Source organism: Puma concolor, chromosome A2, assembly GCF_028749965.1.
Source record: "Puma concolor isolate L17-30 chromosome A2, mPumCon1.1.hap2, whole genome shotgun sequence".
NCBI lineage: Eukaryota > Metazoa > Chordata > Mammalia > Carnivora > Felidae > Puma > Puma concolor.
In genome coordinates this window covers 53,642,262-53,714,350 of record NC_141668.1, presented here as the reverse complement: position 1 = coordinate 53,714,350, position 72,089 = coordinate 53,642,262, and the positions used below count along the sequence as shown (strand labels likewise).

Sequence of the window (72,089 nt, the reverse complement as noted above, 5' to 3'; positions counted from 1 at the left end):
GTACAGAGCCCGACATGGGACTGGAACTCACAAACCGTGAGATCATGACCTGAGCCAAAGTTGGATGCTCAGCCAACTGAGCCACCCAGGCGCCCCTATATCCATTTAGAATTTTAAAAACTACTTCTTATATGTCAAATTCAAAGGCAATGGGTATAAAATGCCAGAAAACTGGGTGGAAAGGTGAAAGAGTCCTAATTTAACCACTCATTGGTGGTGACCTTGAACAAGTCACTTAACATTTATTAATCATCTGTAGAATGAGGGGTCATAACTCCAGGGTTCCTTTCAGCTTTAAAAATATTGTGAACCAACTCTTAGTGCTTTGCAGAATGAAGAATATAAGATACTTGACTTGGATATGCTTAGACTCTCTCTGCTGATCACATATTGGAAAATAATAGTACCAGGATAAAGAATTCCATTGGCACACAAACATTAATTTTGACCTCGAAATAGCAAGACAATGACTGATGAATATCCCTTGATACAGAGAAAGTATTCATTATAAGCCAGGTTTAAACCAAGGAGAATATGTTGTACTTGTGTGACAGGAGACTTGTATGATTGAGATAGAGAATCTTCATTGAAATTTTTTTTAATGTTTATTCATTTTTTGAGAGAGAGAGAGAATGCAAGCCATGGAGGGGCAGAGAGAGAGGGAGACACACAATCCAAGACAGGTTCCAGGTTCTGAGCTGTCAGCACAGAACCCAACGTGGTTCTGGAACTCATGAACTGCAAGATAGTGATCTGAGCCAAAGTTGGACGCTTAACTGACTGAGCCACCCAGGCACCCTGAGAATCTTCTTTTATTGCAATGAATGTACTCCTTGTTATGGGAGGAGTAACATTTTCAAAGCTGATCTTAAACCCAATATGGTCTGGGATGCATTAGACTTCACTGCAAGTTCTCAGAAATTATTTATGATAGTGACCAGTAAGTATTAAAAGAAGAAGGAAGGGAAGGAGCAAGAGCGGGGAAGGAAGAAAGGAAATAAAACAGTGGCTCACTGAGTATACTTTAAATGGAGTACATTGTGAGTATTTGTGCTTTAAAATGTGCTAAAATGGGGGCGCCTGGGTGGCGCAGTCGGTTAGGCGTCCGACTTCAGCCAGGTCACGATCTCGCGGTCCGGGAGTTCGACCCCGCGTCGGGCTCTGGGCTGATGGCTCAGAGCCTGGAGCCTGTTTCCGATTCTGTGTCTTCCTCTCTCTCTGCCCCTCCCCCGTTCATGCTCTGTCTCTCTCTGTCCCAAAAATAAATAAAACGTTGAAAAAAAATTTTTTTTAAATGTGCTAAAATGAACTGAGTCACAAATATATGACTTTGGAGGTTTTCAAGTCAATTCTAACATGACAACAAATATTATGAGCCTGCTGATCTCTGCCCTGTTTGTTGGTGGTTTAAAAGTCATCCCATGATACATTATATCATGACAAATAATTTGACCTTTGTGTACACTTTGAAGAGAGGAAAATATTTTGGCCAAGTTGCTGAGGGTGAGGATTCTCTAAGGAACCACCTCCCCTAATTCATCCATCAACCATCAATAATATGAGCCAGAGATGTGGAGAATTTTCCACCAGCCCTTTTGATTTGGGCCAGTTCTAACTGGCCACTTGTGGTGACACTGGTGTTCAGAGAGGTGCCACAAGAGGAGCTAAGGGCAGTGCCCTAGCTCCCCTAAATGGACAGTTCTCTCTTCCTCTTCTGGAAGCTTGAAACTCAGTGTTGCTGTGGAGTTCAGACTTTGTCTAACTCTGCTATCCTCAGTGGGGCAGACTTGCCATACTGTCTCTTGCTCTGCTCTGTCCCCCTCAGGGCAGGTGACTGTCAGAAACAACCCCCTGAAATCACTCCCTCTCCAGTTATCACCAGAGGTCTCACGGTCTAGACTTGCTGCATTTCAGTGGTTTTCCTATTTTCCTGTTCTAAGAATCACAGCATGGTGGTGTATAGATAAGTCAGAAGATTCAGGTGCAGCTAGCACATATGGTATAAAAACAGGGAGAGTGCAAAATAGCCTGAGACACAAAGCAGCAACAAAAGCTCAAATGTGAAAGAATGAGTGACTATGCCCAGTGCTTGTAGTCTATCATGGCCCTGGCTGTTTATATTGAAGGGAGAGTGAAAGGTTCTCTGAAAGAGCAAGGATTCATTACCTTGATTCCATTACATATAATAAATCTTTGTGAAAGTGACATGCCTCAAAAGAATGAGAGAGAGAGAGCAAAGGAAAGCCAATTTCTTAGGCATAGGAACTGTGTACAGAATAGCAAGGAACCCCTCCGCCCCAGCTCTGGACAAGTGAGGGTCCTTTTGCTAACATTCCTCAAGGACACAGACTTGGGGAAGACTAGACCTGTCTTAGAGAGTACCAACCCCCTCTCCCCCTGGTTTTCAGATGATGTAACTGAGACTCTGAGAAATTGATTGACATTCTCAGGGTTACCCAGAGAAAAGTGGGAACAAGATAAGGCTTCAGACCATCAGATAATACTGTGTCCTTGTGAAACAAATAAGAACAAGTTTTTGGAATAGAAAAAACTGGTAATGATGGCTAGGCTAGGCCTTGTTACCCCTATCTAAATCAGGCATTGGATACAGGCTTCCCCCTGGGAGGGGACATACCTGGAGTGAGGCACCTACCAAATAAGATGATTTCTGGAAAAGAAATACTTCTGGTAGCTGAGGAAATGATTGCCTTTGTCCTGAAGAAGGAATGTGGGTAGCATCACAGTGTTCACTACGTCAAGACAGTGGTTACCCTCAGTGGGCAGAATAAGTTAACTCAGTATCTCAATGGTATCATGAAGGACTTGGTTTCTTTCCTTCCTTCTGCTCTGCTACCTCAGTGTGTTAACTTTTCTTCATAGGCTAGCTGCTTTTCATAGGCTAGCTAGCTCTCTATGAAGCTGCTAGCTTCATAGGCTAATGCTCTCAAGCACTATTCATGCTTCTGAAGAAGATGATAGGCCACTGTCTTGTGAACTTTTTAAAAGTGAGAGAAATAGTCTCAGGAGCCCCCATGGTCTTCATCTTATATTTCACTGACCAGGATTGTGTCACATGCCATTCTTAAACCAACCCAAGTGAAAGGGAATGGAACTACCATCATTGGCTTAGATTAATCAAGATTCTTCCTCTGTGTGAGAGGAGTACATGGGTAGTAGTTTAATCTAGGTTCCACTGAATTTCTTTAGCAAGTTAGAATGGCTATTGGGTAGGCAACCATGGAGTCTATCAAGTAATAAAACTGACGATCTTAGACTCATGGCAGTTGGTTCCAAGATGGAAAAAGAGTAGAAAAGTAGGGGTAGTAGTGCATAGCCATATCTATACTGAGATCAGCCAGCAAGCCAGTCATGAATGGTATATACATCTATGTGTGCTGGACTTTCCAAACTCCTTGACTGGTTAATGTTAGGGTGATCATACTGTTTCTTGACATTGTGTCTCACCAAAATAGGAGATGCTTGACATTAAAAACATGTTTACAGCAACAGATTATTTCGTCTTCAGCATAACATCTTTTTCTGTACTGCTTATTCAACACAATTTTGTATCAGATTTTGCCAGATCAATCTACATTTTAATGCAGAATAAACATCCAGTCTAGAAATCAAGTCTGTTCAGAGACCAGTGAAACATGTCCACAGTGTACTATTAAGGTGCCATGCTGTCAGATTTGAAAGCATCCTGCTGGCAAAAATAATCTATAAACCACGTTTCCCTATTTCACTTTATTATATTGGTAAAACTCCATTGGCTATTATTTTCCTCTGTCTGCGTCCAAACACTGATTTACTGATGTGGAACTGGACTAATCAGTGACCTTTCAAGTACATCCTACATCCCACCCTGAAGTAGCAAAGCAATTCAAGGACACACTTATGGTTATTATGTACAGATCTCTTTTTTCTCCCTCAGCTTCTTTCAAAACACATGCTCTTTTATATCAAACATGCTGGTAAGTACACTCTAAATAGGTTTGAAAATAGGTTAAAACATATCACTCTAATGTCACGTAATGCATGTGCAATCGTACAGCCATGCCATTTTGATCATTCTGCACAAATGCCACAGAAATTGACTGTTAAGGATTAACTGAGCTCCCACTACATCTGAGGGACCTCTTCAGACCATAGAATTAAGAAGCTTTCCTTACCAACAGAGTGCAATTCTCAGGAAGAGTCAAAGTGCTTAAAAATAGTATAAACCTTTTGATCATACAGGGTTTTCTGAGAGATACAAATAGTGTTTCAAGGGAAAACAGATCAGAAATACAAAAGAAATAAGAAAACCAAATTAATAAGGAGGCCATTTTAAAGCTCCATAAATTCTGATCTATCCTGTACTAAGCAGTTTTTTAAGAATTGCTTAGCAGAAGTTTTTTTTTTTTTAATTTTATTCATTTATTTTGAGAGAGAGAGAGAATGACAGAGAGAGAGCATGAGCAGGGGGAGGGGCACAGAGAGAGCAGAAGAGAGAATCCCAAGCAGGCTCCATGCTGTCAGTGTGGAGTTTGATGTGAGGTTTGATTTTACGAACCATGAGCTCATGACCTGAGCCAAGAGTCAGACACTTAACTGCTTAACCAACTGAGCCACTCAGGTGCCCCTGTTTTGTTTTTGCATGTGTGTGTGTGTGTGTGTGTGGGCACGTGTGTGAGGCTGTCAAGATTCCATTTTCAGATTGACCAAAAAGCTTCCAATTTTGGAAGCTTTTATGTCATTAGATTAGCATAATGAGCCACTTTAAGATTATGAGATATTTTTGAAGTAGTAGCTGTCCCTGGAAACCATGAACAAATGTACAAATCATCAGTGTAAAGGTGATGTAAAGGAAATGAAACAAATCTCAACTCAGCTTTCTTTGATCTGGCAAGAAAAGAAGAATCTTGGGGACCTTTTTGGCAATTTTAGGGAATGTCCACACATGTTAACAGTGAGGATGTTTTCATGTGGGTTATTCCTAACCTCTCCTTACCCAGCTGTCTTCAGAACCAGGGTCTCTGTGGTCAGCTATTTACCTTGTCTTGTGGACAAGGTTATGGAGAGGAAAATAGATGCCTCATCCACAACCATTTCTCCTTCCAGATCTATGGAATGTTTTACTAAATATTAATTATGTCCTGTCACTCCCCTATCTCCTCAAGTTAAGAGGAGACCTCAGAATCCTTCTTTGGGATGGGCTCGAAGGGACTGGGGATTGACTCAAAGACTTTGCTTTATGATTGTTATTTTTGTCATCTTTATCATTAGTCATACTGTATAATAATAAGTAAGCTGTTTTGGGTCTCCCTTTTATGTTCTCTTTCCCACCCACTGTTTGTTATAGAGTGGTTGTTGGAAACCCTTTATAAAATTCTCACACTATATTTTTGAATTTGCTGTTGATTTTACTTTAAATCATTAACCTTGCTCAGTTAAAAAAATCTCTAATTTAGTTTCCCCCATTGACATTTTTGTCCTGCTCTCAAATATCCATGGCTTCTTATTGAAATGTTTTTACTTTTCTGCAAGGAAATACGTCCAACTCACTGAGCACTGTTCTTCTGGACAAAGCTCCATTTCTCTCCCTTTGGTGTCCTTTTGTGTCCCTTTTTGGCCCTGAGGTTCTCCTTGTCCGAAGACCGAAACCTCTGGTTCAGAGGAAGACACACAGCCTAGGAATAGCATAAAAGACTCCACAGAAGAGTTTAATTTGGGTAAGAAGGACTGGATAGAGTTTTGCTGAGAATTCAGGCAGGTTGACATAAGAGGCATCATGAAAAAGGAAAAGCAATCTGTGGCCCACCTGCTATTTGCCTATAAAATATTCATTATGACCCTTCTATCTTACTGACAAGCTTAATTTGCTTTTGGGATATTATGTGCCCAGCTAAAGTGACATCTTCTACAACTGCCTCTGGGGGTCCTGGAACCTTGATGACATCACTGAGCTGCAACACAAGCTCTTGCTTGGCAACCTCTATACTACTTACTGTGTGAGATAAATAAACCTCTTAATTATTTAAGTCCCCGCAGCACTATTTCTTTTGCTCAGGGTTGAATGCCATCCTAATAGAGCAGGATTTCTGCTGACCTCAGCACTATTGACATTTTGAATTGAATCTTTGTCCTGCGGGGTGGGGGGTGGAGGGTTGTATTGTACACTGTAGGACATTTAGTAGCATCTCTAACCCCTATCCATTCAATGACTAGTCGTGACAACCAAAAATGTTTCCCAACATTGACAGATGTCCCCAGGCAAGAGAGGGAGCAAAATCACTGTGATTCCTGGAGACAGAACCTCCAAAGGCCTGGATATATGAATCTATGTACCTCAGTGGTTTTGAGTGTATGGTGCTTTTATTCAAATGTATCAGTCTTTGCAGTGCAGCTTCTAGTTTCCTTTTTATAGCATTCCCCTCTTGAATGGTTTTAGCTCTTCTGTGGCATTTACAAGCTAAGCACTGTCTTTCCAATCACTGCATTTTCCCTTGTCAATTACTGTTGCCTCGCTCTTAAATTTCACATAACTGCTCAACTTAACTAAAACAAAAAGATTCTGCTTTTCCCTTCCCCTGAGATACTTTTCTGTTAATTATTTATATTTAATTTGTTAGTAGTCTGGAATTCAATTATTAAACCATGAGGAATTATTTCTATTTTATAAATAATATTTAATATTTATTTGTGAATGTCCAAAATATCAACTACATACATTAAAATTGCATAACATCATCTCCAAGAAGTTAGCTCCACACCTTGTTTAATTTCTTGACATAATTCCTATTCCTAATTCTTTCTATTGTTAATAACAACAGATACATTTATTTTATGGTGGAAGCAGGAAAGAGAGGATAAGATGAACCTGAGATTACCTGTGTTCTACCTTTGTGGTGGAGAATGCACGTACATGCCTTTGTGGCAGATGGCATCTTTGGGCACATGCTGCCCTGTACCAGGACACCAGCTTGGTGAACTACTCAGTCCCCTCAGCCTGTACCTGGCACATTAAATGTCCAGCACAGATATAATGGCTTAAGGGAACAGGACATGATTGGTAGCAGATGAGGTTCTTGAAGGCCATTCTTGCTTTTGTTAACACTGAGAAAGAGGTTTCAGAACAATGCTTCAACACGTTGCCCAACAAAACAAGTACCTCTGGTTAGGATTAGCTCCTATATGTTGGTTTCCAGAGTTCAGGAAGTTGGGCATCAACTGTATCCCAATTTGATATTTTTAAAATTATAGACACAGCCTCCAGATAAGGGAAGGAGTAGTCTATCACTTCTACATGTCATTACTAGGCTCCCAGTTTTACAAGACAAAACATCTGCAAGTTTAATTCTCCTCAAAATTATCCTTTTCCTCTCCATGGTCTCTGTAATTGAAAACAGAAATCCCTTCTCAGTGCTAAGAGTCCTCCTTGTTAAGTTATACCAAATGGATACACAGGTTTGTTTCTAGTGAAATTAAGGATTTTCTGTCTTTGGGCTCAATTCTGATACCTAAAACCCATGCTAATTATAGTAGTTGATAAAATAATATATACTTTTTTGGAGTGCCATCTGAAAGCATAAAGATAATGCCCTTGGGAAATTGTAGCAATCAAAGCGTAGTCTGTGAGCCTCTGGTTACATGTTTCTTATTAAATAGAAAAACAATAGAAATGTCAAAATAATAATAAATCCAAATAGTTCAAAGTCTCATATCTATAGACTAAGATGAAAAAGCATATTGACAGGATATACTGCTCTTGAAATATAGAAAGAAAAATCTGGCGGGGTTACAGAAGTGATGGTCTATGGTGTCCTTATTTCAGAAACAAGAGGTATGTAGAAAGAAGTCTGCAATAACTCTTTTACTGCAAGGTGGAGAGAGCACTGGGGAAGTGGATCTTTTATGCCAAGTAATGGTTCTTTTACAAGGCAAGGTGAGACCTTTTGGGGCCTGGATTCTCTGAAGGAGGGTTAGAAAGTGCTGTTTAAGTTTTTGTTGTTTGTTTCATAAACAAAATTAGAACCGTGCGCTTGATCAACCCAAGTCTGAAACAAATTTAGTTCAGTTTGTGAAGAAGTTTGGGGAGCCAGTTAGAAGTCAGCAGGCATGAGAGCTGGTGTCCCAAGGCAAGGGTGGCCTGTGGCACAGAGTTTCAAGGGTTACCCACCCACAGGCATTGGCCAGCGAGGTTACGTTAGTCAGGTTACTCAACTTCTCCAAACATCAATTTCCTAATTGTTTTAATTTCCTTATTGTTTTAATAAACAATAAGATTGTGAAGGTAATGCACCTGAATTTTGAGAGCCATCCATTCATTCCCACCTATAGCAGTTCAGAACCTTCTTTTGGAATCCACTCTAAAGAGAGATTGACCAACATTCCCATGAGGTTTCCTCATTCACTCAGATGGTTTCTGAGATTCTGAGATTCACTCAAAATCTGGAAACAGATCTGTACAGGAGATTTTCAAGCAGCTGTGGAAGAGGTGGTTTGGGACAGCAAGTTGCTTCTCACTTATCCTGTAGGGCCCTGGGATGAGGACAAGGAATGCAAATGTGGCAGGCTCATTGTGTGGTCCCAGCCCTGAAAGCCAGGTCAGGACAGGAAACAATAGTGTTTCTCTAAGACGCTCTAGAGCTAGAGCTATATTCCAGTGGGACACAGATGACATGGCTTCTCTGACAAGGGACATCCAGAGAGTAACCTGGGGCCACTCCAATGCCCAGCCCATTCACTCCTGAGCAATTAGTTTCTATGTGTGGGCAGAGGCTGGAATATAGGCTTGCTTGGTTTAGGATAAGCCCTGGAGAAGGACTTCTAACTCCTCTCTTTCAAGGGAGACAAGGATGCAACACATTCTCCTTCTTTACTCACCTTTCTCCTTCCAGCCCCAAGTCTTGTTTTTTTTTTTTTTTTAATTTTTTTTTCAACGTTTTTATTTATTTTTGGGACAGAGAGAGACAGAGCATGAACGGGGGAGGGGCAGAGAGAGAGGGAGACACAGAATCGGAAACAGGCTCCAGGCTCTGAGCCATCAGCCCAGAGCCTGACGTGGGGCTCGAACTCACGGACCGCGAGATCGTCACCTGGTTGAAGTCGGACGCTTAACCGACTGCGCCACCCAGGCGCCCCCCCCAAGTCTTGTTTTAACTGTAACAGCTATATGACTCTTAAAAATACTAATATGAATATTCCTTAAAAAAAAAAAACAACAGTTCTGTATGCTAGGCATTGTGCTAGCGACTTTACAAACCTTTAGCTCCTTTCCTCCTAACAGCTACCCTGTCAGGTCGATGTCATTATTCTCATTTAAGATGTGGAAGCTGAGGCTCAGGCATGTTAGGTGGGAGCTTGTTCCTAAATGACAGGCAGGATTCCATCCCAGGTTCCTACCGCAGGTCTGTTTGGTTCCAAAGCTTGTCCTTTTTCTTTCTTAACTTGACAGTGCATCTAATTATACTTATTTATTGACCTGCTTATTATTTGTCTCTACCATGCAACACAATGATGTCCTTGTGGATACGGGTACATGCACGTACACATAAAAAAATTTAATATGCTAGATTTGACTCTGTGTTATTTAATTTTAACACTAACCTTCACTCATGCTTATTCAAATTATCATCTTGTTTATATATTTTGAACTTAAAAATCAGGATATATTCATCAACAAAGGAGTTTCCTTCTTTCTTCTCATTTGTGAATGTATGTATCTGAGGAGGCAGCAACGGGGAAGAAAATCTGAAATTGAGGCTGTCTCAGAAAATCTGGGACAAATAAACAGTTGCTGTCAACTGCCAATATAAAAAGTACTAAAAGGACGGTTGTCAGTCATCATGGCTATTTGCTTAAGAACTGTGCAAAACACAATTCCTCTTTTCCTCTTTTTCATTTATCTATTTTTTTCCTAAAGAAAAGTGTGTATGTGTTTTCTTCCTTAGAAATAAAAGTCAGGAGAAAAGGGACAATTAACCATCAAGAAGAATGAGTCAGGGTTGATAAAGACACGGAGAAGCCAAGGACACGGGTGGTCGTTTCTCCCAGAACTCTCATGCAGAGGGCAAGACATCTGCAGACACATCAGGACCCTTGGGGGTGATGAATGGCAGGCACTGGGCTGGGAGAACTGTAGGCACAGAAATCAAATAGTTTCCTTATAAAGCAAAACAAAACAACAAGGAAATTAATGGCTTATTGAAAACAAAGGCACAATCTGGTGACTGCTTTTAGGAATGCCTCTCCCCTCAGCTCAGGGCAAACCAGAAAATCCAATAGGAAATTTTTATCATTTAATGGCAGGAAGGGGCCATTAGCATCCAATATGCCAAGAGGCACACCAAACAGAAATATTCCTCAGATTTATAATTAACTCTTCAAAGTGCTAAGTCTTCTAAAAAAAAAAAAAAAAAAAAAGCCCCTTACAGTTTAAGGGTGGGAGCAGTGCTTTTTTCTAATGCATAACTTATCAAGATCTACCAGGCACTGAGAAACTCTCCAGCCAATTAACATCCCTGGAAACTGCTTTAGTAAAGGAAGGCGAAATGGGCAGTTTAATTACATAGGCGTATGTGCCCTTATTTCTCTAATTTCTCAATTAACAGGTCTGCAAATAGCTTGAAGGAGAATAATTCAGTAGCCAAACATCCCAGCAGGAGACTCTAAACCTGTTAGTGACAACTTTTTTTTTCTTTAAAAATAAATGTAAGTTGTGCCTATTGCTTTCCAAGTAGAAAATTATTCCCCTGTACAAATGGGCCTTTGATAGAAAACTACTGGGAATAGAGCAGTATTTAAAGTGATCTCCATGGGAGACTGTTTTTGGACTTACCTGCAATTCAGGGGGAAATATGTGGTCATGGGGGAACACTGATGTGCAGGGACCTATAGAATGACTGGATATGCATGCTTTACTAATGAAGAAGCAGACAAGATCAATCACTGATTTCACAACGCGATATGAGGATTAGAAATACTGAGGCACTAATTCTTGTCTTCTCAAGACATAAAGGCTGCTTCAGTTCTTTGTTTTTGTTTTTTTGGTTTTTTTTTTAAGTTTATTTATTTTTTGAAAGAAAGAGAGAGACAGAGAGAGAGAGAAGGAACAGGGGGAGGGGCAGTGAGAAAGGGGGACAGAGGATCCCAAGCAGGCTCTGTGCTGACAGCAGAGAGCCCTATGTGGGGCTCAAACTCATGAACCATGAGATCATGACCTGAACTGAAGTTGGACACTTAACCCACTGAGCCACCCAGGTCCCCCTGCTTTGGTTCTTTGGAGTGCAGAGATAGCCTTCAAGTGGGGACTCTGCTAAAGGAGATTTTCACATTGTTCTATTTTTCTCTGTAACCCTATGTTCAAGATTCTGTGCAATCTTGAAAAAAATAAACCTTATGATTTCATGCTTTTATTTCACTGGCAAATCGGAGATCATTTTTTTGGTGGCAATATGCCATTATCAATCGATTTATCTTTCTGTAATTTTACAATAGCAGTGTCACAGTTGCAAAATAGGTAATCCCATCAGTGAGTATTTCAGTTGCCCTTAGGTTAGATCTAATAACCAGTAGGTTTAGTTCAGTAAGTACTTGGAAGATCCTATCACTGTGTGGAGAAGAGGGAACGCTAGTGCACCATTGATGGAATATAAATTGGTGGAGCTACTATGGAAAACAGTATGGCAATTCCTCAAAAAGTTAAAAATAGAACTACTGTATGATGTGGCAGTCCCACCTCTGGGTATGTATCTGAAGGAAATAAAGTCAGTATCTTGAAGAGACCTATGCATCCTCATGTTCACTGTAGCATTATTCATAATATCCAGACATGGAAGTAACCCAAGTGTCCATTGATGGGTGAGTGGATAAAGGCAATGTGAGATAGATATACATAGCCCCTCACAATGGAATATTATTCAGCCATAAAAAAGGAGGAAATCCTGACATATGGGACAACATGAATGGACCTTGAGGGAATTATATGAAGTAGACAGAGAAAGACAAATACTGTATGTCTCACTTATGTGTATACTCTGGAAAAAGAAAAAGCCAAATTCATTGAAACAGAGAGTAAAATGGATTTGCCAGGGGCTGGGGGACAGGTGGAAATGGGGGAGATGTTGGTCAAAGTGTACAAACTTCCAGTGATGAGATGAATAAATTCTGGAGATCTAATATGTAGCTTGGTGACTATAGTTAACTACTGTATTATACACTTGAACACTGTTAAGACAGTAAATCTTAAATGTTCTTACCTTGTAAGTATATGAGGTGATGGATAGATTAACATTATTGTGTAATTGTTTTATAATATATACATATATCAAATAATCACCCTATACTTATACAATGTTATATGTTATATATCCATTATATCTCAGTTAAGCTGGAAAAAAGAGATCCTATCATGGGATTTATCCCACACTTTAACCTTCCTCCAAATCAATCATTCCCCCTAGCCTGGGTGAACCGTGGTTGAGGTACAGAGCTTCATGTGGGGTTAGTAATAGAGGTCTATCCCTTTCAGCCCCTATTCAGAACACACTCATAGAAATCTGATGGGGTTTACTGTTTCTTCCAGAAAGGGCCCTGAAAAGTAAAATTTCATTAGTCCAGGGCAACTGGGATATCTGTCTTTTCAGCTTTCCCTGTAGACCTGGGTCATGAGGCTGGTGAGTAGAAGCCAAGGGATATAGGCTGAGAGCTAGAAGGCAGCTCAGAGACTTTGGCTACACAACACTTAGTGGAGTGTGTCTGGCTTCTTCCAACTCAGGATTTCCTCCTGTGGCCTAGATTCTAGCTATTCAGATGCCTAAAGCAAGTGGTAAATCACTGTCTAATGCTAGGGGCCTCAGAAGCAAATCATAGGCCAGCTTAAAAGGGCTGTGGGTTTTTAAGCTCACTTGTTAGTCACTAGTAGTAACTTGGAATACTTACTGCATCTCCAGGCCAAACCATGAAAGCTTATTGAAGCTGTAATATAACTGAAATACAATATGATAAAATAAAGTTTTTGATTTATCTTAAATCCTTGTGCTTGAGAAAAATCTAGTCTACCTAGAAAGGTAGAGAAGGACTTCATAGTTCCTAAAAATGGCCTCCAGAACTCTGTTCCTCCTTATATCCAAGGACACATCAAAACATCCAGTTTCCTTTTCCTTTAGATTTGTATCTTTACTCCCAGAAGATTTATATCATTCATTGTAAGAGCTGAGGGTTTCCCTCCCACTCATAAATGGAACAAAGAAAGGGAGAGGAGAAGGAGGAAGAAAGAAAGAGAATAAGAAAGGAGATGAAAGAGGGGGTATCTTGAGATGGAATTACCTACAGGTAGCAGTAGAAAAAAGAAAAGAAACTTGCACACTGTTGCTGTCTGTAGAGCAGAGCAGGGAGCCAAGTGGTCCCAGTATGGTGGGAGATGGAGATGGCTGTGAAAATACCTTCCATCCCACATGCTCTTCTCCAATGTGACCTTGCCTCTCTCCCATTGAGAGGAAGAAGTTGAGGCTTCTTCCCCAGGAATTCTGATGGGCTTATGATTCACTTGTCAATAATAGAACACAGGTAAAGTGATGCTACATGACTTTCAAGAGTCGATCATAAAAGGTGATGCAACTTCTGCCTTGCCTACTGGGATGCTCACTTTTGGAGCCCAACTGTGTTGAGGATGTCATGTTGTGAGGAAGCCCAGGCCACAAGGAGAAGCCACAGGTAGGCACCCCTGTCTATGGCCCCCATTCAAGCACTGGACATGTGAATGAAGAAGCCTCCAGATGAGCCCTGCTCTCCTCCATCACCGAGTCACCCCCAGATATTCAGGTCTTCAGCTGAGGCCCCAGACATCATGGAGCAGAATCAAACTGTCTCTGCCATCCCTTTCCTGAACTCTTGACCAAACAGAATTGTGACTGTCATTTTACACCATCAAGTTTGGGGTCATTTGCAGCAAAAATAATTGGAACAAATAGCATTTGCCATTCTTATTTCAAATAATTGCCTCTCCTGCTATTTCTAACACTGTTTTCAAACCTAGGCTTATAATACCCTTGCATAAGAGGAGCAACTGAAAGTGTGCTCAAGCAAAACCTTCTGGCCCTTGGGAGAGTTGACTCATTATCATCTAATGGCAAAGCCCTCTGGATATCTAAACTTCTCAACTCCTTGATGAAATAATGTCTTATCTATGCAAAGCAAGTATTTATGGGTACGATGAAAGACCTGCACAATTCACAAATGAGAAGGAACACAAGTCAGAGCTGGAGTTGGCAAAGATTTTGAACCACTCCAGCCCACCAGCCTTTCAGCCCATTCTCAGTTCCAAGTGCATTGACAGTCTGCTTGAATCCACCAATAAGCCCTCACTCCTCCACCAAGAGAGCCTATTTTACCTTTGGACATTTCCGACTGATAAAATAGTAGTGTTCCCTTCCCTGAACCCAGGCTGTTTCCTTATGGTTTTCACACTTTGGACTTTTTAATTTAGTTTATAAGCCCAAGTCTCATCTCTTTTTTTCTCAAAAATTTAGCAGAGAATGAATAGAGACTGTTAGAATCAAATTGTTTTGTGTAGTCAGCATTTAAATGTTGTATACACAGACCCCTTCACTCTCCCCAACAATTTTAACCATTATAAAATGTGCAATTCACTGGGATTTAGTACATTCACAGTGTACAACCATCACCTCTATCAGGTTTCAACATGTGGACTTTTAAACTTACTCTTTCTCTACTGCCTTCTTCATTAAGCTTCTTATCTTTTAGAGTTCCTCTGGATAAGAAGCATAATGAAGAGCACATGTTGAGCTCCCACTTTAGGATCCTCATCCTTCCAGTTGAGAAGGAAACAGAATCGTTGGAAGGATCTGTATCAGGTGACTGGCTTTAGGTCTTCCACTCAGTCCTTTCTTTTCTCCATATGAAGGGTCAAAGTGGGCATGATTACTTTCCTTATGAAGACTGTGTATGGGTGTTTTGCATTTGTACTAATTTTAGTATCTGAGTATTTGAAGCAGCAAAAAAGAGTAGTGAAGAAGGCAGGCATAGATTGGCCCATGGAATATCTACAGGTGTCTGAGGTTTGATACAAATTTCCAGTCACCAGCCGCCTATTACTCCATACGCCTCCTAGGAAATCTATCTGGAGGCCAAAAGAGAGCTCTGGTGGTCCCAAGAAATGATTTGGAACCAGTGAAAATTAAATCTGCCTTTAACACACTCTGAAATATTAGAGGAAGAAAAGAACTTGAAGATAGTTTAGTCCAACCTACTCATTTTACAAATGAAGAAACTGAGACCCAGAGAGGCAAATTTAATTATTCATAATCCTACAACTAGTTAGTGACAGAGCAAGAACAGGAGGTCTTGTCAGTCCACAGGTCATGGGGCTTTGGAAGCAGACAGATCTAGAGTTAATCCTGGTTTTATCACTTATCAGTATAATAGTCCTACAAGCCAGTAACTAAATTCTGGCTGTTTAACCAAAATAAATGAAAAAGACCTGTACAAAAATGTTTATGGCAACATTATTCAAAGTATCCCCCGAAGATAACTATCTAAATAGCTATTAACAGAACAGTGGATAGACAAAAATTGTGGTGTGTTCAAACAACAGAATACTACACAGAAGTAACTGGTGATACACACAGAAATATGAATGAATCTCAAAGACATGATGTTGAACAAAAGAAGCAAGCTACAAAAGAGTACATACTTACTGTGTCATTCTACTTATATGTTCAAGAATAGTCAATTTCTGGGGCGCCTGGGTGGCTCAGTCGGTTAAGCATCTGACTCTTGATTTCAGCTCAGCTCATGATCTCACTATGAGTTTGAGCCCCGGTCATGCTCTTACAGGTCATGAGTTCAAGTCCCACTTCGGGCTCTGTGCTGACAGAGCAGAGCCTACTTGGGATTCTCTCTCTCTCTCTCTCTCTCTCTCTCTCCTTTTCTTTCTTTCCCTCCCCCACTCATCTGCATGCACTCTCTTTCTCTCAAAATAAATAAATAAACTTAAAAAAAAAAGAATAGTCAACATGTGTTCTTGATTACTGTAGGAATACACAAACAGTGATTGCCTATAAGGGGGCGGGGATTGACTGGAAGTGGGGCACAGGGAATCTTCTGGGCTGAGGCAGTGGTTATATGTGTGTACACATTTATCAAAAATGAACTGACTTTGCACATAAGCTAATGCCTACCATTCTATGTCAATTTTACTTCAATTTGAAAAGTATATTTACTTTTTAAAAACATACAAATGCAATAGAGGTTTTCTTTTAATTATGAGAAAATACTATGCTCAGTTCTATGCCAATAAATATGAAAACTTAGATAAAGTGGTGAATTTTCTAAAAAATTCAAAATAACCAAAATGTTCTTAAGAAAAAAATGGACACCTGAATTAACCAAATACCATGGACAAAACCTAATCAGTCCAAATCTCCCCTTGCTCCTCCCCAAATACTCGAAGTAAATATAGAAGTGAGTTTGACCAAACCACAAAAGTAACTGTACAAAGCAGTTGACCCTTGAACAACATGGGGGTTAGGGGAACCAGCCTCCCTTGCAATTGAAAATAACTTTCAGCCCCCCTCAAATTTAACAATGAATAGCCTACTCTTGCCAAAAAGCCTTACTGATAACAGTTGGTTGACACATATTTTGTTGTGTTATATGTATTCTATACTTTATTTTTACAATAAAGTAAGCTGGAGAAAATGTTATTAAGAAAATCATAAGGAAGAGAAAATATATTTGCAGTACTGTACTGTATTTATAAATGTAAAAAAAAAAAAGTCATGTATAAGTGCCCCTGCACCTTTCAAACCTGTGTTGTTCGAGGGTCACCTGTAAATCAGGGAATTTAAGAAGAAGAAATCATTACCTAACCAATTTCATAAGGCTAATAAAACTATGACAAGGACATGACAAGGAAAGAAAATTACAGATCTAACATAACTTAAAAGAATATATGAAAAATTTATAGGTAAAATAGTAGTTAAGTTCAGAAAGGTATTCTAAAAATTATCAACATGCAGCACAGAGGGCAAAATGATGGCCTTTTCAATAAATGAAGCTGGACTAATTTGATAGCATGTAAAAAAAAAACACCTTGATTTTTCACATTGTATTCAAAAGTCATTTTCAGATGAAGTCAGCATAGTGGTTACATTTCAGGAGTGTGATTTCTGGAAAAGGTCATGAGAAATACTCCTGGAATGCTAATATTGTTTTCTATCTTTATTCCTCTTCTGGTTATTTAGGGACATTTGCTTTGTAAATATGCATCAATGTATGGTGCATTGCTATTAAAATTATTAAAATCTGGGGATTGCACATATGCTTTGTTATACTTTGCACTTTCCTTTATGCTTGAAAATCGTTATAAAAATAGTTCTTGTGGGTCCATATGTGCTAGGCAATATAAGGAAAACTAGGGTGATGACTGACATAGATGGGTTGGGTAATGGGCACATCTGTCCTCTGCAGCCTCTGGAGAGAAAAATCACTTATTTGATTGATATTTTTAAACTCAACATCTGGTCATGTCATCCCTCATTTGTAGGCTTTCCATTGCTTACAGAAGAAAATTCAAAACTCCCCAGCAATATATATGAAGGCATTTGTTTTCTAGTAGTCTAAAGTCCCAGATGTGTCTGCCTCCTTCAGTGTCACACTCCCCCACCCTAATCCACGCCTCTCCACTGAATGGGCCAGTCATGTGGAAATGCTCCCAGGGGTTTTCTTTCCTCTGCATCTTTGTTGTCCTCTGTATCTAATAATCCCCTCACCTTCACCTCAGTGTGTTAGGCCACTACAAGGCTTTTAAAGACTCATTCAGATGTCTCTCTTTCTCTGAGGTCTGTTTTTTAAAAAAAATTTTTTTCAACGTTTATTTATTTTTGGGACAGAGAGAGACAGAGCATGAACGGGGGAGGGGCAGAGAGAGAGGGAGACACAGAATCGGAAACAGGCTCCAGGCTCCAAGCCATCAGCCCAGAGCCCGACGCGGGGCTCGAACTCACGGACCGCGAGATCATGACCTGGCTGAAGTCGGACGCTTAACCGACTGCGCCACCCAGGCGCCCCTCTCTGAGGTCTTTCTTGATACACTCCAACAGAGCAGAGCTTTCATTTCTTTATATTACCCCTTTGCTTTATAGTTGCAATGGTTTATGTGTTTTTTTTTTTAAATTAGTTTTATATGTAATCCATAAGCAACACATTTAATCCTTTTTCAAAAGGAAACCATTTCCAATAAGGTTAAAGTCTTCTTTGACCAACACTCCTAATCCACATTCCGTCCCCCTCCCATGTGCCCAGAGGGTTGAGTGTGTTCCTGGGGACTTGCCTCCAAGACTATATGTCTTAGAGATCTGTGTTGTTACATGTAGAAACAGAGCCTTCCTGTTAACTGCTGCAACAAATTCCATTGTATGTATACACCATATTTTCCTTAGGAATAATTCTATTGATGGACATTTGGGTTGTTTCCAACTTTTTCCAGCCCAACAACACTACAGTAAACATTTTGTGCCTATATTTTTCATTCATGTGAGTGGGAAAAAAAAAAAAAACTCTCTGAATGATGCTGTAAGAGAAGTAGGCATTAAGTGTATAATAATCAGATGATTTTGAGGAGGAGATATGGTGAGACTGCAGCTTTTAAGGGGTCACACCCATGCCACAGTATCTAACAAACTAATAATGACAGCACCTGACCTTGGCAAGGACAGCGTGTAAAGCAACCTGCTGTGGCCGGCGAGGCAGGTCTTAATGTTCCTGGTTGTGTGCTGGTACCTGGAACGTCACCCCTGTTCTTTGTAGCTCTAAGGCTGGTCATGAATTCCAAGAACAAATGGACATGAGCGGATGTTTTCTCAAATGTTCTGTGATTATTTTACCCTTCCCAGTTACTTTGTAAACATTTAAAAAATATATTGCCCTGATGGAAGCAGCCTATTTCTGATGTAGGAGCTGCGTCCAGGTCTGGGAGATGGCACACAGGGAGAGGGTACAACGTGCTCAATGAGCACAGCCAGGTACACATTTGGCTTTTGTCAAATAAGGGAGTCAGGGTAATAGAAAGGCTCACGTGCCCCTGGTCTGAGAGTTTTGGGGTCCAACTGTTAAACCCTCTTTTATGAAGTTGGCATTATTGACATTTTGGCCAGATAATTCTTTGTTGTGGGGTGCTGTCCTGTGTATTGTAGGATGTTTAGCAGCAACCCTGGCCTCCTCAGTGGATTCCAATAACATTCCCCCAGTTATGACAACCAAAAATGTGTCCAGACACTACTTGATGTCTCCTGGAGACAAAATTGCCCCCAGTTGAGAACTACTACCTTAACTCTACATTCCTGATTCCTTCAAAACATTCCTTTAAAATCCTTTGAAAGGGGCACCTAGGTGGCTCAGTTGGTTGAACATCTGACTTCAGCTCAGGTCATGATCTCAAAGTTCATGAGTTCAAGCCCCACATCGAGATCTGTGCTGACAGCTCAGAGCCTAGAGCCTGCTTCAGATTCTGTCTCCCTCTCTTTCTGTGCCTCCCCCACTTGCACTCTCTCTCTCTCTCTCTCTCAAAAATAAATAAACATTAAAAAAAATAATAATAAATAAAATCCTTTGAAAATCTAACATTCGTATTTTCATATTGACCAGCATCTGTTTAAAAGGTTTGTTTTACAACAAGCTTCTTAGCCATATGTTGGATGGTACAGGCTTTCCCATGTACCAACAACAGGCAATGTTTGGGGAGAAGTACATGCCTGGCTCTGTACTAAGTGCTTTGCACTTGTGTTATTTAATCCACAAAACAGCCCATTGAGTAGGTACTATTCTTATCCTCAGTTTTCATTTGAGATATTAAAGCATGGGGAAGTTAAGTGACTTGCCTCAGGCTACACAAAGCTTGTAAGTAGTGGAGTCTAGATGTAAATACCCAAGTTTTGACTCCAGGACCCATTCCAAACCATCACAGGGCACTGTCTTTTCTGCCGTTGGAGAGATTGGGAGATTTTGTAGCTATCTAGGATTGAGTGACATCTTAACTTCTATGTTAGAGGCAATTTAAACAGAGAGATAACCTTTCCATTCATTCAGAAAAATTCATTGAATGTCTACTTTGAACCAGGCACTTTGCTAGGTGCTGGGTTGTGAAGATTAGCAGAATGTGGCTTTTTGTTTCAGTGACCAATGGGAGAGACAGATAAAAACAAATAATACTAATGCCAGGTGATTACTGCCTCAATGAAGGTAGATCCAGAGTAGGAAAGCTGAGATACATACAGAGAGATGATTAACTTTATTGATGATTTTAAGCACTAACTTTTAAGAATTTGTCCAGGTTCATATGGTGAATTTCAGGGCTAAAATGTAGGTTCCTGGCTTCCCAATCAAAGGCTCCAACTGTTAAACCAGATCTTCCTGCTTCTCATGACCAGTCCCTACAATTAACTCCATCCCTGCTTCACACCAGATTATTTCTTATGTTGAGGAGGCTGCTCCGGTATTATCCAACCATAGTATAATCAAGTTAGGAGCTATCACCATTGCAAAGTCCCCTCCAGGGAGGAGAAAAACAAAGGCTGCAGGAAATCTGTGGCCTTGAGACTGGAGGCAGCTGGGTGCCCTGGAGGAAGGGCCAGCAGGTAAGAGTAACAGCTGTGAGGGACGAAGCAGGTTGTGGGTCTGTGGCAAGACAAGGGGTGAGATTAGGGGCCAAACGCCTTGGCCTCCCTCCTTTCCTACTCATTGTCCTCCTGGCTCCTCCTATTTGGTGAACCCAATCAACAATCAGAAAGCGAGGGAGCCCAGGTGGCCCCCTATGTAGGTCCTCTTTCGGCTCACAGAGCAAGGCTGCCCAGGGAGAATGGTTGGGAGGTGCTGAGAAAGAGGGCGGCCACAGGAGCAGCCACCTGTCTCAGGTAGGGAGGCGTGGGCATTGGCATTGGCAGAAAAGTTGCCAGAGATGTCTCTAGGTTCAGCTGAAAGTGAAGTATGGTTCAAGGTGGGAGTCCAGTGGTCACTGGTGCTGAAGGGCCTGAGCACTGAAGAGACCAAGAGACACAGTGAGCAAGAGGAAAGCAGAAAAATGGGGTTTTTCTAAAGGCAAGTCAGGAGGTAATGCTCAGGAATGCTTTCCCTGGAAATCCTGCAGCTCTGAGCTGTGCCTTTTCGGTGACTGATAAATTGGCTCCATTTGTGATTCAAAGTCAAGGACTCTATCAAGTGGCCTGGAACAAAGCTGCCTGGCTGTGACTAGGCCTCAATCCTTGACATGGTGCCTCTTTATTTTTTATTGGGATTGAAATGGTGTTTATTGGACTTGCTCTCTTTAGGTGTGTCTCTCTGTAGTATTTTTATTTCGTATATTAAGTGCTGTCCCTTGTTGGAAGTTGGTATTTGGAAACTTAGAAGCCAAGAATTGACAGCTGTTTTTTCTGCTTCTGTGATCACATCCTAACCTGAGGGAGTGTGGATATCTGATGATTGAATGGATGAAGGTCAAGAAGTAGAAGAAAATACTGTAGTTCCATGTGAATTTTAGTGTCTTAAAAAAAAAAATCTCCATCAAAATGACATTGGGAATGTTGATAGGGATTGCTTTGGATAGGTTTGACATCTTAACAATATCAACTCTTTAGATCCATGACCACTGGATGTCTTTCCTTTTCTTTGTGTCTGTTCTCTTTCACCAATGTTTCGTACTATTCAGTGTGTCTTTCTTGCCTTAAGTTTAAAATAAAAAAGGAAAAAGAATATACTGTGAACAAAAAACATGTATAAGTTAATATATCAAGCTACATTTTTATTCCAAGGCTGTATTATTAGAGAGGTCACAAGGAATTATGCTGGGAAAGCATCTTGTCCTAAGGCATTGTCTGATTTTTATCCAGCCCCCTCCCACAATGCAGCCAAAGTACACTTCTTCCTCCCCCTGTCTGCATGCTGAGCTTTTGTTTACAGTATCTACTGTGCTTAAGGGTTTCCCTGCCCCATCTCTCCTGTCTGTCAAGTTGTTACCCATCCCTCGAAGCCCAGCTCAAGGGCCCCTGTATAGGACACCTTCCTCAATCACTGCAGTCAGTATATTCTACCTCTATGGTCTCACTCTGTCCTTTAGCTTCATGTGATGGTTAGTTGTGTACATGTCTTTTCTCCCCCATAAGGTATAAACTCCCTGAGACTGGGTCCCATCCTGTGACTTGTCTTATCTCTGATGAGGCTTTGACTCATGTAAGTACCCATTTGAGTCCTGAGGTAGCAAGCAACAGAAACAGATTCTGGTTGGCTTAAGTAAAAAGTGGAATAATACTGGGTATCAAAGAATTAGCAGAACACATGAGCTACCAAGGCTCCAGAAGGGCAGTGCCAGGGCTCTGCATAGCAGCAGAGGTCACAGGCCTCCTTCTCCAGAGCCCCACTGGGAGCATGACTCCATTCCTGTGGCCCCAGGTTGTGTGACTTTCAGCTCACAGCTTAACATTCCTGGGAAGAAAAACTTTATTTTTCACTTCACTTTTGTAGGCCCGGTGCACTCCTGGATCATCTGTCATGCTGGCCACATGCACAGAGTCACTCAATATAGAGGACGTGGGGACCACCTTGGTGTATCCAGGGGTACAGCCAAGGAGAGATGGGTTGGAATTTCCAGACTTAAGCAGCTATTCCTGTAGGCACTGGCTGATTTATAATAGGTAATAGAAATGAATAATAAAACCAGGCACTTTCAGGGGTGCCTGGGTGGCTCAGTCAGTTAAATGTTTGGCTCTTGATTTCGGCTCAGGCCATGATCTTGCAGTTCGTGAGTTCAAGCCCCATGTGGGACTCTGAGCTGACAGTGAGAAAGACCCTTGCCTGTGATCTAACATAACTTCCTCATTGTAGAGAGATAGAGAGCCTCCCAGCTCTGTGCCCACCTGCTGCCCCAGACCTTAGGCTGTCCACTGATGTCAGTATTGCCTGTCTGGAATGGGACCTTATTTCTTTGTGCATCTCCTTCCACTCTGCCAGCTCTGGATATGGAGGTAGAAACAAGTGTGACTTCGTTGGAGTATATCAGCTGGAATCAACTTGCTTGGCTCTTGTGAAGGGCCTGAAACTTCACCGGATCAAATTCTGTTTGGGAAAGTGGGTGCTGGCCCGCAGTAATTCTACCCAAGGGCTATGTCATCTCCAGCTCCTCTATGCCTCCCATCCCTGAAGCCTCCTGTTCTTCTTCCCTGGCTCCCCAGCTGCCTCCCCCACCTACAGCCGTGACCACCCAGCCCCTGGCCTCTACCCCAGGACCTCCCCTTCTCACTCCAATATAAAAGCTGCCGTGAGAAGTTTGTGTTCCCTGACTCTAGCAGAACTCTCTTTAAGAAAACTTAACCTTTCTAACTCCAAAAACTTCATGTGCTATGTAACAGTAATTATTTATCATTTCTTGTAGACAGTTTTCTATACATTCATCCGGTCTGGGGCATGTGCTTTCTCCCCTTTTATGGCTTGATCAGAACTTTAAGACTTTCCTCCCGGCTCACTCTCCTCCTCTCATACAAATGGTGCCTGAAAGGAAATATATACGGTATTCTTTTTTTTTTTTTAATTTTTTTTTTCAACGTTTTTTATTTATTTTTGGGACAGAGAGAGACAGAGCATGAACGGGGGAGGGGCAGAGAGAGAGGGAGACACAGAATCGGAAACAGGCTCCAGGCTCCGAGCCATCAGCCCAGAGCCTGACGCGGGGCTCGAACTCACAGACCGCGAGATCGTGACCTGGCTGAAGTCGGACGTTTAACCTACTGCGCCACCCAGGCGCCCCTATACGGTATTCTTTTTTTTTAATTTTTTTTTTTTCAACGTTTATTTATCTTTGGGACAGAGAGAGACAGAGCATGAACGGGGGAGGGGCAGAGAGAGAGGGACACACAGAATCGGAAACAGGCTCCAGGCTCTGAGCCATCAGCCCAGAGCCCGACGCGGGGCTCGAACTCCCGGACCGCGAGATCGTGACCTGGCTGAAGTCGGACGCTTAACCGACTGCGCCACCCAGGCGCCCCCCCATACGGTATTCTTAAATGATGTTGTCACCTCTCACTCCAAGGAAGAAAAACTGTGCTGAAAAAGCATTCACTGTTTATTCTGGGGAACAACTGGGGGCATTTGATAGCTGGCATTTTATTGGCCCCATTGGGAAGCTAATCATTTAATTTGATTTATTGAGTAGTTTTGTTGGTTATGCTTTGTTGTGTTTGGCCCATAAGCTGAGAAGAGAGAAATGACAGCAGTTTCTTGGGTCGAACCACCTCTTAAGGCAGGTTTCTTAACCTCAGCACTGTTCACACTTTGGGGTGGATCATTCTTTGTTATGGGGCATCCTGTGTGTTGTGTGATATTCAGCAGCATCCCTGGCCTTGTCTCCCTGGATGCCAGTAGCACCCCTCCTCACTGTGACAACTCAAAATGTCCCCAGACATTACCAAATATCCCCTGGGGGCTAACATCACTCCTGATTGAAAACCACTGCCTTGGGGACATCTAATATGGATCATTCTGATGCCACATCATTGAACAACCTTCTATTTCATCTCAACATTTCCCAGTAGGGCCAGCCCTTAATTGAGGGATTGCCAATTATTTGTTATGACATGGCTACTTCAGCTGCATCTAAATCCTCCTAAAAATTAATACACGGGTGATCTAGCTTATAGATCTATCTATTGTTAGTGTCACTGAGGTGAGTTCCTCTTCCAGAGACTAATACACCATGAGGTAAAAAAGTTTTTAAAGTTTCAAAATCTGTAAAACTGATCATCAAAACCTGCACTAAGGAATTTCGGCTGACCAACCTGAAACAGCAGTACAGAATAACTTGCTCTTATACCCTGAGGAAGCAGAGGGGCTTAGGGAAAGAGACAGGAATGATTCCATATGTCTAAGTTAAAGAATACGGACATTCTGTCCTGACATAGCATGGATTTCTGTAAAATAATGAGCTCATATGAGATTGTTAAATAGGGGGAGGACGACACTGTGACATGGAAGCAGTGTTAATTATTATGTGATTTTTTTTCCTTGCACATGGAGTCAGAGGGGATCACACTATCAGTAAGAAGGAAAGAGCCCTCTGTTTGGCTGTAGGACTAGAAAAGCCCTTTCAGCTCTACAATCTCATGTTATAACAGAAACAGCCAGGGTCACAGGAAAAGAAATTATGCATGTATATATAAGAGGATTACACACATGTATGGGCCTTTACAAATTAACCAGTTTACAAATAATATCATCATTAAAACTGTTTCTATTTAATTAAAATCAGTGATATCCCTCGAAAAAACTCCTTGTTTTTGAGCCTATAAAGAGATGAATATCCTCCCTTTCTTATATTAAATTTTGTTTCTTCAAGTTGTTTTTTTTCCCTCTGAACATCAACAGATCCCACGAATCATTGTTCTAAATGCTGGATAAGTCTTAAATAGGTCAACTGTTGAGAGCAGGCCTCTTAATTTACAAGCTGATGGAGCATGTTCTGGTGTGTCCCATGTGACCACGTAGAGTGAGTATGACCTTGCTTCATGAGGTACAGTTTGAAAGACACGTGGAGTGACCTTATTGGGCAATTAGAACAGGTACTCAAGGGACAAGGGAACTGCCAATGATAGTTTCCAGTTCTGGAGTACCGACTACATGCCAGACACAGTGCTTCTGTAAATTAGGGTTCATTATCCCCATTTTATAGGAGACAGAAGCTCAAAAGGAGTAAGTAAGTTTCCCAAAGAATCCACACAGCATTTTCCAAGCTCTTAAAACTATATGCTGCCATTGGATGGTGGAAGATGTGCACACATGCATATGGGTATATACAAATGATCTGAATAGGTATAGAAGGCTGAAAAAAAACCATTGAAGCAGGAAATGCCATGGCAGATGAACAGGCACAATGATGTCCCCACATGAGGGTCCTGGTAAGCGTAAGTACTAGTGACTACAGGCTTTTCTACTTTTTCTATCATTTAGGATATACGTAAAATTCAAGATAGCTCTGGCTCTTAGCCATTCATGCTTGGATGACAAGGAAGAGATAGATGAACCATGCTGCTGTCTAAGCAATTGGTGCAGGAAGCAAGCATCAACGAGGAAATCAGACCTTCTCTGGGAAAGGTAATTTCATGTCTCTTCTCACTGCATGTATATTATGATGTGGACAGCTCCTGGTATCATAAGCATCTCAGTTTTACTAAGCATCATGTTTTTCTAAAATTATGATCCAGGTGGTGGCAATCTGTGGCCAAGATGTTGCCTGGAGTTGAGCGCAGGCACAACAGAGAAGTTTCAGACAGGTCAGTGGGTGCACATGTATTTCAGATGAAGGCATTGTCATCTGTGTCAGTATTTAAATAAATTCCTCCTGGTGCCTGAAACACTGCCTGGAGAGTGAACTCTTGATTAGCTGACATTCTGCTAACCAGAATTCTCTACAAACTGTCACTTCTGCACATCTGTTCCCCAAATGTGATTGATGGTTATGATGAAGATGCTGTAGGATTTCAGGGGGGATTTATAAATCACCTAAGGAAGTCTAAATGAGGTTTACAAACATGTTAGGGCTTAATTTACTTTTCTATGGGTTAAAATTCTTGAAAAATTGGTATTCTAGGGACAAAACATACATGGCAAGTCTCTCTAAGGTGCTCAGTGGCAGAATGGACCTCTCTAGTTGGTAGGTTTATTTTAATTTGCTCAAATGTTCAGAAACAAGTCCCAAAGCTCTACTATTATAATTACAACCATGAAGATTAAATCATAAAATTGTAATAGTGAAGGAAAAATCTGGTGATTCTGGTAGGAAAAACAGGGGATTCCCTGTTGTCCATCTTTACTAAGAAGGAGATAAAAACAAAATACAATTGAGGGCCTGGAAGTACAAAGCCTGAATCATTGTGATAAAATATGGAATTTAAGGGTCTGATATATGGGCCGGGCATCACACATCCATCTGAGTAATGTGCATTATTAAATTGATTTCTATATGAATTAGAAAAGAGAAACTTGACCTTGATTACAAAGATAGATTAGCAGCATGGATGATGCCTTCCTAGCAAATGGAAATACTGAATATTAAATCATACCAGGGTGGTTGAGAGAGACAGATAAAGTATCCTTGTATCATTGACAAAGAAGAGTAAAGAGCAACAGTCTTCAGATCCACAGAGAAGCCACATTTTTCTCTTGTGTCATTTGAATTGGGGACATAGACTGAGACTTCAGAGGCTCCAGCCAGGAGCCTCCAGTTCCATATGTACTGAGCTTAGAAGTTGCCACTTCATCCAAACAATAAGTGAAAAGCTGAACAGACTGAAATATCAAGAATGCTTCTTGGATCCATAAGAGGAGAAGGATACAGGGCAAACCCCTGCCCTGAGACTGAAGAGACAGCTGAATACAGGGCATCAGAACACAGAATCCCAGGGAGAAATCATCACAGAAGCTGGCCCGGGAAGGAAAACCTGATCTGTAACTGATTAATTGCTGGAGACTTAGTGTGGACAACTGGGAGAGTGAAAAACTCCTGACTCACTCATAGGGGTCCCTACAATATTCTGAGATTTACCTCCAGGAGCAAGCTGGTAAGCCAAATTCCCACAACAAATATAGGAGGAAAAAAGTCCCCTCAACAACTTCTGGCAGAGGAAGGGGAAAGCCACTCTTGGTGAAATGTACCAGAGCACTCTTTCTTAACAAGCCTGCCCACAGGGAAATTTAGTTAACCAGAGTGTAACCTGCTGGGGTATAGTAAGAGACTAGCTGACCCCGGGGAAGGGAAACACCCAACTCCAGCCCTTGCCAGCCCTCCTGTTGCACCTAGGGGAGAAACAAAAACCTGAGAAACACTTAATGAAGTTCACAGTTCAGAGGCATAGGCTCACTAAAAGACCCCAAGCTAATCATAGAACAATGGAACACTTCCCTCCCCACACCTCACCACCACATTACCAAAGTCTTATTACAGAAGCTCCTTTTGCCTGGTGCATCATGTCTGCCTCTCAAGAAAAAAATCACAAGACATACCAAAAGCTAAAACACAACTTGAAGAGACAGGACAAGCATCAGAACTGGACATGGTAGGAATGTTAGAATGATCAGACCAGGAATTTAAACATGATATGGTTAATATGCTAAGGGGTAAAGTAGACAACATGCAAGGGCAAATGGGCAATATAAGCAGAGAGACACAAATCCTAAGAAAGAACCATGAAAAAATGCTGGAGATCAAAAACTGTAACAGGAATAAAGAATGCCTTTATTGTGCTTATTAATAAACTGGTCACAACAGAGGAAAGAATCTCTGAGCTAGGGGATATATCAGTAAAGACTCCAGCCAAAATATTTCTCTTGTGAAGGCCTTGGTTTGCTCTTCTTAAGAATAGTTAACAATATATTATCCTCTAACAGAAGAGTTTGGAGGAATAATTAATAATAAACTACGCAAAAGCTAAGCACTAATCATGAAAAAGGTTTATCATGGTAACCATTTGCTTTAAGCATGTACTTCTGGCAAATCACCAGAAAAGTTCCACACTTTTATCTTGTTTAAATAATGAAGGTTATGTGTGCTCTGATATGAAATAGAGACAATTTTTTTTTGAAAGAAGATTCCTGGAAAAATTGTATTTAAAACGATTAGCTGGTTCTGAATAGGGATACTCCATCATGTTTCTCCCACTGAATGCAGCTGTAAAGCCTGGAAAGAACGCAATAAGGAGGACTCTGAAGAAGTAAGTACTTAGAGGAGAATTTACACCATTAAATTCCTATACAGTTGACTCTTGAACAACATAGGTTTGAACTGTGAAGTCCACTTATACCTGGATTTTTTCCCTATAAATACGATACAGTAATGTAAATGTATTTTCTCTTATGACATTCTTAATAATATTTTCTTTTCTCTAGCTGTATATAATACACATAATGTACAAAATATGGGTTAACCAACTGATGGTGTTATCAGTAAGGCTTCCAGTCAACGGTAGAGTATTAGTTGTTAAGCTTTTGGAGAGTCAAAAGTTATATGCAAATTTTCAACTGCACAGGGGTCAGCACCTCTTATCCCATGTTGTTCAAGGGTCAGCTGTATTAGAAAAGGAAAAAGATCTTAAATCAATAAACTTTCTTTTTAGGAAACTAGAAAACAAGAGCAAAATTAAACCTAAGCAAGTAGAAGAAAGGAAATAATCAAGTGCAGAAATTAAGGAAATTGAAAACAGAAAAACAAAATCAGTGGAACAAAAGCTTGTTTTTTGAAAGAGCAATGAAACTGATATGCCTCACCTGAAACTAATGTAACATTGTGTGTCAACTATACTTCAGTGAAAATTAAATTAAATTAAATTAAATTAAATTAAATTAAATTAAATTAAAATTTAAAAACCAGATAAGCCTGAAGCAAGACTGAACAACAACAAAAAAAAGGAACAGTTTCAACTTGATAAGGGTATTCTTCAAACACCTACAGCTAATAGCACACTCATTGGTGAAAGATTGAATACTTGCCCCTAAGATTAGAACAAGATAAGGATATCCATTTGCACCATCCAAATGTCCTTCAACTAATGAATGAATAAACAAACCATGGTAGCTTCAGACAATGAAATACCATGCAGCAATAAAAAGGAACAAACTATTGATACACACAACAACTTGGATGAATCTCAAAGACATTATACTTAGTAAAAGAAAGCTAGTCTTGGAAACTTACTACTGTAGTATCCCATTTATTTGATATTCTCAAAAAGACAAAAGTGCTGGAAGACAGATCAGAGGTTGCCAGTTAGGTTATAGGGGAATAGTTGGGTTATAGGTGGGGGAAGGTATAACTACCAAAGTGTAGCATTTGTTGATTTATTGAGGTGATGGAACTATTCTGTATGGTCATGATGGTGATGGTGATTGATGGCGGTTACCTGAATCTATACATGTGTTAAAATTGGTAGAAATGTACACCCAAAAAAAGTAAAAAAAATAATCCCTGAGAAATCACTTAGGCCACTTGAATTTTTTTATCAAGTAGGATTAATATGTAAACTATCTCAACTAAAATATATTGCTGAAGAAGATTCCACAGTCTCTCTTGGTGACAGTCCTAGAACCAGCCAGCATACCTTTTCCCATCACCTTTTAATTTCCTTCCTGCCGTATGTCTTTCAGTGTGTTCACCTTTAAACCTGCTCCCAGAAAATGTTGTCATGTCGAACATTGGATGTGAGTCAGTGAGTTACCTTGAGCTGAGCTGTTTGAATTTTGTCTTTATTCTAAATATTTATTTCTCCTGTAAGGGAATTTCAGGCACCTATGAGCAGGAAGGAGTTGTTTGGGGGTCATTCTTCCAACTGAAATCACTTATTTAGGAAGCTGTTTGCCCATGGATAATATTGGCCCTATTGATGGCTGTTTGAGAACCTTCTGTTGTTCTCAGCATTGGCTTCAAACTAAGACTCATGTCACAAAATGGCAGCCACTTGGAGATCAAGGCTCAATGCTTCCTTATTCATGTTAAGCAGGAGAGAGAGCATTAACCCATCCTTTCATCATGGAATATGCTTATTTTTTTCAGGAGCCCCTCAACAGATGGTCACCTCTAAACAAATAACAGTTGCCTAGAGAAATAGTGGGCTGAATGGCTTGGAATAATCAACAGATGGGAAATGTCCCCACAGTGTCTTCATCAGTAGATAGCTTTTGGAGCCTCCCAGAATCAACCTAATCCTGGCTCTCTCCTAGGTTTTTAAAAGATGATTATTTTCTGTTTAAAATATGTTTTTAGAAGTTATATACAAAGCATTTGGTAGCTAGGAGTCGCTCAGTTGATGATAATGTAATAACACTCCTGAGACCAGCTCAGTAAGCTGCCAAGAACAGAATGCATCACAGTGATGAAAACAAATGTGAAGGGGAAGCAATGCTGTGCCATGCACAGTGGAACTTAAATAGGAAAAGTAAGGTACTTGTAATTCATTATTCCCTAAGGTGAGACTTAAGGCAAATATTTTTAGCCCAATTAGTCTCTGAAATTTTTTAGCAATCCCTACCATACAAAACATCTTGGATAAATTGCTGTGTTTTTTTTGTCCTGTCATATGTATAGAAGAAATACATAAGTAGAGGGATCTTGAAAGTATAGTGAGTCACAGAAATCTGCATAAATAAGGAGACTAGAATTTTATTTCTTGAACCTTAAGGTAATAATAACCTTCCAAAACAGTGGTTCCTAACCTTGGCTCTCCATTAGAATAATCTTGGGGAGCTTTTAAAAGCCCTGAGTGCCAGGCCACATCCCAGACCAATAATATCAGAATCTCGGAATGGAGCCAGGTGGTTACAATATACAGCCAAGATGGAAGGCTAGCGCTCTCCAGGTACATGCGTGGTGCTTTGTGCCTATCATTAAAGAGCTTCCATTGAAGTGATGGAGGTGATCTATTCTCTCACCTACTGAAGACTTAAAACCATACCCTACTGGGAATCTCAGAGAAAATATAGCCACTTACAGTTTTTAGGTAATCTTGAGAGAACTGAATTAATATATTTCTGCTTTGGCTGAATAACTTAATATTTTCTGTCCAGTAGGAGTTCTATTACTTTCTCTATGACTCTTCACTGTTTGCCACCTGTGAATTTTACATCCCTACAGTTGAATAAAACAGAAAGCCCTATGATTCAAATAAATATTTGTAAAACAAAGAAACAGTCACTCTGGCAAATTCAAGGATAAAGTGTGTGGAAAGTAATTAGTCATCAATATTTCATTTCAAATGGAGAGCCTCCCTTCCTCCCTCACTATTTTCCTAGAGGGAATGTGTATCTTAAATATGCCAAGAAAATTCAGGTCTGCCTGTGTTATTGTGAATTTAAAAAAGAGCATTAGCCTGCCATTGCTAACTTTCTCACTTTCACCTCTTCCCTGGAAGCTCATTTTGAGATTTATCAAATTCATGTCTTTTTAAGTAATTTCTGTTGTGCGTTTTAATCAATGGATCCTTAAACAGTTTTGCTAAATTATGAGACTAGTTTAATTGTATTGGAATTATCTCTTCTAATTCTACACATAAAGCAGAGGAGGACTAGACAGGTTAACTTTTTTCTACCAAGTTCTTACAACAGTCTGATGAATAAAGTTATTACAGCAAAAATTGCATTTCTATAGAGTTGTTGAAACCATTCCAAAATGTTTTATCTAAGGAAAAGAAGGGTATTATCAGTTTACCTTGAGGAAATAATGTGTGATACAAGAAAAAACTTAAGAAGCAGAAAAGAATCATCAATGGACACTAAAGATGAAAATTTGATGAAAAACTGGGTATTTATATATTCTCAAAGTGCCTTCTCATAAATTATTTATTCATTTCAAGGAAAATGCAGCAATGTTACAAGGGAAAAACCTGGCAGACAACACCTAAACTAAGTAATCAAAGATAACAACACCAGTAAGAGAACAAATACAAATCATGTGCCTCCTGATTTGATGCTCTGGGAAGAACATGACATCGCTTGTGTGGCATTCCTACCCAAAATGCATAACTGGAATCCAGTCATGAGGAAACATCAGGCAAACTCAAATTAAGGGGCATTGTACAAAATAACTGACCAGTACTTATCAAAACTGTTAAGTTCACGAAAGATTAAAGGAGTCTAAAGATATATGGACTGGATTTTTTCTTTTTGCTATAAAGGGCATTAGTGGGAAGAATAGTAAATTTGTTTACATATTGAAGATTAGCAAATAGTATAGTATCAATGATAATTTCTTGGCTTTGGTAATTTGTACTGTGGTTATATAAAAGAATGTCCTTATTTTTAGAAAAATACAAATTGGAGTATTTAAAAGTAAAAGGAAAGCATGCCTAATAACTTAGTTTCAAATGTTCATTAAAACATATATCTATATATAATATGCATACATACATATACATGTATACACACACACACATATACAGAGAGACAAGGATAAATAAATTTTAGTAACTATCAAATTTGGAGAATCTGGGTAAAGGGTATTGAGGCATTCTTTGTAAATTGTTTTCCAATTTTTATGACTGCAATTATTTCAAAACAAAAAGTTAAAAAACAGCAGGGGCAGAAATCTCTGTGCTTAAGGGTAGAAAGATAGGAAGGCAATGAGGGCAAACCATATAATCCTTAGCCATCTGGGGAGCATAGGAAGGTCATGTTAAATTGGGAAGGATTGGTAACAGGAAAGCTCAGCCAGTGCACAATGGAAGCTCATGTGTGTAAATATCTTTTGATTTAGGAATCAAGGCTCTAAGATTTTGTGCAACTCCCTGGGTGTTTTGGAAATTTGAACTAGAGTAGCTACAGCCATTTTATTCCATACCTCCAAATTTTAGTTAAAAGAAAACATTTGGATTTTTTTTCCAATACATTCTGTTTAGATTGTATCCATTAAAATAGGATTTTGAAACTGTGAATTATATAAGTTTCTTGGACCTTTAGAAATAATGTCACTTGCTGTTGTTATTATTTGCAAACATCCATATAAATAAGATTCAATCACTAAAAATGTTTTACCAGCCAGTCATGATCCATAGAAATATACTCATAATAAAATGAATGAAATTACTGCTCTCTTACAAATATCCAGAATATATTTTTATCCACTTCTAGAGGTTAGTAGTTATTTCTGTGCCTGAATTATTTTCTAGATGCTTAGGTAAGTTCATGCCATAGAACTGACTCTAAAATCTGTTGGGAGACATTATCTTAAGTGTGCATTTCTTTCAATTGCTTTAGTCAGAGCCTGTAGAGACCAGTTTCTGGATAAAATAGGTCTCTACCCAGTAGGAAAGTGACTCAGCTGTTGATAAATTGCCCATTGATTGCAGCACCTGCATGTTCCCTTGACTCTTTATATATCTGTGTTACCCTATCACATCTTTCTCATCTATTCACAGCTGGCAACATCATGCCAAACTTTGTATGTAAGAGTCAGATTCATGACTGAGAATAGTTTAATAAATATTTATTGCTTTCTATGTGCTTGGCACTGTACAGGTTTATATGAAGTGTGTTTATATTAAAAATCATTTAAAATGGAAAATAAATATTTATACCTGTAATGTGAGTTTTATGTGCCAGCTTCAGTAGGCAGAAGGAGAAAATATTTGCCAAGTCTGACATAGTGGTTTCCATACATTGAATGGAAGGCAGGAGCAGGGTTTACATTAAGCAGAGAAGGGAAATAGAGTGCATGGTCCAATGCTATCATCAATCCCAACTGGTGTTGGGTGGGGGCAGGGGTGAATAAAGAGAAGGGAGAAAAGTGCTTCCCATAGATAGTAAAGAGAGAGATTTTTTTTTTTTTGACAGAAGACAAAACTTATTTGACTAAGGATATTCTCAAAATCTTAGAGTCAAATAAGACAAAACTTATTTGACTAAGGATATTCTCAAAGAGTTAAAGTAAAGGAAACAAGTAGCGTATCCAATCCCACCATCACCAACAGAAGAAAGCTGATAGGTTATAGAGAATACTTGGGCCCTTAGCTGAAACTTGAAACTTTAAATATTTGTGCTTGGAGAAAAGATTTGATGCTCACCATCCCCCACTCACACCCCTGGTATCTCAATTATTGCGGGTGTTTAAGCAGGAACTAGTGACAAATGGGTGCCCCAAACAGCAGACCTTAAAGCCAAGTCATGAGATTGAACATGAGGAGAGTCACCTCCTCTCAGTTCTGTTGAAATCCCAGCAAGATAAATGAGAAATGCATTCAGAGAAAGAGGGGAATTAATAGGCTTTCTGTTCCTATAACATTAGGCGGACAGGCAGTGTACTTTCTGGGTAATGCTTCATGTCTTAAAAACAACAAACAAAAAACTGCCCAGGGCTATTGTGCCATCAGAAAATTATACTTAAACTATGTAATATGTGATTACTGAAAGCTCTCATGGCCACGAGCAGAGCTATGGTTTGTTTATAGCATCTTTAGTAGTAATATATTTTTTTAATGTTTGTCACAATTTACTCTCATATGGCAATGCATTTTTGATAAAGGTAAACATACTGTTTTGTCCACCAGAAGGCTTTATCAGTGGAGTTAGAATTGCTTAGCAGAACTCTAAAATTACTCATACATAGAACTATTGCATTAGCCTAGCCAGAATGCAAACCCACTCACCCGGAAAACGGAAATTACTTTGGGCAGAAAGTCCTTCTGCTGTGGTAAGGATGAACCTTTTTCTCATTTCAGCTTTCTTTTCCATTTAGCTTTAGTACCCGTATCTTTGAAATGCTCTGTTAATTTATTTTTAAATCACCAAAATATAATGACTTTAAATACTTTATCCAGAGTTGTTTTGTCCCCAGTGCCATAAAATTTCCATATGTAGGTACATTTTGTGGTGAAAGGCTAAATGTGAACTTTAGTTATGGGGCAGTCTACGATGCTACAAGGTGAACTTTCTCTCCTCATTGTTTAAGGGGTCAAGTGCTTCTCTCTTTGTAACAGTGGGTGAAGAAGTACCACTGGCTTGATCCAAGCCACCGCAAGAGTTCTTACTGGAAGATCTGGGACTCAGTATGGCAGAGAGGATATTTTAGGATGGAGGTTCTGATGACATAACCTCCTGGGAGAAACCCAGGCCCTTGTTAAGAAACAGAAACTCTCTCCCTAAAATGGCTATCCTTTTAGCCATTTATTATTGCCTATATTATTTGCCTATATTATTTTGCCTATTGATTGCCTATAAATTTAAAAAAAAACTGTTTAAATCAAATTCCATTTTTTAGTTTGGTTATTGTTTATTTTTCCTCAAAGTTAGTGTTTTGATAAATGGAAAAGAAATATGTATTTGCTACCTACTAAAACAAATCAGAGATGGTTTGGATACATTCCCACTCTTCTGAGTTAGTGTAATAAAATTCTTCCTTCATGATCAAACAAAAACACAAGCATGGGGCGATTTTTTTTCCCTCCAGATTTAGACTATGCTATATATATATATATATATATATATATATATATATATATATATATATATATCACACAGCAGCATGTTTCTTTTGTATATCAGTATTTCATGTGCATTTTCTGACTATAGCTGGAGCTCAGTTTTTAAAACAAGAGCCGCCTAATGTTCTCTACTTTACATTATGTACCCATTTCTCCTTAGTCTCTTCTTGGGTGGATATTCAGGTTGCACTTTTCTGCCAGCAGGGTTGCAGTAAACATCCTTGTGCATAAATGCCTACATTCTCCTTCTTCTATTTCTCTCTGTTAGATTCCCCAAAATGGGATTGTTGAGTCAATAAGTATGAATACTTTAATTTTTTTTTTTTTTCAACGTTTATTTATTTTTGGGACAGAGAGAGACAGAGCATGAACGGGGGAGGGGCAGAGAGAGAGGGAGACACAGAATCGGAAACAGGCTCCAGGCTCTGAGCCATCAGCCCAGAGCGTGACGCGGGGCTCGAACTCACGGACCGCGAGATCGTGACCTGGCTGAAGTCGGACGCTTAACCGACTGCGCCACCCAGGCGCCCCTGAATACTTTAAATGTCAGTATAAATACCTTAGAATTTTCCCCCAAAATGTAAAAAATTCAACTTAAACCAGCAAGCTGTGAGAGTGTTTGACTTCCCACATCTTTGAAATCATTGCCTTATATAACTCTTTTAAATTTTATCCAGATCTGGGGCAGGAAAGATACCAGGTGAGCTTGGGACATCTTTGTATGCCAAAACACAGGATGCTTTCAGAGACTGATGGTTCTGTCAAAGAGTCACATAATCTGGTTTGAAGGCTCTCCAACCAACAGAATTGGGACAATTTAAGCATCAAAAAGAATAACTGATTGAAATAACTGTAACTGATTGAAAAACACCATATTGAAACACCCCATATATGAAATATGTTTTTTTCTTCAATTTCCTTCATCAAAAGACCACAAGGAACACCTGTACCTGAATAAGTTGAATTTATTTTTCTTCCTCTTGCAAGGGAGAATATATACCATGGGGAAGGAGTCTTGGGGGAGCACTGAAGGAGGCATTTCCATAAAAGGGTGTTAGAAGGAACTTATTCTCAGATTTGGCCTTTAGTTGGATAATTTGTGGGTGAGTCTAAGGAAGCAGAAATTTGTTCTAGATTGGGTGTTGTCAGAAAGTGGAGGTAATACTGTGACTGAGTACCTTAATAAGTGTTATGTATAGGAAAAGCAGAATGGAGCAAAGCAGCAGAAGTCACTTATATTAGCTAAGAGAAGAGAGTGGTATTCTGTGGATTGCAATGTGACTTTGTCTGAAGAGGATGTTATGCAAGATTCTTCATGTCCAACAGGTGAACACCATGGCTTAGCTGTAATCATTAGATCAATCGGTCAGCTACAGCTGAGGACCAGTTGTGAGAGTCAGATTATTCTTGGATATTAGGAGTTGCTTATTTTCTAGGTGGGTGGGTAGGTAGGTAGGTAGGAAGGAAGGAAGAAAGGCAGGAAGGCAGGCAGGAAGGAAGGAAGATACACAAAAGAGAATGCCAATTTGCTTTTTTTTTTAATTAGAAAAGAGGAAGTTATATATGGCAGTAGTTCCTAGCCCTGCTTCTTCCTCAGAAAATTGGTTATGAAGCAGAAGGAATTAAAGAATTACTTATCCTGCTTTTCTGTATTAGAATAACCCAGTAGTTCTTTGATGATGAGGGATAGCTCTTCTTAGAGAATAATGCTAACTTTAAATGTTGAATAAATGATAAAAGTAGAAAATTGCTATCTTTCAACCCATAATGAAAAATTCATTCGAGCTAAGATTGTCAGTGGATGCTAATGCAATTAGGAGAAAGATGAATGGAGGACTGGATATTTACATGTCACTGGAATATCATTTCACAAATTACCTACTGGTCATAACTAGGGAAATAGAACATTACAACATAGGAACAAGTTATTGCTGTCCTGATCCAGTGAACAGTGGATCGTAGAACAGAAACAGTGGACAACAGATTTTATCTGCACACTGATGTAGTGCAACAGGCCAGTGTATAGCATCATCTGTGAAAACCTCTTGTCTGAAATGCTTAGCCTAAATCTAATTGAGCCTTTATATCTGACTTCAGTTTATAGGAAATACAGGGAAAAACATAAGGAAAACCACAAGGAAGTAACTCAGGAGATTGAATGTTATATAATTCAACTGGCCCAGTCTCTAACAAATCACAACCATTGAAATAAAGTTGGGGGTGGGGATTCCATTCCAGATTCAAAGAGATTCCAGAGACAAAACAACCAAATGCCATTAGTGATCCTTGACTGAATTACACTTTGGACAAACCAACTGTAAAGAATATTTTTGGGTCAAATGGGTAAATTCGAATATAGGCTGGATGATAGATAGCATGAAAGAATTCCTGTTAATTCTGTTTGTTGAAATGGTATTGCGGTTATTTAATAAAATGTGCTTTTGCTAAAAGGGACATAACTAAAGCATTTAGGAAGGAACAGTGTGATATCCTCCTGTATTCTCTTGGGAGCGTCGAGAGACCCAAACATGTATGGAGGAGTGAGGAAGTAAAACATGTTGGGTAAAGTTGTAGTTAGTAGTATTTTTAACATATTGGTAGAGAAATAAAAGTTGAATCCTGACAGCTAAAAAGAAAAAGTATCCACTAGAAGAAAGGAAAAAAAAAAGTAGAACTTCCAAATGAATCTGGGAAAGAAGAATAAAGAAAAATAACCCTTGGATGAAAAAGCAAGTTAAAACTAAAATTATATATTATCTAGAAAGAAGTGAAATGTAAATAACTCATAGAAAAGGCTATCAGCACAAATAAGTTTCTCATCAAAAGAAAATTTAGAGCTGCAATTTTTTTAAATAAAAACTAAGAGGAAATTAAATTTTTCAACCATCAGAAGTTGTAAAAAGAACAACCAGATAAAATGCAAGAAGCTAAGATTGGTAAATAATAAGGATAAAAGCAGAAATAAGCAAAATGGAAAACAGGAAAAAACAGTAGAAAGGAAAAATAAAACCAAAAGTTGGTTCTTTGGGTAAAACAATAAAATCACCTTTGTCAAGTATGAGTAAGGATTTTAAAACTAAAATATACTATGTGAGAAATGGGAAAAAAGATTTAATCATGGATCCTGAAGAGATTGTAGATATTAAGAAAAATAGTATGTGTAAATGTAAGATAATTTTTAAAATCTGGGAGAAACTAATAATTTCTCAGTTTAAAACAATACACTAAAATTGATTGAAGAAGCAATATAAAATGTGGACAGACCAACAAAGATGGGAACAATAATTAAAGACCCTTTATTTAAAAGAAACAGACTAAGGGGCGCCTGGGTGGCGCAGTTGGTTAAGCGTCTGACTTCAGCCAGGTCACGATCTCGCGGTCCGGGAGTTCGAGCCCCGCATCAGGCTCTGGGTTGATGGCTCCGAGACTGGAGCCTGTTTCCGATTCTGTGTCTCCCTCTCTCTCTGCCCCTCCCCCGTTCATGCTCTGTCTCTCTCTGTCCCAAAAGTAAATAAACGTTGAAAAAAAAATTTTTTTAAGAAACAGACTAAGATGATTTTACAGCTGAGTTCTATCTAATCTTAAAAGGACAGATCATCTCAATATTTATTTAAACCATTCCAGACCACAGGGACTCTAGCATTATCTTAATATAAAAATCTTAAAAAGACAGAACATAAATAGGAAACCATAGAATTATTTTGCTTATGAACAGATATGTAGAATTTCAAAATAAAATATTAGCATATCAAAGAATAATAGTCATGATAAAATAGAATTTATTCTGGAATATAGCGATAGTACTAAATGAAATCAATCAATATAATTCATTACATTAGCAAATTAAAGAACCCAAACTTCATGATTAATAGATACTAAAAAGACCTTGATTAATTTCAGGACCAATCATAGTTTTTTAAAAACAATATAAAAAAGAATAAAATAAAACTACAGTCCTTAAAATTGATAAAGACCATTTACCAGAAACAGGCAGCACACATTAAATGAGGAAATCTCAAATTAAGAGTAGGAGGATACCTTTAGTAGCACTGCTATTATTAAATATTGTTTTTCAAGTTTTAACTAATTCAATAAAACGAGAAGGAAATTATCAATAAACATACAAGAAAATTAAAAATTATATTTTCATCATCAATATGATTCACTAAGAAAACTATCAGAATGCCAAAACCTATTAAAATTAATAAAGTAAGTTAGAAACAAGATAATAAATCAGACAATTTTTAAAAAATCCATAGCAGTCATCTGCCCTAGAAATGATAAATTAGAAATGAAAATGTGAAGATGAGGGAGAGATCCTGTGGCTTTCCTTTCCTCCGGCCGCCCTCCTTCCCTTTCTTCTTTCCTGTTTTACTAAGGTTTGTAAACTTGGAAATATCAGTGACTGTCCCCTCTCTCTTGTATATTTTACAGAAGAGCATAGGTATTTTATGGTATAGACAGAAAGTCAAATTCTCTGGGTTTAAACCCAGGCTCTGCTTTTTGCCAGCTCTGTGAATCTGGAGGATACTTTAAATACTCACCCAGATTTTCTTCTCTGCATGTAAGTGTGTGTGTGTGTGTGTGTGTGTGTGTGTGTGTTGTATTCATCTCACCCTTGCTGCCCTTCGGGGTTGGATATCCAGAGATGCTGAGATTTATTTGTTCAGCAGAGTTCATGGAGCATTTACCTGTGTGCAGCTGCTGATTTAGGTATCAGAAATACATCAATAAACAAGACAGATTAGGCCCCTGCTCTTTTCAAGCTGATATTCTAGTAGAGGAAAAATAGACAGTAAATGGATAGACAGATGATAGATAAAAAGAGGATAGATAGGGGCGCCTGGGTGGCGCAGTCGGTTAAACGTCCGACTTCAGCCAGGTCACAATCTCGCGGTCCGTGAGTTCGAGCCCCGCGTCAGGCTCTGGGCGGATGGCTCAGAGCCTGGAGCCTGTTTCCAATTCTGTGTCTCCCTCTCTCTCTGCCCCTCCCCCATTCATGCTCTGTCTCTCTCTGTCCCAAAAATAAATGAATGTTGAAAAAAAAGAGGATAGATAGACATATGGTAGATTAGGTAGAAAGATGGCATATAGAGTAACTAGATACACAAGAAAAATATCAGACAGTGGTGTTATACAAGAATTAAAATATCGTGATGGTGTTCTAGTTATCTATTGCTATATAACGTACTCTCCCCAAACTTAGTAGCTGAATAAAACAACTGTTTTATCTTGCAATTTTGAGGTGAGGAGTTTGGGGAGGGCTCAGCTGGGAGAATCTTCTGCTCCTCATGGCGTTATCTGGATGGTATTCAGCTGATGGCTGGTGTTGTGTGGATGTCTGGTGCCTAGGTGGGGTGGCTTGAAGGCTGGGATTATTGCCTAGAGTGACTACACACGGGCTGCCCAGCATGGCAGGGTTCGGGGGAGCCAGATTTCCTGCAAGGCAGCTCGGGGCTCCAAGCAGGAATGTTCCAAGAGGCCCAGGCAGACACTGCCAGGAGCCTGGCCTCAGGAGTGCCACAGTGTCACTTCTGCTGCAGTTGACTATTCAAGTATGTCATGAAGCCCAGCCCAGATTCAAGGGGGAGGAAATTAGACTCTTCCTTTCAAAGTAAACAGTGACTGAAAAAAAACAAAAAACAAAACAAAAACAAACTAACAAAAACCCCATAAAGTAAATAGTGACTTGGGTGAGCAGGAAGGCTGACTGAGGAGGTCACATAGAAGCTGAGAGCTGAATCATATGAAGGATGGGCCTTGAAGACACAAGGAGAAAAGGGAAGGGGTGTTGTGAGCTGCAGTTAGCAAAGCCATGGGGGCCAAATTAGGTAAGATTTTGTAAACTCGACTGAGAAATTTGGATTTTATTCGAAGTACTTCTTACTTCAGGAATTACTTACAAAGGTTTTAGCAGAGGCCAATGGAATCTAGATTCTCTACAGAATTGCTTGTTGGGGAAGAACAAGAGCAAGGGTAGGGAGGCTGAGAGACATTTTGCAATAGTCCAATGAGGAAGTGATGGTGTGTGGACCCAGGTGGTTGTGGGGAAGGAAGGTGGTGAGAACTAGACAGATCCAGGATATGGTTTGGAGGCAGAGTCTGCTATACTTCTTAATGGATTATATGTTTGGATTGTAGGAAAATCAAAAAATCAATGATAATCCCTACACCAAGATACGTTTCAAGAAATCTAAAAGCAGAAACCTCTCAGAGGTTCATCCTCGATTTTTTCCCTTGTTTACGTTCCATATACTCCATCCAGTCCACCACCAGGTCCTGTTCATTCTACCATCAAACATGTCCCAAATCCTACCGCTTCTCATCACCTTCACAGCCAGCCCAAGCTGCCAGCATCTCTCACCCAGATTATTGTAACAACTTCCTGGGTGGTCTCCTGCTTGTACCCTTAACTGCGTAGTCAGCTCTCATCAAGTGCTCAGAATGATATTTTTTAAAATGTAAATCAGGGGCACCTGGGTGGCTCAGTCAGTTAAGCTTTGAACCCTTGGTTTTAGCTCAGGTCATTATCTCATGGTTTTGTGAGTTTGAGCCCTGCATCAGGCTCTGCCCTGGTAACTCAGAACTTGCTTGAGATTCTCTTTCTCTCTCCCCATCTTTCTGATCTTTCCCCACTCTCACTGTCTCTGTCTCTCTCAAAATAAATAAACTAAAAAATAATAATAAAGTAAAAAAAATAAAAATGTAAATCATATCATGTCCTTCCCTTTCTCAAAATGTTTCAATCTCTACCTCATTTAGAAAATAGTATAAAGCCCTTGCTATGGTGTGCAAGCCCTCACCATGCAGCCCCTGTTGTCCCTCAGCCTCACTCCTAGTCTCCTCTCCTTACCCTGGTCCTGCTGTTCTGATCATGGGGAGAATGCAGCTGCCTCAGGGCCTTTGTGCTTCCTGCCTTCTCTGCCTGCAGGGCTCTTCTCATTCCCTGGCTTCATTCAAGTCTCTGTTCACCTGTCCTAAACTCAGGGATACCTATTCTGACCTAAGACCCCCACCCCTCACTGTCTAGCACCATAACCCTCTTTCATATGTCTTCATTGCACAAATTGCCCACCTGCAATTCCATTTCATTTGTTTGTTGTGTCTCTACTTATTTATTTGTTGTATGTTTATTTACTGTATATCAGCATATAAATTTCATGAGGGAAGCAGCCTTGTCTGTCATGTTCTTTACATATACCCAGAACTGTGCCTGGTACAAAGAAGACATTTAAGTAATATTTGTGGAAATGAACAAATGAATAAATGTTAGCTGTTATTATTATTATTTTTAATGTTTTTATTCATTTTTGAGAGGGTAAGACACAGAATCAGCAGCAGGCCCCATGCTCTGAGCTGTCAGCACAAAGCCTGACATGGGGGGCCCCTGGGTGGCACAGTCGGTTGAGTGTCCGACTTCAGCCAGGTCACGATCTCGCAGTCTGTGAGTTCGAGCCCCGTGTCAGGCTCTGGGCTGATGGCTCAGAGCCTGGAGCCTGTTTCCGATTCTGTGTCTCCCTCTCTCTCTGCCCCTCCCCCGTTCATGCTCTGTCTCTCTCTGTCCCAAAAAAAATAAATAAACGTTGAAAAAAAAATTTTTTTTAAAAAGCCTGACATGGGGCTCAAACCCATGAACCGTGAGATCATGACCTGAGCTAAAGTCAGCGCTTAACCAACTTAGCAACTCAGGCGCCCCAGCCGTTATTATTATTAATAATAGGTAGTTGTGACTAGTATGAATTGGTTGCCGTATCCTCTTGATTTTTTCCTTCAAAATGACTCTTTTCATACTCCTTTTCATACTCACTGCCACCGCCTGGATCCAGGCTCCTCTCCCTTCGCACCTGATGACCACTGCAGCCTTCTTCCTGGGCTCCATCACTCTAGGCATGCTCCTTTTCCTTCTCCAACCCTCTGTCATAGCACTACCTGGTCAGTCTTTCTAAAACATTGCTTGATCATTTCACATCTCCTTTCCAACAGCGTGAAGTCTAATCACTGTAGACTTAAAGTAATTTCCCTCATAGCTGATCTCTTGGTTTTCTTCTCCAGCTTAATTTCCCATTACTTCCTTGTGTGAACCCTTGCCCCCAGCCAAGTTGCTATACTTGCTCAAAACTGGTACTTTTCCATGCCTGTGAGTTGACCCACACCACTTGTCCCATCTCCAAACCTTCTTCACTATTCCAAGTTGAGCTCAAATCTCATATCCCTGTGGCTGCCTCAGAAGCAAGAACTCCCTCTACTCCTGAGTAGTCTGAAATTTATTTTCCTTACACCCCATTTGGACCTTGTATTGGCTCAGTCATAATTTATAGCAATGATACATTTTGTATACTCAGTCCTGTTTTCTCAAATATATAGTCAGGGGTTCCAATCACTCACTTTAGCTTAAGGCTCACAATTGGATTCCTGCCCTGTCCCTTATTATGTGCACTTGGACAGATTCTATAATCTTTCCGAGTTTGTTTCCTTTTCAGTAAAATGAGGATAATAACATTTATCTCGTAGTGCTGTCATTAGAATTGTATGTGTTCAAGTACGATGATTAATACACAGTGGACATTAATTAATTAATTGTCATTATTCCTTTTTGTTTTGCCCACAGTGCCACTTCATAATGTGATTGATGGATTTGCAAATAGGTGGAGAAATATTTCAACAGTCATTATACTACCAGCTAGCCATATCATGCATATTTCATAAAGACTACTGCTTTGAAATAAATGTTTATTCTCAGTGCCTCTGTCTGTTTTGCTTTAGGCATTACTGTTTTCGCTTGATCAATGACACCAGAGTCCATCTGGGCAGCACTAAAATTTCCCTACTTTTTCCTACCCCCATGGGAGCACCGATCACAATGTCTTTCCTGCAGTGAAGGTGTTCATCATGCACAAGGATGGGAATGATGACAGAAATGATCACTTTTGCAACAAGATTTCTGGAAGGTGAGTGATTCATGAAATGTAGTTCTAGAAATAAGCTTATCTGAGCAGCAGAACCATTTACTGGGATTGACTCAGGCACACAAACTCTGAAGTCTTCTCCAGTCTTAGGTTCTGGGAACATCATTCCCACAATATTGAGTACGCTCTTTCCTGGCCTACTGCCCCCTTTTTGGTGATGTTATAATCTGTGTTTTTTATTCTGTCCAATTTTCCCTCTTTGATCTCAGCAGTCAGAGCTGTTGTTAGAGGTCTAATTCAGTCCTTTCCATGCTGGGAAGTCTGTACTGAGAGGAAGATAAGGATACAGAAAACTCTGCATAGTTGTCACTGGGGCTCACAGCTAGGAGTCAGTCTCTGCACGGGGGCTATGTGGCTCATGCTTACAGGTCACTGGGCAGGAGATGTACTGCCAGTGCCTTGTCTTTTGACTGCGACATATATCATGAAGGACAGAGCACCATCACAGAACTGGCGGGGCAATATTGTTTTCTTTTGTTTTCCTCCTACACAACAGGGACAAGATGGAAAGTTTAAAATTTGCAGCCGAGGTGATGCAGTCAAGTGGATCAGTAGGGATCTCGGCAGCAGGCAGCATACTCACATGGGGAATTGAGGAGAGCTCAGTAGAGGAACTGCTTATATAGGTGCAGGCAGGGTTAAGTGAAGCAAGGGCTTGTACTCCGAGGTCAGCAACAGCAAGGGCTCTTACCCATTAGGCCAAAGGGTAAGAGAAAGGAGTTATTACCAGAATCCAGAGAAATTTACCTGTAGATCTAAGAGAAAGCTACCTAATAGATGCCATGTCTTCACTAAAGGTGTCTACAGCTGATGGTGACTGGGCAGGGAGCAAGTTGGAAGAAATAAAGACCCTTGCTTCTTCTTCTTCTCCCTATTATCTCCTGATTATTTCCCGATTATCTCCCAATGACTGAAATATCTTCTGTCAGAATCAAGGGTTGGAGGCACCTGTTGATGCTATTTATAATGTTCAGGCACCCTGGGTGCAAGCAGGGTTTCTAGAAAATGGTAAAGCTGGGTCTGGAGGGGCAGAGGAGAAATGTTTAGCATATGGGGTTTGCTGGTTTAGATATTAGTGGGTCTGATAGATCAGAAGGGCAGAGGCCTGTCAAGAACCCATGTGAATGAGTTAATTCATCGTTTGAGGCTCAAAGAAAAGAGGATTGTGAACTGGAATGAGAAGGAACCGGGGGGGGGGGGGGGGAGTGAACAGGATAGTGTCTGGCATGTGGTTTCCTGGAGCCTTGTTTGTGGACTCAGGTCTGAGAACTTTTTTAAGGTTCAGACCTTTCACAAGGGATATATCCCATTCTTCATCTAGTTCTTCCCCAATGTTACCTTCCCCCTTCATTAATCCCTAACCCCCTAATTGACTGTTTGAGTCAAGGAAGCCCCAACTTCTGGAGCTGGGTATAGAGTGAGGAGGAGAATATGCTCCCTCCTTCACTGAAGTAAGGTAGAGAATTTCAAGGTATGTGGCACTTCCCTATCCAAATGGGGATTTGGGATTTAGGAACTTTAGGAGATAATCTTTGGTCTCAAAGAAGGTACCCAGAGTGTTGAGGAGGTGGTGATGGACCGTCTTCCCCCCTCCCCACCCAGAGGTTTCTGGGGCATAAATTTGAACAAGAGTGAAAGAGGAAGAATATGAGAAGATTGTGGATGAACTCACAAAAGACACTTTCAGGAATTCCTTTAAAAACAGAGATATGGGGGAAAGTGAGAGACATGGCATTAGGTGGCAAGTACAAAGGAAATGTAGTTGTAAGTATTAACATGACCCCATTGATATCCACATGCTAATGAGGTCTGGAGTAGTACGGTTAGATTAAAATACTTTTTGCATACTGGTTTACATTTAGTTCTATTGTACTCTAGTTAGCGAGGTAATCTCTCTCAATTTTAAAGTGTGTTTTTCCTCCATCTATATTCAATATGTGTTCTACAAATTGTATCCCCAGGACAGGGGTCCTTAAACTTATTTTTGTGCAGTGAACTGCTTTGTGCCATGAAATCCTTTCTTATAAAAATGTTTTTACATGTGTAACAAAAAACACAGGATTACAAAGAAAAGTTTAATATCAAAATACAGTTGTCAAATATTTGTGATATAATCAAATATACACTTCTTTATTAATGCATGAATGACCTTTACTAAAATCTAGTGGTGGGTCTAATAATCAGCACACTTTCAAAGTTTCATGAGTGTAGTGCTATTTTGAGGTTTCTGCCTCAACCTCAATGTGATGTGAAACTTATTATAATTTCTATTGATGTCCAAGTCAGAGGAACTGCTAACATGGCTGTGGCCATTGCCACTTTCCTAAATGAAGGAAAAACTAAACTTTAGTTAGAGTAGTGACAACAAAGACATTTTTTCATTCAAGTTCATAGACATCCTGAATTCCATCTACAAGCACCTTATCAAGAACTCTTGCTAGGATCTCCTTTGTTCTCTGTCTCTTCAGACTGTCAGACAAAAAAAAAGGCAGCACGAGACTAAAATTTTCAGATGTATAGTTTCAGAGGAGTCTGATCTATCCCACTTTTGACTTCTCCCCCCATGCCATGGAAAATTCCAGATAAACATAATGGGCCAGAGAGGAAGGGGTGGAGCCACCTATTTTGAGGAAGTGAGAACGTTCTAGGAGATTCCAAGTGTCTCAGCACTCAGCTCTAGGCTGTCCCCAAAGCCATGGCTGCAGAGGACCCTCCTCTCCCACCCACAGGGTCAGCCTGTTACCCTCTGAACCCATTGTGTTTGGAGACGTAGTCTCTGATCAGTCCTGCACTAATGTGTCTTGCATGCCCACCTTCTCTTATGGACTACCCACTAGAAGAGAGGGCTTGAACTTCTTACAGGATAGTCATGGTCTAAAGGGACCCTCTGACTAAAGCCTACCCTCTGACTAAGTTGTGCTAAACAGAATTTATGTGACCAACCACTTTATATCTGTGATGTAGGTAAACTAGATACAAAGTAAAAAATGCCTGGTCTAATGAAGTTGAAAGAAGAAACCAGTGGCAATCATTGTGGAAAATATCTGAAAATTAACCATAAGCCCCATGACCCCAGATGAGTGCCAAGTTATTTAGAGGAGTTATAGTAGTTGTGTTCATTTGAATACAGGGATACTTCTATCTTCAGTGATATTTCACAGATTTAAGTAGGGGCTATACCTACAGGTGCAGGCCTGGGAAAGTCTTCTTATGTCAAGAGTGGAGGCTCTGCCTCTAAGGCAGCCTTTTGGAACATGCTGGGCCAAGAGGCAATGAAAAGCTTGTAGATAATACCATTTCAGTGGCTTGATGTCTGGGTTATTCTTGTGATCCCAGAGAAGCCACAACTATCTGAAGAGGGGCTTGAGTTCCAATAAGAAAGACTGGACTAGTTCATACCTTTAAAGCACAAGTCACACAGGGGCAATGAGAAACATAGTTCACGACACAAGTCCTACCCTCTTATTAAACACCCCTCAGTTTTCCTTGACCAAGTGCCGGGAGGTCCTATCAGATTACCAGGAGATAGAGGAGATTAGGATGATGGGCAGCATGGTGAGTTCTCCTGTCTTGGCCAGGCGTCTGCAATTCCTGATGGTAATATGGGAGAGAGCTGGTTTAAAGCAGACATTTGCAATCCTATGCAAGGGGGAAGAATGGAAGGTTGAAGCCCAATTCCTCCATTTTATAGATGGGAGACTAGGACTCAGAGAGCTGAAGTGATGAGACATTTTAGGATAAATAACACAAGATGAAAATGCAGGCTTTCTGACATCTGGTCATTGTGCTCATTCTGTTATTTAGGAAAGATTCTAAGCAAAACACAAAGTCTGTTTACACCTTGGTCTTCATTGTGCCATTGCAACAGCAGAAGGGGAAGTGGTAGCTCTTGTCTCTCAGTGATCAATGACAAAAAAACAAAAAACAAACAAACAAAAAAATCTGGAATGAGTAAGACCAGATTCCAGAAAGCACAAGCCTACTAGGTACACAGTGTAAACTGGCTCACTTGAGACCCTCCCTTCCCTGCCTCCCTACCAGAGAAGCTAGAAAGCTAAAAGTTACCTTGCTAGAGTCCCTTGCAGCTAGTTGAGGCCATGTGAGACCTGGTGAGTAAGACATAAATTCAGGTTAGTTGGTTATGCTTCTTCTCTTTCTTCTTTCTTCCTGACCAGAATTTGAGCTTGATGCTGAAGGTATATCAATCATCCTCAGGATGATGGAGCAGGAAGAGAAAGAGCCTCTTCCCTTGGTGGCATTTTAAGGTGCTGTATGAGCCCTGATTTGCTTAAACCAAGACTTCATTTCACATGGAGTAAATAAGTCCCTCCTTTGGGTAAGTCCTCATTCATCAGGTTTTATGGTACTTGTGCAAAACCTAATCCTAACATATCTCAATTTATGAATCAAGAATGTCCATAGCATATGGCAAATGTATGCTAAAATAAATTTCAGTAGGGTAGTTCACCTGCTAATTGAGTTCATTGAGAAAGTTGATATGGGTTACCAAGAGGCCCAGTTGAAGAGAGTAAGAAAACTATCTAGATCTGAAAAGCTGAGTTTGTATGGAGTGGTTTTGAAGGCTCAGAATGTGACCTGTGGTTGTGTCTGAGATAACTCTCCAACATTAACTGATCAAGGCACTATGATTCAGGGATGTCATTACTATATTTGGGGCCATCTATCCTAGTTTATCTCCTAAAAATAAAATAAAATGGCCATCAAAGGGTATGGGAAAGGAAGTACCAGGGTAAAAACATGCCTGCAAACCACACTGCTCTAGGAATGTTGTCACAGTGGGGCCTGAAGGTAGCCTGTGGCCTGTTGGAAGGAAAGAAGATAAAACACAGAAGATAAAACACCTTTAGCAAAGGTGCTAAAATATATTTATAAAGCGTAAGTCTTTATACTTCCCAATTATGCAAAACCTTCCATAATTCCATAAGGGGAATTCCCTAAGGGGAAAAGTTGTATTTCAACATTTGAACTTTAAAGTTATTTGAAGATAAAACCAATTTTCCTTGAACTAACACTGAAACAATTAGACCCATTGGTATTTTGAAAAACACTTCTGGTGAGCTCATCAGAGTTTGGAAGCTCTGTGAAAACAGCTGTTCCATAACTTATATCAGCTTAATAGAAACAACAGAATTCTCTAGACTTATTTGGAGTCCATTCATTAACCTGCTTTGCCTTGTGGCTCAGTTTTCACTTTCCTTGGGTTCCAGTCCTATGGAGCAAACCACAAAGAGCCCAGTACTTTGGCTGCAAACATGGGTTTTCAATTTGGAAAGACAGTCTCTTTCATTCTGTCCCGAGGCCAGATGGAGAGGCCACAAATTTAAGCAAGCATATTCCTCTGCTTAGCCCCAGGTACCTCTGATCCACTCTTTACAGTAGCAACCCCTGTACATCTTCTGTAAAAGCACACCCCTCTTTGAGGAAACATACCCTCTCACACATTATTAATTGATACAGTTCTTGGGAAGACAATTTGATAAGAGCTGCCAACATTCCAAATGCATGCTTGCTTTGACCAAGAAATTCCATTTCCAGGACTTCAACAGTTAAATCTATACATATGAACAAAGACAGATGTCCAAAGTTACTTATTGCTATAGTTTTTATAATAGGAGGAGATGGGGGAGTGGGGGTGGAGAGTTCATTAACGAATGATAAAGTAAAAAAATTACTGTCTTTGAAAGGATGTCAATGTGTTTGTATGCAACCTGAGTTAGGGTGGAAATCTAACAACCATGGGGGAGCTGGTCCATAAATCAAAGCCATCCTGGCTCTTATTGACATAACTGAGCTGCAGAATTAACTGTCTGTAGAGGTGCCTTATCTTTGGCCTTCTTATTTTGTAAGATTATAAATCTTCTTCGTGTTTTTAGAAAACTGAAACTGAATTCTCTATTACTTTCAGAATGTATTACTAATACATTCTCTATTACTTTTGAACCATCCCAAGAGAGTATCCTTTGAGAAAGAAGGTTTGGAGAAATGCTCTGAGATGACATTCCTGTTGGTAAGTTGAGGGAGTCCTATGGCTCTATGTACCTTCACACTATGAGACCCCAGCTTCCATTCCAATAGTTTATATCTCTGAGAATGTTGCCCTAAATTTCCCACAGGACCATTCTCCATTATTTTAAATGGACCCATGGAAGGAGCTGGATGAGGGGAAACACTTCATGGAGGCCTGCATTTTCCATCTCTGAGACTCAGGAGACCCAATATGTAGTCGCAAGATTTCTAACTTAGCACTGTTTCTCCCATGGTCCTGCAGGTGGTCAGAGTTCTTATTTCAGGTCTTGAAACTGTTCCAGTTGCTTCATGCAGAAAAGAATTCATTAACGGAAAAACTCTTTGGGATTAAGTGATAAAACAGTACACCCTATGTTGAGTTTCCAGAAACAACTCCCCCTCAAAACCTCACCACAGAAACAGCCCATCAAGAATGCTGCTACCTTTGCCTCAGTTAGGAAGCTCCAGAATCTAGAATATTCCATCAGAGCCATCTGCTCCAGACCACACTGCTTCCACCTCCGTTTGGGTTACAAGCAGGATATTCACAGCCTACTTCTCTCCCCACATAACTTAGTTCTTTCATAACTATTTAAAACTTTTTTTATGTTTAATAATATACTTGGAGAATATAGGATATCTCAGTGTTAACAACTCAATTTTGAGGCAAGCTCTCAAGTAACTGGATTGGAGCTAAATAACATCTGCATCTTAGGAGCAAGGGAGGCTAGGAAATGGCCACATTTAAGCCTCTGGAGTCCGGGGAGGCTGGAAGTGCAATGGATCTCTAGGCACATCCAATCCACAATATCCACATCCTCTAAAATGGAAACAATCCATACTCATACCACAAAGGGAATGTTCTTCAAACCCAACCCTATCCATACTGAAGATAAGACCTCTCAATAAGCCTAGAAGATAGTCACTGCTGTTGCCTGGGGAGCAGGTCTCTCTACATAGCACTTTAACTGTGTACATGATAGGAAGTCAATGTCTTCCTAGAAAATCTGCTTTCAATGTGGTGAAATGTGCTTGTCATTCCCATGATCACATTTAAGGTTCTTTTGTCAGTGAAGTAACCATTCTGCTTTGTATGGGTTCTTGTGACTAGAAGCATGGGACTGGAGCTAATAATCATAATAAATTACAAAAACAAAAGTGTGACTGGTCAGAAAAACACAAGGCCAGTCTCAACTCAGCACTATGGTACTGTTTTGGAATTGTCAGTATGTGCCTGCACATGCAAAATGGAGGTGAGGATTACAGCTATTATCAGAATACTTTAAAATTAAAACAAAATGATATTTTCCTGCAATTATCTGGGTGTTTCAGATAAATTCTGGGGTAATTTTGGTCAAAAAAAATCTTCATAATTGACACAGTTATCTCATACGTGTACTTCTAGACATTGCTAAAAATGTACTGCAATCAAAGTAGTGCTATAGGTGAACCCTGTTTTCAGCTTCACAGAGAAGCTGGGAAAGAACATACAAGATCAAGAAATTTCTCTGCTATCCAATGTAACAAAATGCACATAAAAATAAGTTAGAATAGCTAAAAAGAAAGAGAGAGAGAAAGAAAAGAAAGAAGAGAAAGGAAAGAAAGAAAGAAAGAAAGAAAGAAAGAAAGAAAGAAAGAAAGAAAGAAAGAAAGTCAGAAAACAACCAAACTAAGGTTCACAGTCTCCTAATGTAAGTTTAAAAATACCATCTATAGAGAGAACATTCCAGAAATTGGTTGTAGTTTATACTTGACTCCTTCACAAGCAGTACAATGAACAGAAATATGAAGACATAAAGTTCTGAAAAAGTGGATGGTCCCAATTTGGAGGGAAGTAGGGAGACGGTGTGAGGGATGGGATTTGGAAAGGAAGCCAAGAAAAGTGTCAGGAGGGTCTTTAAACAGTCGTTTCTCTCTACCACGAGAGAACAATAGCTGTTCATACAATAGAGCTGGGACAAACTGCTAAGAACTGGCATTTTCTGTTTCTTTGTTTTACTAGCTGGGAGAAACACAGAGTATAAACAGGGAAGGAACAAATGTGATGAACTCCTACTTTGCCTGTTTTCTCATGCCTTTCCACGTATATTCCAGAGGGAAGCAGGAGACAGACAGGTAGGGAGGGCAGGGAGGAAATTATTGCCTAAAGCAGCTTGTCTTTGAGAGAAGAGGAGGGTTTGGGTTCACTTGGAATCTGTTGAACAATCTGAACCAGGTATAATACTATTCAGGCTATTTCTTTCATCATAGCTAAGTTTTGGTCATTTATGGTTTTTGAGAAATTATTCCATTTAATCTAAGTTGTTGAATTTATATTTGAGAGTTGTTTATAACATTCCTTATTATCCTTTTATTTAAGTTGCATATTATCCTTTTAATGTCTGTGAGGCTTTTAATGATTTCCCCTCCTTCAATCTTGATAACAGTAAATTGTTTCTTTCCTCTTTTCTTCTCTCTCTCTCTCTCCTTCCTTCCTTCCCTCCTTCCTTCCTTCCTTCCTTCCTTCCTTCCTTCCTTCCTTCCTTCCTTCCTTCCTTCCTTCCTTCCTCTTTCTCTTACACTCTTTGCTCTACCTTTAAAATATATCTGGAATCCAACCATTTCTCACCTCTTTCCTGCCACCACCTTAGTCCTAGTGACCATGATGTCTCTACTGGATTAATCTACTAGCCTCCGGACAGGCCTCTGTACCTCCACTCATGCTGCTCATCAGGTTCTCAACAGAGTAGTGAGAGTGACTCTATTAAAAATATAGGTCAGATCATATCACTTCTCTGCTTCAAACCTGCAATGACTCTCTAGTTCACTTATATAAGCACAAAAATATGTACACAGTCCTGGATGATCTCTCTTCTTCCACTCCTCTCTGACCTCACCTACTATCCTCTTCCTCTCCCACTTTGCTCCAGCCACAATGGCTTCCTTGCTCATCTTGGAAAATGCCAGGCACATACCCACCCTAGGGGCTTTACATCAGGTTTTCTTCTGCCTCTGATGCTCTGCTCAGTTTTGTTTTGTTTTGTTTTGCTTGGCTTATTCCCTCATTTTCTTCAAGTCTTTGCTCAGTGTCACCTTTTCAATGAGACCTGATCTGACCACCTGTGGTATAGTAAACACATTTGGTCTTTGTTCCCAGTTCCTGGTCTAGAGTTCCTAAAACTCTTGTAATTTTTTGAGGTATAAGGGTGCTAGGAGTATCTTTTGTTCTAATATTTTTTTTTTTTTTAAATTTTTTTTTCAACGTTTTTATTTATTTTTGGGACAGAGAGAGACGGAGCATGAACGGGGGAGGGGCAGAGAGAGAGGGAGACACAGAATCGGAAACAGGCTCCAGGCTCTGAGCCATCCGCCCAGAGCCCGACGCGGGGCTCGAACTCACGGACCGCGAGATCGTGACCTGGCTAAAGTCGGACGCTTAACCGACTGCGCCACCCAGGCGCCCCTCTTTTGTTCTAATATTTGGTGGTTAACCTGGTTCCTGACAAGAGCTTCTAAGAGCCTTGGTCTGTCTAAAGTGAGAAGAGTGTCTGTTTGCTGACAGGATGGCTGGTGGCTGGAGGGGGGGGGGGGGGCGGTAGTTTCGGGATGAGGGCTGGTCACCGGAAAGTCAAAGCATGATTGGAACTTGAAACTTTCAGCCCCACTCCTCCATCCTGGAAGGAGAGGAGAGGGGCTTGAGATAAGTTAATAATCTTTTAAGGTCTAAATGGAAAAATTTCCAAGATATAGTATTAAGTAAGATTAAGGTGCTGAACAGTATGTATGTTTCTTCGGCTTACAAAAAAGGAAAAATAGAACATATATTCATTTTGCTTTTATTTTCATAAAAAAGTCAGAAAAGATGCATAAGAAATTAATAAAAATGGTTGCCTGGGTGAGAGGCAGGAAGTAGCATAAATGTTGACACGAAAGGGATATGAGGAAACTTTTGGTGGTTATGCATATGTTGCCTACCTTGAATGTGGTGATGACCTCACAGAGTATAAGAATATAACCAATGGAATATTTTAAACATTTGTAGATTAGCATATCTCACTTGTATCTCAGTAAAGCTGCTAAGGATGCATATACATATAACTAAATAAATAAACTTGATTTTGAAACACAGGAGAGAAATGGTTCAGCAACTAGAAGGAGATGCTGGGGTGAGCAACTGTTCTTTTGATTTTTAGAAGTTTTGGCTTTGCTTTGTGTCTTTCATATAACAAACGCAAGCAAATTTATAAGCTGTAAGTATATCTTTACATGTAGAAGCATAGAAAACTATAGAAGCTAATGTAGCTAACACCCGAGAGAAGAGATGTAATATTTATAGCCCAAGGCCAGTGGGATAAGGATGTAAGAATATATCTCCAAATGCTGAACCCTGAGAATAAGCTCTTAGTTTTGGATACCAGTGACATTGTAAGCTAAATTAATCAAATGAACACAGTCTTCTCCCCTCAAGAATGGTGCATCTCCTTAGAAGGGATTTCTTCCAAATTCATTGACTCCTTCAAAGTTTTGACTGATGTGTTATCTGTGATACACTCTAAAAATAAGATTATCTATTGAAAAGTGGACTGAGCTTTTTCCTCTGATCAAGAAAGAGCTGTAAGTGAGAAGGTGCTTTGTTCTAACTTTACCAGACATTAAGAACCCTGAAGCCACTCTGAGAGCCCTGATATTTGTGTCCGTGTCATACGTTTGTGCAATATGGAAAGAGAAGCATTCACCTAAGTGAAAGGGAGGTGGTGTTCAAAATTTGTAACACACACACCACACTCACACACACCACAGGGCAGGGAGAGCTCAGAGCTTGCCACACATTAATTGATATTTAACTCAGTGTGGTGGAAACAGAACAAAAACAAAGTGTCAATTTAACAGAATCACTTGTCATTTTAACATTAAAACAGCCTGTAACTTAACACTTTAATTTCCTAAACATTTTATTCAGAAAGAGTCTGACTTCTAGGAGCATTCATTTAGGGAACTTTTAGGACATAAAATCCTGATTCTGTAAGAATGGTTTCTGCGTCTTTCATATTCATATTCAACAGGTTTAATGTGATGTGCAAATTAATGGTGATCTCTCTCTCTCTCTTCTTTTCTTAACCTGTTTGATTTCAATCAGAACCCACATTCTTAATCAACGTTAACGTGCGTATTTGTAACTATCCAAGGGCTAACAAAGAAGAAATTCCTGTTCGTTTAATTAGCCAGTAGCTTTGGATCAGAATTTTTCGTTCCATGGCGCTTTAATGGGTCTCCAGACGGTCAAAACGTCTCTCGTTCCCAGCAAAGTGAGCAAGTGGGTTTACCGTGTCCCGTTTCTGAGGTCTTTTCGGACGCCACACTCTTTGGGTCCCGATGGAGCAGGGCTCCTAGCGGTTGGGCGAGTACTTGGAGCGGGCTGATCCCCTCGAAACACAAGCTGGGGAAAGGGGCCGAAGCCACGGAAGCCCATTCTCAGACCCTGGAAGCAGGAGGGGACCTTTTGGGAGCCACTAAACTCAGGATTTGGAGCAGGCGCCCCGGACCTGCTTTCCGCGCAGGAAGATCTGCGCCCCAAGTTGTCTCCACTCGAAAGCGCACAGGCATTGCGCCCCGCGCCACTTCCGCGCGGGTCCCGGAGATGCTCCATCAAATAGAGGATTCATGTACCCCCTACCCTGGCGGGTTGGGGTTCCAGTGGCAGGCGACAAAGACGATCTGAGCTGCTTCCATCTCTGGCAAGGTTAGACGGGGTCTGAGGGCAAGCCGGGTTTGGGCGCGGCCGGAGGGCAGGGGCTCAGACGTCGGCTTGGTCCCGCGCCCACGCTCGCACCTCTCCAGGCCCCCTCCCCGGGCAGGGTCTGGGGTCGGAGAGTTGGGGTGTGGGTGGCTACAGGAGCCGCCGCTGGCGCGACTGCGGCGCCAGCCCCCTCCCCCCGTCCCCCGCCACTCGGGGGCGGGAAGTGGCGGGGTGGGAGTCACCCGAACGTGATTGCCTGAGGCCCCTCCTGCCGCGGCGAGGGAGCTCCATAAAAGCCCTGTTTCGACCCGCTCTCCACACCAGGTCCGCTGGCTCTCACCCCTTGGAGAGGTGCACCCGACTGCCAGGCCCTCGCCGCCCAGCCACACCCGCCCGCCCGCCAGCCACCGTGAGTGCCACGACCCACTCGGCTTGGGGCGGGAGCTGGGGGACCGCGCCGGCTCACCCTCGGAGGAGCTCTGGGGCCACGGGAGGGTCGTGCCCGGCTCCCCAATCCCTGCGCGCCTCTCTCGGTCCTCTCCTGCCCCGACGCGCGGTGACCTCTCTTGGAGGCTAAATTCCACTTGCTCCTTCTGGTCCTTTCCGACTGCACACCGGCCCTGCTCCCGCCCCCCTCCCCTCCCCCTCCCCGGCGGCGCGGTCCTTTTGGGTTATCTTTTGGAGGGTGTGAAGGGGAACGCGACCCCCAACCCCATTTCCTCGGAGGTCGACGCCGGGAAGGAGGTTTCCCGGAGTTTGGAAGCTCCCTGCCACTTTCCCGGATCCTTGGGATCCGATCTGAGACTGCCCTGCCCGGGGAGTTCTCTCCCCTCTCTCCCAAATTGTCACCCCGAAGGAATCTTCAGCCATAACCTCCGATGTCCTGCAGCAAAGACAGACCAAAAGTATTAGAGAAGAAACTTTTCTCCTCCGGCCGGGGTTTGGGGGTAGGAAAGTGACAATTATTCACCCCACGGGAAGGAACTTCTACTTGTGTTTGTAAACTATCTAAACTGGCTCAGGCGAGCTCTGGTCTCACGCCTCGCACCTCTCCTTGCGTGACTCTTCCGCGCAGCGACTTGGACCGAACTTGCGCGGACTTTTCGCGTGGAGCAGAAGGGTGGGGCAGGGCAGAGGGTGCCTTTAGTAAGCGGCGCGGTGCTCACCACCCTCCACTTCCCTCTCGAGTGGTAGCGGGGTGTGGGTGGCGAGGGACATACAGGAGGGAGGTTCGAGGTATGTATCCTTTCAAACCCCACTATTCTCCGCTTTCCCTTCTGTGCCGGCAGATGCTGGGTAGCAAGCGACTGGGGCTCTCCGGAATGACCCTCGCCCTGTCCCTGCTTGTGTGCCTGGGCGCGCTGGCCGAGGCGTACCCCTCCAAGCCAGACAACCCAGGAGAGGACGCGCCAGCAGAGGACATGGCCAGATACTATTCAGCGCTGCGACACTACATCAACCTCATCACCAGGCAGAGGTGGGTAGGCTCCTCGGGACCCACTCAAGGAGCGCCCTGCCTGCAGGAGCTGAGATCCTGGGGACCTCAGAGGACAGGGACCAGTTTTTTTTCTTGCTTGTAACCCAGGGCAGCACAGTTTCAGGCACATACTCAGTTCCCTGCATAATTACATAGGGCACTGAACACTTTCCCTCTGCAACCGTAGTTACAACATCGTGACCCCCGCCTCCCCAGATTTAGGTTCCCTAAGCTGTGTGGCTGGCCATCTTCTCCCACTCACTCCCTGCTGTTTTTGGTTCTTAGAGCAGTTGGGGGACTGTTTGGAAACCTGGATGGGAAAGGACCCCCTAAAACAGGTCAGAAATGCTCTAGGGAAGTGCTGTAGGGAGAAGGGTGAGCTGAATGTGTAGGAACTACAACCACCACACCAACCAGGAAACAGCTGGGTTGCCAAAGATATTGCCAGATTTTCCAAGCTGCCCAGAGCAAATTGCATGACAGTATTTAGGAAAAGACAAATAGAGCTATTTTCTTGTCTTCTGTACAGTGGGGTTTTTTTTTTTTTTCAGTCTCAGCTCTTAACTTAAAAATCCTGGTGCCAATAAATAGAGATTTAGCATGAAAACAGTTCATCTAAAATGCAGAGACTTTCCCCATTTTATAGCAGGTGAGTTTTGAGAAGGAAGTGCCTACTTAGTGCTTTGTTAAGAAGAAAACTAGTCACTCTAGGATAAACCCTGGCATTACATGGAATTTGGAAAATTGTAAACTTTATTCTGAACCCTCGGAAAGCTAAAATTAAATGCCATGCTTTCACTCTCAGCATCAAATATTAGGGGAAAAAAATCACATCCAAACTATAATACAGGATTCAAAATTTGTTACCTGAATTGGTTCATCTTAATTCTAAATCATTCAATATCTTATTTCAATTCCAAGAGCAAATGAACTTGATAGGCTAAAAAGGGTGAACCCTTTAAAAACACTAATGTTAACATATTTAAATTATGGTTTGTAAAGTGTTATTTTGTTTTTGTTTTTACCATACTTTTTACTGTTTACAAGTCAGAGAGTCCTTGAGAAGGATTCAAAATGGGGCAAACTTGTATTTTTTTTAAATAATTTTTTTCCTGTTTCATCAAACAGGGATATGACATCCTAAAAAGCTTTTGAAAGTCCCAGTTTACATAGAATCAGAAATACATAAAATGTTGGAATTGAATAGTACTGGTTTGTGAACCTTGAGGTCTGTTCATTTTAATTAGCAAAAAGCACTAATGTTTTATATTCTAGTAGACTTCTCAGAAAGTTAATTGCTTCAAATTCTTATGCTTTCATATAGACTAGAGAAAAGAATTGTTCAAATAAAAAAGATAGTAATTGTCGTTTATCTAGGAAAACCTTTGTTGGTTATTTAGTCTGTCACTTATAACATAGTAGAACTTATTTCTTCAAAGATGATTGCTATAAAGAAAGCTTTTAACATCGTATAAAGCTTTAGCATTTCAAAATGTTTCCCTAGGCATTATTTCATCCAGTCTTTACCTCAAAGCCTTGAAGTGAGTATAATTATCTACATTTTATAGGTCATGAATCTAAGAACATTTATGAAAGCTTTTCTTTTTAGGGGTGGTGAAATTCAAGCATTCCTACTGATTTTCCTTCGATATTGTCACTACCATCAGCATCGAGTGTGATCTCCAACCTCTTTGGTGAAACAAAAATAAAGGGAAAGGGGCTTGAGTTTTTTGGGAAGAGATTCAGGTTAGGTGGGAATGAGTTGATCCTGAACCAGAGTTTCTTGTCTCATCTTCATATAAATTCCCTCTTAGAAACCATCAGAGGCTTATCATCTGCACCCATCATCTCCATTCCCACCCCACAAACCCGATCATCTGCACAATTTTGTATTTTTGAAAATTACAGCGTCATTTGTGAACAGGTGTTTTCATTTGGCACAAATGGTAGTCTGATATCATTCTCTTTCCTCCCGTTTTCTACTCGGTCCATGTTTTTAAGCTATACGCTCCTGGTTCATTGCCTGAAAGCTGCGTCATTTATTCTAGAGCATGGATCGTCCACATTTGGCTTTTCCAGTCCCCTACATCAGTGGTTCCCAGCTGGGGCTGACTTTATGTTCTAACCATCCTACCATGCCTAGGACAGCCCCCTACAACAAAGAATTTTCTAGCCCAAAATGTTAATAGTACCAAAGTTGAGAAACCCAGCCCTAGATTAGTCTTTCTCCATCCAGGTCAGACATTGGAATCACTTAGGGAGCTTTTTAAATATGCTAGTACTGGGCTGCAGCCTTGACTAGTTAAATCAGAACCTCAGGGTTGCGTGGGACCTGAACTTTACAGTGGTTTTACAAGCTTCCCAGGTGATATCAATGTAAAGCCAGATTTGAGAATTTTTTTTTTCCCCAGAGACTCTATCTTTGACAGGTGAAACATTGTAGAGCAGCAGGAGAATCCCGAATTAAGCAGAGAAGGAAGAATAGTGAACAATGCTGTCCTGGGTGCCACTTTATGACTGTGAATCCTGCTATTTTAGATTTAGCTTCTTTACTAGTAAATTGTAGAAAACATTCGTCAGTTCCTCTATTCACTGGAGCATGAGGAAGATAAATGAGTTAAGGTTGCTCAAGAGTTTTAAGGTTAATAAAATCAACGGATGAACAGAATAAGTAGGTATATAAGCAACAATCTACGTTTGACATCACAACTCTAGAAAATCTTGAGGAAATCTTATAAATGATGGGGGGGGGGGCAATTTGTTTGTTTTTGCTTCCTTTAAGCCCCAGCAAAAGGAACAATAATAGGCAATCTTTCCAAAAGATTTGGATTTAATTGCACTTGATAGGCAGGGTATACTTTGTTTTGCTGTTTTGCTTATTAGCTAATCAATCCATCCAGGCTAGTTTTTCATTCGTGAACAACGTGGTTTCTGGTATACAAGGTATTTTCTGAGAAAGGGAAAAAGATACAACTTGGTAGGCCCTTCAGCAGTGACAGAGAGAGAGATAGAGATAGAGAGACCAGTGTCCTCACTCACCTGGAACAAATAGCATATACTTGCATTCACATATAGTCCTATCCACATCCTGCTCTAGGAGAAAAAAGACCAGTAAGATTCCACAGTCTTTCAGCGGACCAGTGAAATTCCTTTATATTTACAGGGCAGTTTAAATTAGAGCATGAAAGAAGGTTTTTAGCTTTTGGTACCCCAAATAAGTATGGAAAATATAGGACCCATGTTTATTGCTTTCTGTAAGAATGGGTGAATTTCAACAGCAATACCTTGCATTTGTGTTTCACTAAGTTGCTTTCAAAACGTTGTGACTCACATTAGATTTCTACAAAGACTCCAATTTAAAAACGAGTTGTGATTTTTTTACGAATGAGAAAACTGAGATTCAAAGACACAGGTAGGTCAAGAACTTCTGTCTGATGATTTTTTTTCCTAAGGCTGTTTCTGAACAATCATCTGGTTTCTTTGTTAAGATTTAAACTGCTGTATATCATCAGAACTATAGCCAATTAACTAATTATGGAAACATTTAAAATCATACTGCAATGTATTTTTATTTCCTGTCACTTAGTTATAAAAGTTTCTATATATGTATTGTTTGTGGTAGTATAAAAAGGCAAGAATTTAACTAAAAATTTCTATTGGTTCAAATAACCTGCTAACTTGTTATTTAAGCAAAATTATACATATTTATAATTTTTTAAAATTTACTTACTTTTGAAAGACAGAGAGAGAGCACTAGTGGGGGAAGGGCAGAAAGAGAGAGAGGGAGACACCGAATCTGAAGCAGGCTCTAGGCTCTGAGTTGTCAGCACAGAGCGGCTTGAACCCACGAACTGTGAGATCATGACCTGAGCCAAAGCTGACCCTTAACTGACTGAGCCACCCAGGTGCCCCCAAATTATATGTATTTATAATTTGAAATAATATTTCTGATAGTGTCTATTTCATATAACTAGATTATATTGTTAGCAGATGATCAGCCAAGTGGGAGACTATCTTCCTTTTTTTCCTAAATATTTTTCCTTTTTATGAATATTTCAAACTTGTTTTAAAAGACTTTTCCCTTTTTTTTTTTTAAGGTATGGAAAACGATCTAGCCCTGAGACACTGATTTCAGACCTCTTGATGAGAGAAAGCACAGAAAACGTTCCCAGAACTAGGTATGAAAAGCCTGTGTGGGGACATTGTTGCAGAGCTCAAGATGCACGGGGGAGGGAAATCCCAGAGGGCTGCCTGGGAGGGGGAAGACATTGGAATGAGTCTTCCAGAGCAGGTAGCATTTTGGCAGAAATGGAGATGGGGAAAAGGGCAGTGAGGACCTTTCTTTTCATGGACTAATTTGCAAATCTCTAAACTTCTGTGGGGTATTATTTTCGACCACAGATTATTTGGTGCTCCTTTGAAAATTTTAAATATAAGTGACTTTCACCTCAGAAATGACTCTATATAGAATTTCTAACTGTGTTAGAATTGAGAGAACATAGAGTGAGTCCCTATCTCTACATTGAAATGACCAGCAGTACATCTTTGGCTGGGGTAATCTTTAGTTTTCATACAGTATGTGGAGTGTCTAGAAATCCTGCAGATATCACTCATGAGTCTTATTCTAATCTTCCTCATTTTACATGAAGCCGGAGATCAGTCTTGGCTGGGTGGGGGCTAGTGTTTACTTTTTGACATATTTCAAGCTCAATATCACAGAGAAATTTCAAGGAATGAATGTTAAGGGCATAATATTCTTAGGGACTTGTCTGTAACCTTGGGGTTTTCTGGGAATGTGGAGCCATCTGGGGAAGAGGAGCCCGCCAAGAGCTGGTGTCAAATATTGGACAATGAAGGCTGTTGGGAAGCAGCCTGGCCCTCCTCTGTTTTCATAACTTTCTGGCTCTTCTGTCTGATGCCTCCTGCCTCGATCACGTGGCACATGGTTTCATCCATTTCTGTGGGAGCTTGTCTGCCTTAAACCCAAAGCTAGACAATGTCAAGAACCAGGTTCCCCAGAAGAGGTCACTAGAACACTTGCTCAGTGAGCGTGACTGGTGTGTCCCTCTTTATTGCTGTTCTCCCCAGAGAACAAGTGGGGTGACCTGCTGAGCCACTTACTTTCCCTCCCATCATCCTTCTGTCCTCTCGTGAAATGGCCAGTCTGGGCAAAGGTGCAGGTCTAAAGTTGTCGGGTTTGTTTTCTCTGAAGGAAGTAACAATTTGGACTGGAATAAAACTCCAGTGTTCTTGTCTGGAGGTATCAACCCAGATTTAAACAGCAAATGCAAGGGAAGCAGGTGGAAAATTCATAAGGGTTGTTTTTAATACTAAACAATAGATGCCTTTAAGGTTTCATTGACCTGCGTGTGATATTTGCCATGGTAAAAAGTTTAGGGTAAACCTTATCTGCTTTGGGTAAGGAAAGGAACCATCCAAACTTAATAACCTTGCTGCTACTCTTTGTTTTGTGGCTTAAAGTCTAACGGTTGGTGCATGAAATACAGTTAATTGCACCCTGATGGAGACAGCCTCAATCCTGTGCCATTAGGAGGAGGCAAAAGTTGAGAGCTTCGAAGTTGCCTGTGAACGCTATTTTATTAAAAAGTATTCTTTATAAAAATAGTATCTTACTACATAAAAAGCCTTGCAGGAAAACAAAAGCATATTCAGAATTGAGTAACAATAACTTTCTTGTTACCATTTTGTGTAATTCCTGTAGTTTTGATCTTCAGAAATATTGCAGAGTTCTTTGGCTCCTTTGATAAATACAGGGCCTCTTAAATACTCTGAGATTTGCTTGAGACTCCCGTGAACATGAGTGAAAACTACTCAGCTGGGTCTCTGCATATGATGCCACTGTCTCCTGCTCTGATATTCTACCTGACCTCCTATTTAGAATGTCAACAGGAGCCTTTTCAGCAGTTTCTGATCATCTTTCAGTTCAGAACTGAATGTCTCACTTTCTGTAAGCCTCCCAGGAGGCTGGGAAGCTTCTCTTACGTGCTTTGCTTCTTATGTTTGACAGGCTGGAAGACCCTTCTATGTGGTGATGGGAAATGAAACTTGCTCTCCAGTCTTTTCCTATTTTTCAACCCATATTTCATCCTGTAAAACTAGAGTCTGCCGGTCCTCCCAATGCATGCAGCCACTGTGCTCAACTCTGCAGAGTTTCCCTTTGTTGTCCTTGTATATACGTGTGTTTAAATAAAGTACCAAGCATTCAAACGTGTATGTTCCTCAATGAAAAAAATCTGTTGTTGCAGTAGTCAGAATTATTTTAAGTTATTCGTTACATCGCAATCTCACTCAGTAGGAGGTTCAAGGTTTGCTTCACCAGTGTTAAAGCAGTGACTATGGAAGTTATAAAGATATGATGATTAATGATGATCAAGACTCAGCTGTGTGTGTGTGTGTGTGTGTGTGTGTGTGCGTGTGTGAGTGAGAGAGAGAGAGAGAGGGAACAAAATTATTTGGAAACATTGAGCAGAGGAATGCTAACTTAGAATAATTTGCTGAACTTTCCCCCACATACACATGAAATCATTATTAACCTGATAGCCTTAGCTATCAGCAGAAAGGATTGCTGTCTAATAGAACTTTCTGCAAAATGTCCTCTCCTCTAATATAGTAACCACCAGCCACATGTGGTTTTTGAGCACATGCATGTAGCAAGTACAAACGAGGGACTGAGTTCTAAATTTTATTGGGTTTTAATTTCAATAGCCACATGTTTTTAGCAGCTATCATATCAGACAGCTCAGATCTATGCGTGTATTTAGGCCAATACACTAAGAATTTGAGTCATAAAGAGAAATACACTGAGTAGGAATGACTACTTTTTCACAGAACATGGGGTATGTTAATTAATTTAGCTAAAGGTTATTAAACTTTCCCCATCCTTCATGTACCTATGCATGGGTTTAGTTTAAAATTTATGGTACCGAGTTCTTACATGTAATTTCCAAATCAAAGAAAATGAGAAAATGGGTCTCATCCTATATTTTACTTTGGACCACACGATAAAAATATTTTTATGTGTTTTTTTATTGCTTACAAAACCCCCATATACATTATGTCTTAGGGAATCTTAGAGTATAAAAAATATTCTCTGTATATAAAGAATTCTGTTTCTTCAGCCATTGAAGACAGTGATACTACAGAACATAATTACCTTTAATGAAATTGTTCTGTGATTTTCCTACATTTGTCCTTATTTTTGTTTCCTTGTACTTCGAACTAAATATCCTTATCTATAGTTTCGCTGTCTGCAGTTTCCATTACGTGCGGACAACTGTGGCTGGAAGATGTTCTTCCTTCTGACAAATCATCAGAAGGTCACTAGTAGCCTAACTTTACGTCACAACGCCTACGTCATTCCCCTCACTTCATCTCATCACTTAGGCGTTTGATCATCTCAAATTTCAGAAGAAGAATAAGGTGAGTACAGCATAGTAAAATATTTTGAGAGAGAGAGGCCACATTCACATAACTTTTATTACTGTATATTGTTATAATTGTTCTATTTCATTATTAGTCATTGTTATTAATCTCTTCCTGTGCCTAGTTTATAAGTTAAACTTTATTATAGGTACCTCTGCATAGGAAAAAACATAGTTTATGTAGGGTTTGGTACTCTACACGGGTTCAAGCATCCACTGGGAGTCCTGGAATGTATCTCCTCTTCCCTATGCCAGAGAAGTGGGGGGATCTACCACACCAATATGTAAAGTGGTTTTTTTTTATCTTAAAATGTTGAATAAGTCATAATTTCTTATCACACGTCAAAAGTTCTTTACCAACCTAATATATTCTTATCACACGTCAAAAGTTCTTTACTGAAGTTATTATTATGCAAAATAAGTTGACTGAACGATTCATTGGCAGCACAGATAATCTGAATATTCGTCACCAATTATAGAACTCTTGGTTACATGGAGCAGAGCAAATAGGAATGACATCTATGGACCCTGGAAAGATAGCCTGGGAATTTGATTTTAAAACAAAAGTTTAAATCTCTTAACCTACCAAATCTAAATTTCCAAAAGGCTGAATATTAAATAGCCTACATTTTTACCTATCAATCAGGCCTTGATAACTCACCTCTTCACCTCATGTTACTAGAGAGAGGACTGAACCTTCATACCGTGTGAGCCCCGTTGTCCTGACTCAGTGGCTTCAGGTTCTCTGACCTTCAGATTTACTAAACTTCTGAGTTCTCACTAATGAAATGGGGATCATAGGTCTTGCTCAACTTTCGGCATAAGTTTATACTGGGATCAAAATTCAAGTTAAGATAATGTTACAAGTAAGTGGTAGTAGGGAAATGGATAAAGTTGAAGTTTTTGATAATTCTTGCGTTGGATTACAACTCCCTTGCTGTAGATTTGTTTGTATCCATTCAGATTTATATGTTGAAATCCTAATCCCCAAGGTGATGGTATTTGGAGGTGGGGTGTTTGGGGGGGTTGATTAGGTCATGAGAGTGGAACTTTCATGAATGGGATTAGTGTCCTTATAAAAGGGACCCCAAAGAGCTCCCTTATCCCTTCCATCACATGAGGACACAATGAGAAGATAGTTTTCTATGAACCAGGAAGCAGGCCCTCACCAGACCAAATCTGCTGGTGCCTTGATCTCAGACTTCCCAGCTTCCAGAACTGTGAGAAATAAAGTTCTGTTCTTTTTAAACCATCCACCTATGGTAATTTGCTATAGCAGCCCAAATAGACTACGGTATCCCTAATAAACAAGAATTCACTTTCAGAAATACAGTAATGGTAAACACTTATAAATTGCAAAAATACATTCCAAGAGATTCCCTAGTAATATTTTTCAAACATTGTCAGCCTGCCGACCCTCCTTGGAATAGGGATAAATGTACCAGATCACCCATCTGTCATTGCAAATAATAATAATCCTTACTAGAGTTACAGTAAGAACAAGTGACCCTTCATTAAAATGAGATGCCTGTAAGCAGCAATATCATTATCAACTAAATCTGCAAGCATTTATTAAGGTCTTTGCTGATCCAAACTCTAGTCTACATTCTTAAGAGGTATAAATTCTGCATAAAGTTTTTGCAGATGCCATTGCACTTTTTTGTTCCTCACAATGCCCATGACACATTCAGACAGAAGACGAAACTGAGGCCTAGGGAAAATAAGTGACTTTCCCCACCTCATCCAAGGTAGGAAGACAAACAGCAGTTCCTCTATTTGCAACATTGCCACACCTGATAATGTTTCATGGAAGAAGTTAGTCGACACCAGGTCTTACACAACGTAGTTAAGAACATAACTCTGGTACACTTAAATCGAGAATAACAAAAATACTAAATTGTGCAAAATAATTTAGAAAAGGAAATGAGTGTGGGCAGAATTAGCTAGGCAAGGCTTAATAGAGAATATGGATGTTGAGGTGGGTGAACACAGAGGTGGGTCAGCCAGAGCTTGTGTAGGGAATGGTCAGGGATCTACCTGATAGGAACAGAGGCAGAGTGGCCAGGAGTTGGGTCAGTGAAGTAGGTACAGGAATGGCCAAACTCACTCACCATTCATTTATCCACTCAACAGTTTTTGAGTATCTAATATGTATTGTACATTGTACTAAGCACTGGGGACATAAAGATCAATAATAGTTTCTCAGGGAGTTTACCATCTAATGAGGGAGACAGGTATTTACAGTGTATTGTCGGAAGTGCAAAGATGGGAGTTTTAGAGGTTTGGGATATAGTTAGGTGCTAGAATCTTCCCACTCATCATGTTTCCCTTTGCATTTTCCAGACAAAGGAGCCGTAGATAGAATAAACTGCCAAAATGGGACCAGAGTATCAGATGAGCAAGTATCCAATGACACCCAATGCAGGGCTGCCCTAAGCTGAATCAGGACACTTGACTAAGGCCTGAACTTTTAAAGTACCCCTGTCCCTCATACCAAATCTCATGCATCCTGGTGGAGCATGACAGTAACAGTGAGGTCTGTGGGGCAGACCTTCACATCCGCAGTGCCCTGTGGTCTAATGAATCAACCAGAATAACAGCAGCCCCCTCCCCAACCACCACTACTAAGCAAAAGGAGGTAGGAATGAGAACAGAGGAAGGGACTCTTCACAGCTATTATTCCCCATTTCAGGGGCAGAGATATCTCCTCTCTCTCTAACAAGAAGTGGGCACAAGGTGTTACAGGAGCCACGAAGGGGCTCCCACCCAAGGCTGTGGAGAGTGGAGGAGGCAGGTCAAACTTCCTGGAGCTACTGATGTTGAGCTGAGGTTTGAAGCAGGAGTACCAACTGCCAGAGGAAGAATGTGAGATAGGAGCAGAGGACATGCAGGTATGAGAAAACAGTATATATTTTGAGTGCTTTTTAATTATTTTTGATATCTATACTTTGAATTTGCCCACATGGTAGACCTGGATCACTGGTTACTGTTCTGAAGGGAAGATCGTATTTGGGATGAAAACAAGTCTCATGCCCAGCTCTCTTCTCCCCAGTGTTCCTCCATTTCTCCCCACCTGAAATCCCACCTGCTTTTCCATAGATTGGTTCCAGGGGCAGAGTGCTATCTCCCATAATCTTCATTCCACCAATCAGGACTAGACTTCTCAGCCTGAGATGCCTTCACTATGATCTTATGGACAAACTTACAGGTTCAGAGAATAAACATTGTAGGGTTGGTCCTACTCTCTAATTCAGAAACAAAAGGGCTCACTATTTCTTTTGCAGTATTTTAGCTTTCTTAGTATCTTCTAGCCTTTTTCCGCATTTAGATATGGGTCAAGACAGAAGAGCAGATATAAAGAGAAGGAAAAATCAGCCCTGATTTGGGAGTTGCACATCATGGCACAGTGCTTTCTGCTAAGTAAAGATGCCTGATGCATGGTCCAGAGCTAGGTCCACACGCAGACTCTATGGTCCTGCTGATGACAGACAAATTCATTGTCTCCCTCTTTCTTTCCAATATACATGCATTATGCTTATATGGTTACTTATTACTATGTGGGCAACAGAAAATATTTTTTTTACTCCATGCAGAATATGGGAGTCAGTTACAATGCTCAGAATTAAACAAATACATTTTCTGTTTGCCATAAAGTAAAACCGCCTTTTTAACGAGATAGTTTTGTGGAATATTCTTTTATTGTGGTTCATGGGTAGAAGGATTATGATATTGTCACAACTAAATGATTGCCTTTTCTTCCACCTATTAGAAAAATTAGCACAGTGTGAAATCACACAGAATCTTTTTTTTTAAATCAGAGTGGAATAACATAATTAATCGTATGTGTCATCTCGGTTCATTTTTTTAGTGTGCTAAGTATCAATTTCAGCTTGTTCTAATGCTGCAGAATTGAAACACTTTGCAATTCTTGGAATGGGGTGATGATGTGTTACGGTACTTGTCTTATTGCTGGACACATGGTAGGTGCTCAGTGAAAGCCCGCTCTGTCTGCAGTTGATTGTGACACCTGGGAGTGATCCCAGAGGAAGCACAACAAATGCAATGTTTGGTGGGCAACCTCAAAGGATTCCTTGTGATTCTTTCAGGAGGTACAGGTACCATTTATAGTAGGGCCTTGACAAAAGAACAGGAGCTTATTTAAACATAGCTTTTCATTGCTCTTAGGGTTATTGGTTGAACTGACCCTTCTTTCCCGCATCTCAGAAGTTTGATTCACCTTAGATTCTCTCTTTTATCAGGTTCATAAGTAACTTCCCCCCCGCCAACCTTGAATATTGTGGTACCAAAACTCTCTGAAATACCTTTTGGGTCACTAATAACTTTTCTCTGGCTTTGAGTTAATGATAATTTTGGAGTTTTTGCAAATTGTAACCACTTACATTGCTAACGTATTGACATATTACTACTATGTCATATTAGCGTAGTATGTATATTACTAATTTATTAACTTTAATGTAGGGTACATCTTACAACTATTTTTGTCCTTAGGCAATTTTGATATTTAAACTTGTAATTTTTTATAAATTTGATATTTAATCTAGTAATTTTTTAAAAATTAGTTTTTTTGGGGGTGCCTGGGTGGCGCAGTCGGTTAGGCGTCCGACTTCAGCCAGGTCACGATCTCGCGGTCCGTGAGTTCGAGCCCCGCGTCAGGCTCTGGGCTGATGGCTCAGAGCCTGGATCCTGTTTCCGATTCTGTGTCTCCCTCTCTCTCTGCCCCTCCCCCGTTCATGCTCTGTCTCTCTCTGTCCCAAATAAATAAATAAATAAACGTTGAAAAAAAAAATTAAAAAAAAAATTAGTTTTTTTTTTCTATAAGACACAGATTCCTTTGATTCCCAATCTAAACCTAATTTCAGGATTTTTTTGTTTTCCAGAAGTTAGTTCAATTTGAAACTTGATTTTTACAGTGTATTTACTTGAAATTTGACTTTACTCATTGATTTGGCTGCTATAGTATTGTGCTATGAGGCAATTTAAAGTTGAAATGAGGGGCACCTGGGTGGCTCAGTTGGTTAAGCATCCGACTTTGGGTTAGGTCATGATCTCATGGTTCGTGGGTTCGAGCCCTGCATCGGGCTCTGTGCTGACAGCTCAGAGCTCAGAGCCCCGAGCCTGTTTCAGATTCTGTGTCTCCCTCTCTCTATGCCCCTCCCCCACTCGTGCTGTGTCTCCCTCTGTCTCAAAAATAAGTAAACATTAAAAAAAAAAGTTGAAATGAGAACTTTTGAGTAGATAATAAAAATCACATTTTACCCTTTTTGCTCTTAAGTAGCACCTTACTGTTTGGGTGCTATCTACTGGAGGGAACAGCATCATTCAAATGACTTTTCAATGAAAGTTTGCCTGGAATAATTTGAATTTTATTTATTCTGATTCCTACATCTTTTCTATCACTGCCAAGTCTTTTCAAATCAAAGCAAGCTACTAAATTAACTGGTCTGTAAATTTTAATGCAAGAATAAGCAAAGTTGGCAGAACATATTTAACATAGTCATTCCTTCTAACAGACTGAATTATTGACCAAGTCATAATAGAGCCAGCTGATCTCTCATGAGTTTCTGGAGTCCCAAGGATGTTATCAATTCCTGAAACATTTATTGAACAGTCTCTCTGTGACAGGTACTCTGCTCTGTTCTAAGAGTGATATAAAGATGAGTGAGATAGTTTCTCTGCTCTTAAAGATCTAACAATTTATGAAGGAGATAGACACATGCTTAAGTGACTGTAATAAGAGGCAGATCATGATTGAAGTTTAAATAGAAGCAGAAAGTAATTGCTATGGGAGAGCAGGAGAGGCTGAACTCATTTTCACTAGTATGTGTAGGGAGTGGGAGTGTCATTTGAAGTGGACTTGGTGAATGGCAGTTATTCAATAGGCTGCTCTTTGGCAGGTCTCAAGGTCATTATTAACTACGTCATATTCCTAGAAGAAAGGCTGTGCAGGTGCCTAAGCAAGCTGCAACTCGAATTCTGAGGTGGCTGTCTGGGGAAATAGTGAATAGCCATCCATCTAAGAGTGAGCATCGACTGTCATCTCAGAGTGACGTTGATCATCTGGGTTGATACAAATGGGAGGGTGCATGAGAGTATAAAGACGAGGGAGGGGATAAGATGGCATCTGATCCTCTCTTAACGCTCCTACCTCCACCCTGAAAATGAGGGACTTGTTTTGGGTAGCAATGTGAGAAGAGTAGGTACACAGAGCTAAAAGCACCATGTTTTTGGAAGAAGTGATGTTCTTGGCATAGAACAGGCTGCATTGGGGTATAAGTGACAAAGCATAACAGAGACAACAGTGTTGTCTCCCACACATGGACTCCACAGTAGTCTCAGCACCTGGGGTCTCCCAGGTGACTGTCAGAGATCAAGTGCTATGCCCAGTAACAGGAAAAACTGGCAGTTGGCAGAGCAGGGTCCTCATGAACAGTTTCAGCA

The 72,089-nt window shown here is 40.5% G+C and overlaps 1 protein-coding gene and 1 long non-coding RNA gene across 2 annotated transcripts; both read left to right on the top strand.

The window, feature by feature from the left end:
- The first annotated feature begins 25,993 nt into the window (after positions 1-25,993).
- Positions 25,994-50,430, top strand: LOC147583203 (uncharacterized). Its single transcript, XR_015242937.1, has 3 exons — positions 25,994-26,136; positions 44,766-44,950; positions 49,144-50,430. It is a non-coding gene; the product is annotated as an uncharacterized LOC147583203 (long non-coding RNA).
- Positions 50,431-56,695: 6,265 nt separating this feature from the next.
- Positions 56,696-64,420, top strand: NPY (neuropeptide Y). Its single transcript, XM_025929894.2, has 5 exons — positions 56,696-56,714; positions 57,036-57,120; positions 58,001-58,188; positions 62,286-62,366; positions 64,217-64,420. Exons 3-5 carry the CDS (start codon positions 58,001-58,003, stop codon positions 64,239-64,241), a joined length of 294 nt encoding a protein of 97 aa, XP_025785679.1. The 5' UTR covers positions 56,696-56,714; positions 57,036-57,120; the 3' UTR covers positions 64,242-64,420.
- The last annotated feature ends 7,669 nt before the right edge of the window (positions 64,421-72,089 follow it).

Excerpts from the sequence above, each read along its gene's own strand:
- NPY (XM_025929894.2), top strand. The coding sequence starts at position 58,001 with ATGCTGGGTAGCAAGCGACTGGGGCTCTCCGGAATGACCCTCGCCCTG. Across the intron at positions 58,189-62,285 it reads AACCTCATCACCAGGCAGAG|GTATGGAAAACGATCTAGCC; the intron begins GTGGGTAGGCTC and ends TTTTTTTTTAAG. Across the intron at positions 62,367-64,216 it reads GAAAACGTTCCCAGAACTAG|GCTGGAAGACCCTTCTATGT; the intron begins GTATGAAAAGCC and ends TATGTTTGACAG.